Raw genomic sequence first — 72,089 nt, 5'->3', positions numbered from 1 at the left:
GCTGTGAGCAAGGGAGGCAGGTGGGGACCCCAGAGCTGTCTGGAACCTCTGGGGATCCATTAAGCGTCTGGGGCGGTACCATTTAATTGGTTCCAAACACCCACGGCGGGGGGTGGCAAAACGGAAGACCAGTCGCAGGAGATGATGATCGGTCCATGACAGGGGCATAATAATTGGAGAGCCCCCACCAAGATCATCTAACCACTGTCCAGATAAAAAAACTAGGTCAAGGGTGTGGCCTCCCTCATGAGTCGGTCCCGAAATTACCTGCGTCAGGTCCATGGCCGTCATGGAAGCCATGAACTCCCGGGCCAACTCAGATGATCCTCCCAGCGATGGTAGGTTGAAATCCCCCAAAACTATAAGTTTCGGGAACTCAACCACCAGCGCAGAGAGGACATCGAGCAGCTCAGGCAGGGCTGCTGCTGCATGACTAGGCGAAAGGTACACCAGCAGCAAGCCCAACTGCGCACCAGGGCCGCATCTCAAAAAGAGAGACTCACACCCGACTATCTGAGGAACAGTGGCCTCCCGCGGACACAAGGTCTCCCTCACAACAACAGCCACACCCCCACCCCTACCCTGAGCCCGAGGCCGGTGCAGCACCCGGAAACCTGGTGGGCAAAGATCAACCAGAGGAATCCCGCCCTCTGGGCCCAACCAAGTCTCCGTGATGCACGCCAGGTCCGCCTGCTCACCCTCGACCAGCTCACGAACGAGAGGAGCCTTATTAGCGACGGACCTGGCGTTCAAATACACCAGCCGGAGCTCAGGGGGCTGCACACCCTCACTCCCGGGACCTTGGGGTAGAGCCAGAGGGTCGGAGTGCCTCACCGCTTGTAAGTAGCGGAGAGGCCTTCCCTGAGATCGATACGGCCCTCTGCTCCTCCATCTGCTGCCATTCCCTGATGTCGTGGGAATAGGTAGCCCCACGACCAGCCCTGGAGCCCCGGAGGTGACCGACCCCCGCTCCTCCCCCCAGCGATCTCCATCGGCCCTAGCCAGAACAGCGGTAGTTGGATAGCCCCCCTTATCCAAACAACCAAAAGAACCCTCCCGCTTCCCTAACCCCCTAAAAAATTTTGAAAGAAAAATAATCAGGGGCCTCTTATTAGGTCTACGACGAAGGCCCCTACCCGTGCCCAGCCAACTCTCAGGGTCCCAATAAATGGGCCCTTCCTCGAGGTTATAATCGGCTGGCAAGGCGGGTCGCACCCAGGAGGGGGGAGCACCCCTGAGGGCGCATAAGTCCGTGGACGAATATTTAAAGGAAGGCATAAATAGCAGTCCGAATCGTAGGCAGTCCATAGATGATAATCCATGAGGAGGATCTATTCGGAGAGGGAGTCCCAGGCCTCCGTCCAGCCGCTGCCACTCAGCTGGATAAGCCCCCCGGGCAGGCCTACCACCGTCCTCTCACTACGGTTACAGAGCCAATTCTCGGGGGGGGGATGGAAGTCTGGAGCAACCCCACTGGGTATGGCCTGCCCCATAGAGCTCTCACCTCTAGGGGCAGGAGATGTAAATTCGGCCATCCTCTCACAATGGCCCATACCCAGAATTCTCTGTCCTTTGGGGTATAAGGGGCAATGCGCAGTCGATTGTAAAAAACAAAAACAAACCATCATAGTCAATTCTGATGACAGCCAAGACCCCCGTTGTCTCGTCATTCCCAGAGGTTGTAACTGACCACCAGTCCATAGGCCCTCAGTTTGATAATTATTGGGGCCTTCCAGACTGTGGTCAACAAAGATTGGCTCCCCCAGGTCCATTAAATTCCCTGCCGATCTTCCAAAGTCCTTCAAAATGGCCCGAGTCCACAAGGCCCCACTGGGCTCCACCGGGATCAACCGGCTAGCCCAGGAACCTTCAGGGCCATCAGAAGCAGTGGGGGTGCCAACCCATCTGGGATATGCAAAACCAACCGGGGGGCCGGCAAACCGGGCATAACACCATCGCTGAGTCATCGAAGCCGCTGCCGCTGAGCCACTATGGACACATGATTCAAGTAAACATTTATCTTATGAAATCATTGACTGTGTGAACATTTCTAATTTGTTTTGGATTGGAGAAGGCAACAGTCTGTGATATAATATGTTCGCTCCTTCGCATTAAATAATTCCTTAGGATAAATAGACTAAACCTTCACCCATTATCCCTTTATACGTGAACCATAGATAATTGTAACATTCCCTTCCCATATATTTCACAGTTGCCTGGAACTTTTTATGCAACTCAGTGTTAAATCAATGTGCTAGAAATTCATCCTTATACCATCATCTTTTATAAAAAAAAATAATTTGTCCACCGATCACTGTCCATCTCCAGTTCATCTCAAGTTTTGGAAATGCTATCTATTCTTTACTAGAATAACGCTATCTTTCTTCCTTTTCTTTCATTATCTTTTTGTGTGTGTATATATACACACAAAATTTGTCATTCCTGCGTAGTGTTTTATCAATGGGCAGGAACATCTCACCAAAACATCACCCAAAACAAATCCCCTTGCAATCAATGCTAAAGCATCTCAAGATGGTTTTGCCGCAGCGTTTCATTCCTGCCCTTGCTTCAAGAGAACAAACAGCGAATAATATTTAGAAACATAGAAAAACTGAAGGCGGAAAAAAAGATCTAGTGGTCTGCTCTTTGAGATTTTTGTTATTATTATTGTTAATCTTCAGTTCGATTCACAGTCTGGGACTGGTAAAAACTTAACACTTCAGATCCTAACCAAAGACCTAAGAGCTGTTAAGGTAGCTTTTGAGTATATAAAAGGTAGTCGTTTCCGACTGTAGGGGCCGATGCTCATCTCCGTTTCAAAGCCAAAGAGCCAGCGCTTGTCCGAGGACGTCTCCGTGGTCATGTGGCCAGCATGACTAGACGCCAAAGGCGCACGGAACGCTGTTACCTTCCCACCGGAGTGGTCCCTATTTATCTACTTGCATTTTTACGTGCTTTCGAACTGCTAGGTTGGCAGAAGCTGGGACGAGTAACAGGCGCTCACTCTGCTACGCGGCACTCCGGGATTTGACCCGCCAAACTGCCGACCTTCTGATCGACAAGCTCAGCGTCCTCAAAAGTCCTTTTTTGGATTTTCTTGGGTTTTTTTTGAAGACGTTTTGCTTCTCATCCAAGAAGCTTCTTCAGCTCTGACTGGATGGTGGGGAGTGGATGGTGGGTCAGAGCTGAAGAAGCTTCTTGGATGAGAAGCAAAACGTCTTCAAAGAAAAGCAAGAAAGTCCAGTTGCCTCGTGGAAAAAAGGCACCTTTGGGACAACTATGACCCGGATGACTGAGAATCTCCATAGACATCTACTATATATTTATTTATTTTATTATTTTATTAGTTGAATTTATATACTGCCCTATTCCCGAAGGACTCAGGGTGGTTCACCGGGCAGTTAAAACAGCAGAAAAAGAGAATAAAATGGAATTAAATTAGTACAAGCCCACAATTCGTAATAACAATAAAATTAAAATGTTAAAATTAATTTAATAGAATTTAATATGATTTAATTAAAATACTTTCAAATTTAAAATCCCTCAGTTCAGGCCAGACAATTCGAACAACCAGGTTTTTAAGTCCCGGTGAAACGAGCGAAGGTCGGGGGCAGTCCGAAGCTCCATCGGCAGTTCGTTCCAAAGGGCGGGCGCACTCAAAGAGAACGCCCTCCCCCGGGAATCACCCGCCGGCAATCTCTAACCGGTGGAATCCTAAAGGAGGCCCTCCCTGTGGGCGTGCACAGGACGATGGGAAGCTGATGCTGGTAGCAGGTGCTCCCTAAGGTAATCCGGACCCATGCCATATAGGCAGTTCTGAGTAGGGTGTTGTTTTTTTTTGCAAAGTCAGAATGTTCAGGTGTAATAGGTTCAACATTACCCCGCATCTAGGCAGCCCTTTGGCTATTGCTCCAAGAGCTCCTACTACTATTGCAAATCACGCTATTTTGTTTATTTTTTTCCCTCTAGCTGTTTCTCTTCAATTCGTGCATCAGCTGGTATTGCAATATCAATGAACCAGACTTTTTTTTCCTTTTCATTTTTCCACAATAGTGATGCCAGGCATGTTGTGCGCCAGATGTCTGTCTGTCTGGATCCAAAAGTCTCGCTGGATCTTGACTTGCTCATTTTCAAGAACTTGGTCAATTTGGCGTTCCCATATAATTTTGGTGGCGTTCGAACCCAAACGTCTGGCAAAGCTTCCAATGTGTGATTTTGTACGATTTAAATTTTTTATTTCAGACGATGGGACCTGTGCTTATCCCGAATAACAGGAAAAGAACCTAATAACAGAGATCCTCTTAGCCATAATATTAATGTCTTTATCATGCAGTGGAAAGGAGACAGAGGCTGACTTACAAATTACTCCTCATACTCCCCTGCCCTGGAGTCATCTCTCCCCTTTGAGGAACTCGATGCTGATGCAGACAGAGGAGTATAAATAAATAAATAAATAAATAAATAAATAAATAAATAAATAAATAAATATAAAAGAAACTCAGGGTAGGTGGGAGAAAGAGTCCTCCCTTTGATCATCCCTTTCTCCTGTCTCCTGCAGTGACACACAGCATGCCGGCTGGCATGGTCAAAATTGTAATCCTGGATGCGCAATTGATGAGTAGATTGAACAGCAATAACTCAAGCTTATTAAATCTACCAAAGAGAGTCCATGGGGGGGAGCCCCCCCGCCGCAGAGGAAATGGGGCATCCTAATGGTTACAGCTAAAGGAGGAAGTGGGAGTGGAGGGGACGATGAGGAGGGAGGTTGGACCACCCCAGAGCAGAATTGTAGTGTTTTATGTTGAAGGCTGAAGCGGTAGAATTTGGCTTGACAGGGGGAATAATTTAACGTGCAAACTTCAGTTGTTGGTCTGTCTTTTTCAGGTGGGTTGTCTTCCTGACTTGTTTTTTTTTTTAAGCAGAAGGAGAATAGAGATACCCAGGGTGTCATCTAAATTAAGCAACAACTGGGTTGTGGTGTACACTCCATCGTTTTAGCATCTTCCTGCCTTTCTGTCCACCCCTGGATTTTCTCATCAACTTCCCACTGGCCTGTCCACCCCTCCATCTTCTCAGCGTCTTCTTACCTCTTTCACTGATCCTCTAGTTGGCCTGCCCCTCAACTTCTCATGTCGTGCCTTCCTTCATGTTTTTCAGTGTTTGCCTCCTGCTGCAGTTTTTTGATTTTTTTTGCTGGCCCATCCTGATGATCTTCTCAGGATCTTCTTCCAACTGCAGCTTAACCTCCCATCCATCCTCCCATCTTATAATAATAATACCAATAACAGAGTTGGAAGGGATCTTGGAGGTCTTCTAGTCCAACCCCCTGCTCAGGCAGGAAAACCCACACCATTTCAGACAAATGCTTGCCCAGTCTCTTCTTAAAAACTCCTGGTGTTGGAGCATTCACTGCTTCTGGAGGCAGGTTGTTCCATTGGTTAATTGTTCTCACTGTCAGGAAATTTCTGCTTAGTTCTAGGTTGCTTCTCTCTTTGATTAGTTATATATTTTTAGTTATACCTTTTATTCATTTTAGTACAGAATGAGGAAATATGGGATTTAACTTTGGAAATGAAACCCCTCCCCCCAATAACTGGTTCCTGTGAAACACGTTGAACCAGCTAGATTGTATCTCTGGTGACACCTTTTTTAAAAAAAATCAATTAGGGAAAATCAATAGTAAAAGCATTGACTAAGTCAAAGGAATAGACATCTTTTAAAGTGATCAATCATCTTCTCCTTAATAGGTGGTGAGTTGAAACGGATTGTGTTTCCCTAGAGTAAAATAGCTCTTCTAGGCTACTTTGGTTATTTACATTAACTTGAGTTTCTCCTGCCAGGTTGTCTGGGGAATTTATCATACTTAGGCTGAGGAGGTGCATTAAAAGGTTTGGAAATGCTGACACTGACTGAACCCAATAAATCCTTTTTAGTAAGACTTCTATGTACTTGATCTGGTTATAAAGATACATACGGCTAGTCCTCAACTTACGGCTGTAACAGCCTGGAATTACTGTGGTAAGCTGAGGCACCCAAATGACCTTGCTACCTTTTTCGCAGTGCTTATTAAGCGAACGCTGCAGTCGGTAAGCCAATGTGGTGGCCATTAAGCAAATACTGGGGTTGTTAAATGAACCATTGCATGGGTGTCTTTGGATGGACAGTGGCAAAAAATTTTTTTTTGCTGGAAACCAGCAACAAATAACATTGCAAATTGTGGTTCTGTGACCATGGAACATCACGACTGATTGTGAAGCTGACTTGTGGTCATGTGACTGCAAGGGCATGGCCTTTTATGACTCCTCAGGGTGTTTTACAGGCCATAAAGCACCAGTTCTGTGGCCATCATAACTTCAAATAATCATAATATGACTGATCCTTAAGAGAAGACTGCATTTCCATCGACAGCTTTTTCACCACACCAATTCACTAGACCCCGTAATCAAAGAGGTGGCTACTTTGGAAAGACTTGATGAATCAGAAACAAAGGATGAATCTCCCATTGCCAGATGGTCACTGACTGGCATCAAAACTCCTATTTTACAATGGCCTCCTATTACTACAGAGCCAAATAATCACTGGAAGAGGCTGGTTCTCTCTGCCCGTGGAGTTGCTATGTCATTGTTGGCATGGATGCAGTAATAGCTCACTCTCCGGCATCTCTGTCATTTTGGGCTCTCGTTTCCTGCCAAGAAAGATGCCGCTCAGTTGCTTCTCTCTCACTTTATTAATTAATTATAGAACATATATCAAGTCGCCTGCCTTTCTGTTCATAAAGAACATGACAGGGAGCTCACAGTTAGAACAATGCATCCAGATGTAAACTAAATCTGGAGCTCACAGACATACACAAGGATGCCCATGCAGGAAAATCCAGCATAAATATTGCAGTGGAAAAAATAAATCCTGTAACAAATATGTATTTATTTATTGCAGTGTTCTCTCTCTCTCTCTCTCTCTCTCTCTCTCTCTCTCTCTCTCTCTCTCTCTCTCTCTCTCTCTCTCTCTCTGTGTGTGTGTGTGTGTGTGTGTGTGTGTCTTTTCAGGAGTGGAGTGACTTTTGAGCAAAAATAGATACATAAATAAATACCTCAATACCTAACATTTCCGTGGCTAAGTGAGATATTTGTTACAGTAAGTGAGTTTTGCTCCATTTTACGACCTTCCTTGCCACATTTGTTAAGTGAATCATGGCAGTTGTGGAGTTAGTAACCCGGTTGATAAGTGAATCTGGCTTCCTCATTGACTTTGCTTATCAGACGGTCACAAAAGGTGATCTAAGACACTGCAACCATCATAAATATGAACCAGTTGCCAAGTGTGCGAATTTTGTTCACGTGATCCTGTGGGGATGCTGCAACGGTCATAAGTGTGAAAAAACAGCCCTAAGTCACTTTTTCTAGTGCCACTGTAACTTTGTTGTTGTTGTTGTTAGTTGCGAAGTTGTGTCCGACCCATCGCGACCCCATGGACAACGTTCCTCCAGGCCTTCCTGTCCTCTACCATCTTCTGGAGTCCCTGTAGGCTCATGCTTACTGCTTCAGTGACTCCATCCAGCAACCTCCTTCTCTGTCATCTCCTTCTTCTCTTGCCCTCAACCTTTCCCAGCATTAGGCTCTTCTCCAGTGAGTCCTTCCTTCTCATTAGGTGGCCAAAGTATTTGAGCTTCCACTTCAGGATCTGGCCTTCTCAAGAGCAGTCAGGGTTGATCTCCTCTAGGACTGACCGGTTTGATGGCCTTGCAGTCCAAGGGACTCGCAGGAGTCTTCTCCAGCACCAGAGTTCAAAGGCCTCCATTCTTTGGCGCTCATCTGTAACTTTGAGCAGTCACTAAATGGACTGTTGTTAAGTTGAGGACTATCTGGGATTGCAAAGAAAGATGTGCCTAATAACCATGATTTTAAAGACTGAAATTCCAGGATGCTCCCTATCAAGACCCCTTGTGGCGCAGTGGTTAGAATGCAGTACTGCAGGCTACTTCTGTTGACTGCCGGCTGCCAGCAGTTTAGCAGTTTGAGTCTCACCGGCTCAAGGTTGACTCAGCCTTCCATCCTTCCGAAGTCAGTAAAATGAGGACCCAGATTGTTGTTGGGGGCGGGGTGGGGAAGAGGCTGACTTTGTGAACCGCTTAGAGAGGACTTTTAAAGCACTGCGAACGGTATATAAGTCGAAACGCTATTGCTATCTTGAGCATTTGATAGTTGCAATCCTGGAGAGGAGAGAGGAGAACCCAGCTGGAGTGGTCTTGGGTGAAGGCGTCTATCCCACCTTCTCTGAAATGAACCATTTGGTGCTTGGAGCTCCCGGGGTAATTATCAAGTCAGTTAAACTGGGAAGCTGCCGTGTCCTCCCTCTGCCTTCTCCTTGAGCTGCCTCCAAAGCGTGTGGCTCATTTCTCCAATCTATGCATTGTTACCTTTTAAAGCAAGCGACGGGCTGCAAAAGCCCCTGCGATGCATTTCCTCATTACCAGTGTCACACTAATGAGCAGCGAGGGAGGCAGCTTACATGTGGAGGCGGCTCCCTTTTTGGCATGATAAACATTGCAACAGATGTCTCCAGCTAGGCTTCAGCTCCCTCTGCTCTGCAGATGTCAATGGGGCTTGGGAAGATGGTGGAAAGGATGATTATGACGATAATAATAGACCTGTTGTGAGGATCGATCTTCCCTGCCTGAAAACTACACAGAGAAGCATTTGGGGATGTGCGGAGGGAGGAAGTTTGCTCCTCTGATTGTTTGGAATAGTATGTCACAGTTTGTCTTGCAGGGCCTCTGAAGGTTGTTTCGTTTCTCAGTGTGGCTTCTTTTTTTGACCTTTCAGCAATAGCAATAGCACTTAGACTTATATGCAGCTTCATAGTGCTTTACAGCCCTCTCTAAGTGGTTTCCAGTCAGCTTCTTGCCCCCAAGAATCTGGGTCCCCATTTTATCGACCTCTGAAGGATGGAAGGCTGAGTCAAGCTTGAGCTGGTCAGGATCGAACTGCTGGCAGTGGGCAGAGTTAGTTTGCAGTAATCCATTCTAACCACTGGGAAGAAAGGAAGGAAGTGCAATAGCACTTAGACTTATATACCGCTTCATAGTGCTTTACAGCCCTCTCTAAGCAGTTTACAGAGTCAGCCTATTGCTGCCAAAAATCTGGGTCCCATTTGACCGACCTCAGAAGGATGGAAGGCTGAGTCAACCTTGAGCCGGTCAGGAGTGAACTGCTGACAGTTAGCCGTTAGCCTGCAATACTGCTTTCTAACCACTGTACTACCGTGGCTTTTCCTTTTGGAATCCTGAAAGTGGAATTGGAAGTAGGACTTGGATATGTCTAGACTATGAGCACTGACGATGTTATCTAATTTGGGTAATGAAACATCTGCAAGAGAACAAAAACAACCAAGCTCAGAGGGCACCAAGGACACCCCCATTTCAACCCTGAGCTATAAATATTCTCCTTTATTGGCATGTCTAGTCTAGTCTAATGAAAAGAAGGACTAGGGGTGATATGATAGCACGTTCCAATATTTGAGGGGCTGCCATGAAGAAGAGGGGGTCAACTATTCTCCAAAGCACCAGAAGGCAAGACAAGAAGCAACGGAGGGAAACTAACCAAGGGTAGATCCAATCTACAAATAAGGAGAACCGTTAATCAGTGGAATGACTTGACTCAAGATGTTGAGGGTGCTTCACAACCCTGGAGGTTTTTAAGAAGAGATTGGCCAGCCATTTGTCTGAAATGTATAGGACCTCCTGTAAAGACTAAAAGACTTTCAAGGTCCCTTCCAACTCTGTTATTCTGGTGTTGAGCTTATTTTAATTTCTGGATGTGGCAGACAGCACAATATTTTAATTTAACTTAATTTCATTGTGAGTTACCCAATAACAATAAAGACATTCTTGTTCTATTCTGTTCTGTTAGCTGCTCTTTCCCTGGCTCTGAAGTCTCCTGGCTACCCATGTCCACAGTCTGGAAAAGCTCTAAGTCTGCTATTCTTCACCATCACTTCTCTTGGGATGGAAGTGAAATGTGTGGCTTTATACAGCATTGCTGGAAAGATATTCACACAGCTTGTCCACTATGTTAGAAATAGGTGTAAGACCCTCAGAACCAACCAAGAGAATTTCTGTGAAATGTTCTCCTTTGAAAGCCAATTGGCTTTCATCTAACAGAATATGAACAGGGGTGGGTGGAGATGGCTGCAAGCAAGAGATTGCTGCTGCAGAGAACTAATTAGAATTATGAACATTCAAATTCTTCTCCAAAGAGTAATTCTGGGATTTTTTTTTGAAAGATCTTGAAAGGCACAAAAGACAGAAGATGGAGGAATATAGCCATCTGCAACAAGCCACCATAACATTAAAATGATGACACTTGATTACTGATGTCAGGGCACAAATGACACAATGACATGTTTATATTATGGTTTCTGAGATAAGAATATCAATTGCATAATTGATGGTGTGGATGTCCATTGTCTCTTTTGCTGCCTCTCTTCAGATGGTCTACAAGCAGGAAACTCTTGGTTGGAAGAAGATCCTCACTAGTCTTAGAATGCAGAGCATCATTTTGTCAGCTTCGTCTCATAGCTTCAAGTTGTCTGCAAGCTTCTCCCTAAAGGTTGCAGCAATGTGTTAAGGCAGGGGTGTCAAACTCAATTTCATTGAGGGCCGCATCAGCATTGCGGTTGCCCTCAGGGGGCCGGGTGGGTAATGGCCAGGGTGGGCGTGGGCTACTGGGTGGGCGTGGCTAGAGTGGGTATGGCCTACTGGGTGGGCGTGGCCAGCTCTACATCGTTCGCATCAAGGGTGCCTATGGGGGCCTGGGCAGGAGTGGGACAGATCTGAGGGTCTCTGGCAGGAGGAAGGTCTCTGGGCCAGGGCCAAGGCAGTGGGGGCTGTTCCCTCACTGTTTCCAGGATGGCTTCGCGGGCCACATGAAACCACTTCGTGGGCCGGATCTGGCCCCCGGGCCTTGTGTTTGACATGTCTGTGTTAAGGGGTCTCTACCACTTTAGGTACTGAACCCTCAGAGACATCCTTCAAGTTGTGGATGGATTCTCCACCATCTGCTTGGCAATAAGAAGAATAAAAGACTTCTTGCTTCAGCATACTTCAGGCATGTCCTTGTATCTCTGATCTTACATCCTGGATTATTTTCAACTTCAAACTCTTCATCCTTGGTTTGGTTGACAGTCCTAGCTGCCCCAGGACTGATGTAGCAACAAAGAATAGCAGCTAGTTTATAGGGCTTCAGTCCTCAAAATGGGCCTTCTACTAGGTAGTCTCTGCAAGTAAAATGGTGCCCTTAATTCCGGCCCTGTTTTACACTGATATTCTAATGGAAAGGTGTTTAGAGTGCAATGCTTATTCTGGTTGTTCTAAAGTGTGAGTATCCAGCAAGGTCAATCTGAGATTTAGACTTGTTCTAGTCAATTCTAGAACAATTGACTAGGTATGGGTACAGTATATCTAGGAACTGACTAGGAATTGGGTATGTCTAGTTTAAAGAAAAGAAGGACTAGGGGTGACATGATAGCAGCATTCCAATATCTAAGAGGGAGTCAAAGCACCTGAAGGTAGGAAAAGAAGCAACGGATGGAAACTAATCAAGGAGAGAAGCAACCTAGAACCAAGGAGAAATTTCCTGGTAGAACAATAAAGCAATGGGACAGTTTGCCTTCAGGGGTTGTGGGTGCTCCATCCCTTGAGGCTTTTAAGAAGAGACTGGACAGTCACTTGTCTGAAACGGTACAAAGCCTCCTGCTTGAGCAGGGGGTTGGACTAGAAGACCTCCAAGGTCCCTTCCAACTCTGTTATTCTGCATTCTGTCTAATTCAAAGGCCTTCCTACGGCCTCTGTCTGGAGGTTATGATGCTGACCTTGGCTCACCTATGTGTTTGAAGGCATCTGACAACCTGAGTAAAATAGCCCATCTTACCAGCTCTAGTTTGGAGCTAGATGTTTGGTTCAGATTCCAGGAAAATCCTGCTAAATATTGGCATTTGGGAAGGGCAAATGCGACTTTTTGCCCAATAGGCTAATAAAACTGTTTCCCCCCCATTTTGCTGGGCTGATCTATCAGAGGTACAGAAATAACATTCTTTATGATGCTTATAAATGCAGCAGGAGCTGCATTCACCAAGGGCCCATTATATTTATGGAGGCGTCTGTGATGCTTCATTTCATTCTGATTCATGCATTGGATTGAGTAATAAGAACACACTGCTGATCCAATAATAGGCCATTTCCTAAGCTGGCAAGCCACAGAACCCCTTTCCCAGTCAAATATGCTTGGTGGAAAACAAGGTTTTATCCACTGAGCATTTTAAGATGATATTAAATCTCCTGTCTTGTTTTGTTTGAAGATATTTTTGTTGACTTGTGGAGATGATCATGTTTATAATGCAAGTTGGCTATTGATGTGATGTGTTGGCCACTCAAACTGGGGAAAGACAAAAAAAATGGCATTGTGATAGGAAAGCTCACATCTATTCCAGTTGATGTAAAAATGGATTTCAAAAACATGAATGGCCTTTAGAAATGAAGCGGAAACAGAATATTTATTGTTCTGTTTTTGGCTTTTCTTCCATGGCATCCGTGGTAAAAACGAATGACATGAATGAAATGCATTCAAGCAGTAATTAACGAGTAACGTGCAAATACAATCCTAAAGAGCACTGCAAAGCATAACATCACAGAACACCACGGATGAGAATCATGTAGGAAAAAGTCCAAATGAAATGAAGTGATTGGAATACTGCATCTGGTTTTGGTTGTCATGACATTAAAAAAAATATTGAGACTCTAGAAAGAGTGCAGAGAAGAACAACAAAGATGATTAGGGGACTGGAGGCTAAAATATCTGAAGAACAATTGCAGGAATTGGAGATGTCTAGTTTTGTGAAAAGAAGGACTAGGGTTGACATGATAGCAGTGTTCCAGTATCTCAGGGATTGCCACAAAGAAGAGGGAGTCAAGCTATTTTCCAAAGCACCTGAAGGCAAGTCAAGAAGCAATCGATGGAAACTAATCAAGGAGAGAAGCAACCTGGAACTAAGGAGAAACTTCCTAACAGAACAATTAACCAGTGGAATGACTTGCTTCTAGAAGTTGTTGGTGCTCCAACATTGGAGGTTTCAAAGAAGAGATTGGATAAACATTTGTCTAAAATTTTATAGGGTCTGCTGCTTGAGCAAGGGGTTGGACTAGAAGACCTCCAAAGTCTCTTTCAACTCTGTTATTCTATTATTCTGATTTTTATAGTGTGTTGGATGCTATTATACAAAGCCCATGTAGATGTTGTATGGCAAGATAATAGCATAGACTAGCCCGCCCTTATTTAGATATGACAGGCACCCTAAATTGAAATGAGTTAGTATTTCCAGATTTATGCCCTCTTTTATTCATTTCAGTGAGAAAAAGCTTTGATCTGTCCTTCAATATCCCAGCATCATCATTGCTATCAGACTGCTAATTCAGATGAGGCATATGGCGCACACTTCTTCCAGTGTGTAGCCAATTTGCTTTAAGTTTCAGTTCAAAGGATTGATTTTTGACATTCAAAGACTTTTTTGTTTTTGCTTTGGCAGAAGGATCTAAGATTTTTGAAACATGTTTCCACTTGAATACTTGGAGAAAAAAAAAATGGTGATGAAATTGACCAGGGCCTGTTTTTTGATAGCTTTCTACAAGCAGTGAGAAAACTTTAAAGGTTGAAGGAACCTCAGTCTAGATAAGGATTCTTAAGAACTGCATGTTCTTTGGTTTCTACTGGGTCAGATGTTCTAATATTCCAAACACAATGGGAAAAACTATACATATGCCCTTCAGTGTGTATTTATTACTCAGTAGGGTGATGGTTGGATAATTTTGCATAATGCCAAGCTCCAAAAACCAAGCTGGATATGTTGAGGTTCTTCTAAGCAGTTTCCTTGTTAATTCCTCACCCATAAGCAAAAATCTTGCCAAACTAAAGCAAACTATTTATTATTTATTTATTTATTTATTAATTTAATTTGTATACCGCCCTTCTCCCAGGGGACTCAGGGCGGTGAACAGGGCAATACATAAAAACTAGATACAAAAATTAAAATTATTAAAACATAATTAAACAATGCCCATAAAATTAATACAAATTTAAAATTAAAGTTCATTTATAAAAATCCCACCCCGTCCCATCAGGCCAGGCCAGCTTGTTTAAAGGGATGGGTTTTAAGATCGCGCCGGAAGGAGCGGAGATCGGGCGCCATCCGGAGCTCAACCGGAAGATGGTTCCATAAATCCGGTGCACCCACAGAGAACGCCCTGTGAGAACCCCAAAGGAGGAGATGATTTGACCCTTTCCCTTCCTATCTAAACTTTACTTTCTCTTGCTCCCTTGGAATGCAGGCTCTCCCTTCTGGAATCTAGACTACATTCTACTAAAATATCTATAGGTTCCCAGAAGGGAGAGCTTGAATTCCAGAAGAGCATTACCATAGTAATGTAGTCATATCTGTGTATCGATTAGATTAGATTAGATAGATGATAGATAAATAGATAGATAAATAGATAGATAGATAGATAGATAGATAGATAGATAGATAGATAGATAGATAGATAGATGATAGCTGTACCAATAGATATTATATGGATGGATGGATGGATGGATGGGTGGGTGGAAGGATATATAGATAGATAGATAGATAGATAGATAGATAGATAGATAGATAGATAGATAGATAGATAGATAGATAGATAGATAGATAGATGTGCCTATAGAACAGACTTTTAAAGCTGTACATTTCATAGCCCAATTTTGTAATTAAAAATATTGGGGGCAGCTACCCACTTCTCCTTGGAAGCACAAGTTGAAAATAATTAATTTTTACTGGAACAAAGTATCTCAACCTGTTTTAAAATTATGGCATTAGATTCCCTACTCCTGCCCTAATGGGCTATTGCCAGAGTTTTGCTTGAAGTGTTTTTATCAGTCTGGGCTCCTTCAGCATTTCAAATAAAATGCCTTTATTATTATTGGTAGGTTTTACATTGCATATTATAGACTCCTCTGGAAATTTTCTTAAGTGTGTGATTTTTCTCTCTCTCCCCTCCCCTTCCTTTGTCCTCTTGCTATGAGAATGATAGAGTATTTTCTCATTCTGCTTTGGCATGCCAATAAAACTCTGAGTCAGATTATGGCTTAAATTGCAGTAATCATAAAAAAAGGCATTTAAAAGATATAATAATGTTCACGGAAGAGAAAAGACATTGTCTGAGTTAACTGGCAGCTTATAGGCATCAACTAACAAATGCGGATTGAATCCTGCATCACAATGTGTCCATTGTTGGACAAAAGTTGCATTTTGGGGGGAAGGAAGACACATCTATCCGTGGTGCTGCGTATCATGTGGGAATTCTCTTGGGCTGGGTCTGGAGATTGCAGAAAAGGGGGTTAACTTACTGACTGGGAAGCCTTATAGCCCCCAACTCATAATGAGTGCTGAAAGATATTCCTGGCTGTCAGTTTTCGCTTTTAAATTACATTCCAGCCTTAGAGTTAATAAAGCCTTAAATCAAAGTTTCTGGCTCTGGGGACAGTCCGAGACGGTATGCATTCTGTCATTGGCTGAAGTGGTCATTAATGACCATAATTCTGAGAGCTGAAGTCTGTGCATCAAAAGAGAACATGGAGCGGAGCAAAAATTATTTATTTAACCAATTTATTGAACATGTTTACAGAGCTGCCTATCTCACCCTGGGTGACTCTGAATGGAGTAGAGTAGTGTCAGAACAATAAGTGTCATAAAACACTTTGCAAAAGTGAAAACCAAAACAGAAAAAAGAGACAAAGATTAAAAAAATAATCTTCAGTTTGTCTTTCTTTCTCAAGATTAGGACCTTGTAGGAAAGAACTTTCTCTGTATGCCACTTCTGGCCTTAATGATATCCTCCTGTACTAAATACTGTAGAATAACAGAGTTGGAAGGGATTTTAGAGGTCTTCTAGTCTAACCCCTTGCTCATGCAGGAGACCCTATACTATTTCAGACTGGGGGCTGTCCAGTCTCTTCTAAAAAGCCACCAGTGATGAAGCACCCACAACTTCTGAAGGCAGGTCGTTCCACTGATTAATTATTCTGTCCAGAAATTTCTTCTTAGTTCGAGATTGGTTTTCTCCTTGATTAGTTTCCATCCGTTGCTTCTTCTCCTGCCTTCAGGTGCTTTGGAGACTCCCTCTTCTTTGTGGCAGCCTCTCTAATATTGGAACACTGCTATCATCTCATCCCTAATTTTTCTTTTCTTTAAACTTGACATCCCCAGTTCCTGCAACCGTTCTTCCTATGCTTTAGCCTCCAGTCCCCTGATCATCTTTGTTGCTCTTCTCTGCACTCTTTCCAGAGTGCAGCCTCTTTTTTATAATATGGTGAACTGCCATATTACACAGCTTCAGGCTGTAACATGACTCTCTTGTACTTGTTTTCTCATATTTGCAGGCTGTAATGTTACTCTCATATTTAGTTATATATATATTTGTTTTCTGAGGTTTTCGCGGGTGCCTGTATGTGGATCCTTGGTTTTTCGGGTTTTTCCCGCGTAGAACTAAAGGTGTGGGCGCAACGTTTCGACGGAGTCCCATCCGTCATCATCAGGCTTTAGCTTCCATATATATATATATATATATGTTGTTGTTAGCTGCGAAGTCGTGTCCGACCCATCGCGACCCTATGGACAACGTTCCTCCAGGCCTTCCTGTCCTCTACCATCTTCTGGAGCCCATTTACACTCACGTCTCCTGCTTCAGTGACTCCGTCCAGCCACCTCATTCTCTGTCGTCCCCTTCTTCTCTTGCCCTCAATCTTTCCCAGCATTAGGCTCTTCTCCAGTGAGTCCTTCCTTCTCATTAGGTGGCCAAAGTATTTGAGTTTTAGCTTCAGGATCTGAAGCTTATGTGTGTTTGTATGTGTGTGTGTGTGTGTGTGTGTGTGTGTAAATTTTTTGGCTTGCTAACAAAGAATAAAGGAGTTAGCAAGCCAAAAAATTTACACAAATATGAGCTGCCACTGCTGTGGCTACTGCCTGTAGATGGCCTTGGGCTAGGCTGAAATAAGATTTGTCCCGTGTCTGGGACCAAGCAAGTGTATTCTGAATGCTTAACAAAAATTTAACATTAAAATTATAGTGTCCCAGGGTCATGTGATCACCATTTGCAAACCTTCCTAGCTGGTTTCCAACAAGCAAAGTCAACGAAGGAAGCTGGATTTGCTTAATGGCTGTGCAATTCACTTAACAACTGTAGTGATTAACAACCATGGCAAAAAAGTTTATAATAGTTTGTGTGTGTGTCAAGGTTGAATCGCTAAGATGCCTGCTAACTTCTATCGCTACTCAGCTTGCCATAGAAACAGGGGAGGAGGGGTAGAAAGCATAGGGAGGAAACGGGATTCCAAGAAACCATCCACGGACCGTGAGAGCCTACAAGGATGCCAAGGTCGCTAACACAGGTGTCTAACAAGAGAAGTGGACCTTTCTCATAACAAACCAAAGATATATGATTGGGCAACATGAACACCCAGTGGATGGGGGTTAAGGGAAGCTATTGTTAACTAGGCAGCTTTTCGCATGGGAAAACCAGAGTTGGTTTTGCTTCTTCGGTTCCGAGATGTGTATTCAATAAAGTTTATGGCACTTCAAAGCCTTGAAGATTCCTTGATTTTGAGTTCGCTATTCAGATGGCTGATAGTGTGACTCAGTCAATAACCACCTTGCTGAGCAATGGAAATTCTGGTCCCATGACGGTGGTCATAAATTGGGGACTACCTGAACTTTGGAATTTCTTTAGGGAAAAGCCATTTCTCAAAGCAGTCTATCATCTGTACATCACTCCTAACTTTGTTATGTTGGTCAGGCCACTTTTACAACTCTGTCTCTTGTTTTTCACGAGCTCCTCCAGTGCTTCTTGATGCACGCTCCATTAATTCATTGCAACTTGCGGTGTGCAGGCAATGCCTTTGAGAGGCATTTGGGAACTTCAAGCATTCAAGAAAGCTGAATTTGGACGGGAGCATATTTCTCAGAGCATCTATTTTGTGTCCTGTGTGCACTGTGTCACATATTCTTTATGGAAGAACAGAGGGGTAGACTTTGAATAAATGAAATACAATGAATTCTTCCGCCTGGCTACTCCGGCTGTATCTTTTTTTTTCTTCCCTTCTTTCTTGCCTATCAGGATTTCTTGAGATTGCTTTTGTTTGAAACACACTACATGATAAACTCTCAAGGCGATTTAAGTGTTATTGTAAAACAAAGATAATTCATCTTCAGCTTGAATGGCTTGGGGCTGGAGTATATCAAGAAATGCCATTTCCTACATGCATTTTTCTGGACACCCTAATAATTTCTAGAGACCCCCTCTTCCAGGTGCCCCTGTTGATAGGGCCATCTGGGCTAGAAATGTCTGTCTCTGTTGCCATCTAGTGGTCATCTGGATGTTTGCAACCCCAATCTGGTAGCCCAGATGGTAGCCTATAGAGGGCAGAAGAGACTTCATTGTGGGGGGGGGTTGTCTGTTGTTTAAAATAGCCTTTCCCATAAGGAATCTGGCACCTCCTTTGTATATTTTCACTGGTTCAGTAAGCTTTTAATTTCTAGCAAGAGGTCAAAAACTACTTTAGGAAAAGACTATTCTATGTGGAATAATTTCATTGATCTCATCCTCAAGACACATCAGTGAATTGGCTACTAGGATTATACATACTTAGGAAATGGTTCAAACCCCACATAGTTGTGAGCCAATGAATTTGTTATTATAATTATATAATTATAATTATATAATAGTGCTGTTTTTTAAAGAAATGGATTGTTTTCCTGTCTCCTGCGTGAGCTTGAAAAAAAAAGGTACAGCTGGTTTGTTGAGTCAACCTTTTAAAGTGTATACATGGTTGTACTCAATGTACAACATATACATGGTTGTACTCAATGTACAACTTTGACAATAAAGGTATATATATATATATACAGTATATACACACACACACACACACACACACATGTGTTTCTTTCACTTCTATTTTTAGTCTTCGATCATCATAAGCTATAAGGTAGACAATGCAAAATTGATTAAACAATTATCTATAGAGGAAACTATGGTAGTAAAAATGAATAACCAGATATATTTACTACAAAATACCTGCAAGACTAAGATCTATAAAATTAAAAACTATAATGAAAGAATCTATTAACTGAGGACCTATAAGAATGTAAGATTCATATTATAAAATATAATACAAGTTTCTGTAAAGGTAGAAACTATAAAATACCTGTAAAACCAAGATCTATAAAACAAAAAAGTATAATGAAATGAGCCTATTAAACTAGGATCTATAAGAGCAGAGGATTTATACTGTAAAATATTAGCCTAAATTCTGTAAGGAGAGAAACTGCATGAATCTATAAACGGCTGATATAAATCTAAAAATCTATGAAATCCTATTAAAACTGCTTCAATTAACCCAACATAAAATAGCTGACAATAATATCTAGTCTAAAGTAAAATAATAATTATGTAGTCTCCGGAAAACAATACAAAGAAATAAGAATAAAATACAAATATGTATTTCTAGTTCAACTGACGATGTAATGGTTATTTTTTTTAAAAAAAATTAGGCTGCTTTGTAGAACTGTCTACGGTTATTGTAAGTAGTAAAGAAACACGGTCAAGTAACAGTAACTGCTGGTCCAGAAACATGGGACAGGGTGTTAACTTGATAGGCCTAGGGCAGGGGTAGGCAACCTCAGCTCTTTTATGACTCATGGACTTCAACTCCCAGAATTCCTGAGTCAGCTATGCTGACTCAGGAATTCTGGGAGTTGAAGTCCATGAGTCACAAAAGAGCCGAGGTTGCCTACCCCTGGCCTAGGGCCACTCCCATGTTTTCATCAAGAAGATTGACAGCTGCTGTCTTGAAAGCTGGGTAAGAGAAACATATTGAGAGGAACCAGAGCACCTTGGAGGAGATACCAGTCTAAAGTTAAACTTTTATCCTCCTGCAAAGCTGTAAGTTAAAAAACAAAAACCCCAAACCCATCTGGAGCTTTTTTTTTTTTTTGCTCCATTAAGCATCACTCTTCTTGATTAGCATTTACACTGAAGGAAAGTGATGGGTTGGGGGGGGAGGAGGGAGTCTAATTTAAATATCAAAGTTTCTTCAGCATAAACGGAATAAATTACAGGTGCACAGCTTAACAAATCCCTGGCTGATAACGTTGAAGGGTTGTGACAACTTGACTCGTTCCTTGGCTAGAGAACCACGCTGGCAGGAGGGCCTCTGTTGTTCCCATCCTTTCAGGCACCTGAAAACAAAAGAAACCCACCCACCACAACCCCACAATACCAAGAATCTGTGTGCTTTAGCTTCAAAGGGTTCGTCTCATGCTAACATGCTTTAACTCTCCTCTGATTTACTGTAAATTGTTGCTGAGACAGGCGTAATTTCGTCAGGGGTAGCAAAGCACCTCCATTCACCAAAGTGATCGTTTTATTTTTTTATTGTTTTAATGAAAGTTGCCTTGTTTTGAAGATACACGGAACTGGTACAACTGGAGCTAATTCGTGTTTTTGAAAGAAGGCACAGGTTAACAGCAATGTTGGCTTCCCTATATCAGAATCTAAATGAGAAGGTGTTTATGTTTGTCTGTCTGTTTACCATCTATTCATCTTTTCCTTGAAGGGGAAAACATAAAGGCAGAAGTCTTTTCTTTGATCTGCTGGCAACCAAGAAGGGCGTGGCACACATTTCAAGAGGTTGCCACAAAGAGGAGGTCAACTAATTTACCAAAACACCAGAAGGTAGGACAAGAAAGAGTGGATGGAGAATAATCAAGGAGAGAAGCAACCTGGAACTAAGGAGAAACTTCCTAATGGTGAGGACAATTAACCAGTGGAATGGCTTAGCTCCAGAAGTTGTGGGTGCTTCATCACTGGAGGCTTTTAAGAAGAGATTGTACAGCTATTGGTCTGAAATGGTCTAGGGTCTCCTGCTTGAGCAGGGGTTTGGATTAGAAGACCTTCAAGGTCCCTTCCAGCTCTATTCTGATTGGGATTATGAGCTCCCAGAAGGGGTAGTTATCTTCCTTCCTTCCTTCCTTCCTTCCTTCCTTCCTTCCTTCCTTCCTTCCTTCCTTCCTTCCTTCCTTCCTCCCTCCCTCCCTCCCTCCCTCCCTCCCTCCCCCCCTCTGTCCCTCCCTCCCTTCCTTTGGCAGAGACTCATGGTTGAAATGAGGGGGTCCTTGGTGCCCTCTGAGCTTGGTTATTTTTGTTTTCTTGCAGATGTTTCATTACCCAAATTTGGTAACATCATTCAGTGCTCATAGTCTAGACATATACAAGTCCTGTTTCCAATTCCACTTTCTGGAATTGAAAAGGAAAAGCCATGGTGCTGCAGTGGTTAGAAAGCAGTATTGCAGGCTAACTCTGCCCACTGCCAGGAGTTTGATCAAGTTTGACTCAGCTTTCCCTCCTTCTGAGGTTGGTAAAATGAGGACCCAGATTGTTGGAGGCAAGTATGCTAACTCTGTAAACCACATAGAGAGGGCTGTAAAAGCACTAGGACACTTCGTAGTATATAAGTTTAAGTTATATTGCTATTGCTGTTGTTATAATTGTGGCAGAAAAGGTCCAAAATTCACAGGTAGGAACAGAATTTCTGTTGCTACATAGGGTGCCCGTAAGTCAAGGATTATCTGCAACGTTGGTGAAAATAAGCACGAGAATCTGTCTACCTCTTCTTTCCACTGGCTGGAGCTGTGATGAGCCCGCTTTGGCAAAGGCTGAGCTGCAGGGTGTTGTGAATTCCCCTTCCCTCTGGGTCTTTCATCTTTAGCTCCCTCCACCTGAAGGGATGCCTTGATGGTGATGCTCGACAGAAACCTTTTATCTTTTCACAACACCCAAGGTGTTCCTAAAGGTAAAGGTTCCCCCGCACACGTGTGCTAGTCGTTTCCGACTCTAGGGGCTGGTGCTCATCTCTGTTTCAAAGCTGAAGAGCCAGCGCTTGTCCGAAGAAGTCTCCGTGGTCATGTGGCCGGCATGACTAGACGCCAAAGGCGCACGGAACGCTGTTACCTTCCCACCGTAGTGGTCCCTATTTTTCTACTTGCATTTTTACGTGCTTTTGAACTGCTAGGTTGGTAGAAGCTGGGACGAGTAACAGGCGCTCACTCTGCTATGCGGCACTCATGATTCGACCCGCTACACGGCCGACCTTCTGATCGACAAGCTCAGCGTCCTAACCCACTGAGCCACCGTGTCCCTTATAAGGTCTTCCTACTCTACAGTTAAATATTCATAAGGAAAAAATTAATAAGCAGCAATGCATGAAATGTTTGACGTGTCCACGATATGCAAATCATAACTTTTCCATTTTGTTTATTTTATGGACAACGGGGAGGAGGAAGGGGGGGGTCACCCCAAGTCTCATAACTCAGAGCAACATTTTCAAGGCAGCTCTGACTGACTTGCTTCCCTTTACCTGTCCCCAATCTATCAAGCTTATTTATTTCTTCTGTTCACTCCTCCTCCTTATCCCAAGCTGGCTTTCCCACTGAAATAAAGGGAAGGGGGGGGAGAGAAAAAATGTGCATTAGAGACAGACAGCAGCAATCTCGACTGGCTGGATCTGCCGAAAATCACACGGCACTAACATTTCATACCCAGGGTCAGATTAAAGGTATTAATAACAAAACATGGCCCGATGGCTGAGGATTTATAGGAAATAGCTTTGAAATCAAATGGTATTGAGAGAACTGCCTAGGACTAAATTGGCGACGCGACGTGAATTCTAACAGTCTGTTCAGAGAGGGAGAGAAGCAAAGAGGCCCAGGGCTACTTCCCCATGGCATGCGCATGCACACCCTCCTACCCAGCCATCCGGTGCATAAAGTCTGGCAACACAATCTTGCAAGGGATGGGGAGGGTAAATGGACTCTTGCTTTTGCTCCAAAGAGCAGCTGTACCACAGCCAGGGGAGCGTGTCCAAATGCCCTCCGTTATAAGAATTGAACACCGGAAATCGTTTGCTTAATCTTAATCACAGCACTGTCAGAGTTTGTAAAAGGACGGTGCTAAAATCATCTTCAGAAGCGCTGGCTAATCTTGCCAGCTAAGCTTACATCTGAACACCGAGAGAAGATTGGGTTTTTGTTTTGTTTTGTTTTTTAAAAAAATTCCATCAAATTCCACCCAGCTTGCTCTTTCTCTATTTTGTTGAACATCTGTACATCCATGGTTTGCTAAACTTCAGGGGACTAAATACTAACAATGAAGCTTCATTGCAGCAACAGCAACAAAAAGGGCTTGTATTGAATCATGAGAACCTAAAGTAACACCAGGAGCACGATGGCTCAGGGGTTAACAATGCTGCACTTCTCAGCTGACAGCCTGGGTTCAAGGCCCGAGCACTGCATGATGGGGTGAGCCTCCTGTTACTTGCTCCAGCTTCTGCTCACCCAGCTAGTTCAAAAGCATGCAAATGCGAATAGATAAATAGGTACCACTTTGGTGGGAAGGCAACAGCATTCTGTACACCTCAGAGTATAGATCTACTAGTTGCATGACCAGGGAAATGTCTTTGGACAATGCAGGCTCCCTTGGCTGAGAAACGGAAAGGAGTACCATTCCCTAGAGTTGTAAATGGCTCTTTACCTTACCTTTAAATTAATAGCTATTTCAAATGGGCATTAAAATCTGACTCTAGGAACAAACAGGTCAACAGTAATGATTGTGCAAAACCTTGTTAGCAAATGGTTTGACTTGCTGGACAACCCAGGATCTACTAGAGTAGCTAGATTAGAGCTTTCAACCATTTAGCCACAACGGCAATACAGATAGCGCTTAGCTTATGGCCACTATTGGAACTAAAATTTCCATTGCTAAACTAGGTGGTGGTTAAGTGACTCGTGCCCTAGTTTATGACTTTTGGGGGGGTCATAAAGGGAGTCAGCATAGCCATTAAGCGAATCTCACAGTTGACTTTGCTTCCCAGAAACTGGCTGGGGAAGGTTGCTAAAGGTGAATGTGTGAACCTGGTATCCTGCAATTGTTGCAAATATATGCTGGTTGCCAAGCCCGTACGTTTTGAACCCATCGCCCTGGGAACACTGCCACGGTCCCAAGCACAAGGATCAGTTGTAAGTCACTGTTGTAACTTCAGATGGTTGCTGAATGAATGGCTGTAAGTCAATGACTACCTGTAGTTTTTTTTTGGGGGGGGGAGAGAGGCGATGTGAACTGTACACATCCAATGAGCACCTAGGTGGAAATGGATGACACAGGGATAAAGAATGCAGCATCCCCCCCTTTTTTTTAAAAGAGTGAAAAGTGTTGCCCAGGAATCAATAGTCCCCTACGTCTTGTTGAATGTGTGTCTGCTTTTTATCGCTGCTGTAGTATTCCTGGTGTTAGCATCTCAGATTGATAGATATCCAAATGCATTGGGGAAATGCTACTTGACTGGAAACTTTAACACCATCTAATTTCTACAGAATGAATGAGTCCCTAGAATCGATCCTGGCAATGCCACCCCCTGGATTCCCACTACCAATTTAAAACAGGGCCTGATGCCCCTGTGGAGCTTGAATTACAGCCATTTGTTTGGAGACCGTTTGAAGTTACACTGAAAAAAGTGATTTATGACTGTTTTTCATGCTTATGAATGTTGCAGCAGCAGCCCTAGGGTCACGTGATCAAAATTAAGAAGCTTGGCAACTGGCATGTACTTAGGGCGGTGGCAGCATCCCAGGGTCATGTGATCAACTTTGGTGACCTTCTGATAAGCAAAGTCAATGGGGAAGCCAGAGTCACTTAACCAACTAATACAGGGGTCTTCAAACTTGGCCCTTTTATGACTTGTGGACTTCAACTCCCAGAATTCCTCTGCCAGCATGCCTGGTGGAGGAATTCTGGGAGTTGAAGTCCACAAGTCATAAAAGGGCCAAGTCTGAAGACCCCTGAGCTAATATAAGAAATGCTGTGATTCACTTAACAACTGTGGCAAGAAAGGTCGTAGAAATGGAGCAAGATTCACTTAACTACCTCATTTAACAACAGAAATGAGCTCAGTTGTGACCATACGTTAAGGACTACCTGTACTTTGCCATACAACAATACCCAGAAGAAATTTAGGGGCATTATGTCACCTGGTTTGAATTCTTTGAATTTATTAACCAGGCATGGTGTCTTTATTATGGGTTAGGAAAAAGCCTTTGGAAACCTATGTTTTAAAGGCTGGATTGTCTTTTGAGCAATTATGATTTGCAACCAATGATAAACCTAAAATCATGTTTGAAATTGTTGCTACAAGGAGCAGAAGTGTAGTCCTGCTGTGTATGAAAAGTGAGCTTTCCATGGTTCTGAAAAAAAAGAAGACTAGAGTTGGTGGATGTGCCTGTTATATCCCGCATGCCAAATTTCTTTTGTCCCACTGAAGGTATTCTTCCCAGTATGACAACAGCTAAATAAGGTAAACCATAAGAAAAGAAATCTATTTATTATCCTAGGGAGAACAATAAGCTAGAAGGTTGAATGAAAGTCAGTAGGGAGAAGTCAAATAAATGTGGCTCCCCATTGCAAATATTAACAAGGAGTCCTGTAATTGGAGAGAATAACTTATTTGAGTAAAAGACAATTATTATCCTCTTCCTAGCACCCCTATTTTGCTTTAAAATGAAGCTACCGTAATTTGGATAGAGAGAGAGGTACACTTTAAGCAGACTTCAAAGTCATGTTGCATTAATAGGAGCAAAACTCCAGAAGAAGGTTGGTGTTGAATATTAACCATGACAAAGATTAAAGTATCATAAAATGTAGCCATTAAAGCCTGCATTTTCCATCCAGACAGCGCTGCATGTATATGGAATTCGTTTTGCAAAATCCTCTATTTACTCTCTAATGCTGCAATTGCAGCTGAAGAGGATGAAATATAAAGCCAACCCAAAGATGAGCTTTTCAGAAGAAAATGTTCTTGCAGGACTGTAAGGGGAAAGGGTTGCCAAAGGGCTTGAATGGAATTTTTGACTGTTTCAAGAGTGAAGCAGGTATGTGAGCACATTATCCCACTTCTGAAAATGGATGGATTTGCTGCCAAATTTTGACAATGGGCACCATGCAGCTGTGGTTTTTGTTATTTCTGCCCCAGCCTGGCCTATCAAAGTGAGTCTCCTGCAAATAAGTTGAGAATAGACATTTGTGCATGCTATCTTTCATTCCTAAGGAAAAGGTGAACTATACATGCAATATAACACAAATATCAAATGTAGAATCAAGAGCATGTAAAGTGTTAGTACCACTTTATAATCTCTTGGTAAGACCATATTTGGAATACTGAATCCAGTTTTGGTCACCAGGATATAAAAAAAAAAGATGTTGACCCTCTATAAAGAGTGCAGAGAAGGGAAACAAAGATGATTAGGGGACTGGAGGCTAAAACATATAAGGAACATATAAGGTTTCTGGAATTGGGTATGTCTAGTTTAATGAAGAGAAGGATGTGGGGTGACATGTTAGCAGTCTTCCAATCTCTCAGGGGCTGCCACAAAGAAGAGGGAGTCAAGCTAGTCTCCAAAGTGGGGGGACTGGAGGCTAAAGTGGGAGGTCCTTCTCTGTGGGCGTGACGGAATTGTGGAACCATTTGCCGGTTGAGCTCCGGATGGCGCCCGACCTTCGCTCCTTCCAACGCGATCTGAAGACTTATTTGTTCGAACAAGCCGGTCTGGCCTGATGGGGGATGGGTTTGGATTTTATTGTTGTTTTAAATGTATTTTAATCTATTGTTATAACTTGGGCATCTTCTTTAATTCCTTTTTAATTTTTGTATTTTGTATTTTTACATGTTTGCCCTGTTCACCGCCCTGAGTCCTTCGGGAGAAGGGCGGTATACAAATATAATAATAATAATAATAATAATAATAATAATAATAATAATAACAATAACAACAACAACAACAATAACATTATTATTATTATTATTATTATTATTATTATTATTATTATTATTATTATTATTATTATTATTATTATTCCTACAAAGAACCATTGCAGGAATTGGGTATGTCTAGTTGAATGAAAAAAAAAAGAGTAGGGGTGACATGATAGCAGAGTTCCATTATCTAAGGGGCTGCCACAAAGAAGAGGGGGGGTCAACCTGCTCTCCAAAGCACCAGAAGTCAGGACAAGAAGCAATGGATGGAAAGTAATCAAGGAGAGAACCAATCTAGAACTAAGCAGAAAATTCCTGATATCACTATTAATTAATTAATATTAATTAATCAGTGGAACGACTTGCCTCCAGAGGTTGTGGGTGCTCCAACACTGGAGGTTTTTAAGAAGAAACGGGACAACCATTTGTCTGAAATGGTACAAAAGTTTCCTATCTGAGTAGGGGGTTGGACTAGAAGACCTCCAAGGTCCCTTTGAACTCTGTTATTTTGTTCTTCCGTGATTGTAAATTCAGTGGATGTAAGGTTGACACTGGTGTCTGTGCCATCCACAATAAGATTTGGTTTGCTAAATGGGGGATATCCATTATCCCTGCGAGCAACTTCTGGAGAACCAGTTTCACCATTCTTGTTTTAGGAATCAATATAACAAGGGAATGACTATTGCAAGGCTTAATTTCCCACAGTCCTCTGTACTTTGTAGCTGAAATGGCTTTCTTAGGCAACTGCTTTGCATGAAGCCTCAAAGCAAGGCAGAGTAAAGACAGAAGGATGGAGAGATGCAAATCACCACCAATCTCTTTTATTGTGCTACTAACAGCAGCTAGGCAGCCATAGTTGATAGTTGTGGCTTTGCACCATGTGTTGGAGAACAATTTTCCCTTAATACAGCTTTGGCTTTGGGCAATGAACAACTCAGAATACTTCTTAGATTATTTCAGCAATAAACATTTTAAAGGGATCTGTTTTATGCCAGATAGAAAGCTCAGCTATTGTGGAGTTAGGCTATAATTCGATTTGCTTTGACTGGCAGAGAGTAAAATCTATTGAACTCAATGGGACATGAGTTGATATGTATAGGATTACCCCTTTTGACCTTTGGCTTTCCACTTGGCTTCAAAAAACATTGGAATGATTTTGTGTCAAGCTCCAGAAACCAAGAAAGACACGTTGAGATCCTAATCCAGATTTCTTTATTGTTCCTCACCTATCGACAGAAATCTTGCCAAACAAAAGAAGATTACTTCAGCACCTGGTACCCCCTGTACCCAGTGACCTCGACATTGTTGACCTGGGACCTTTTAAGAAAGCCTGTTTTCCTAACCGGTTGTTGGATGTCCCACCGTTTTGTATTTTTCTGATTTCCCTTCCTACAGTTCCTCTCTTTTTCCCGGTAAGGGAGCCATTATTTTAGAAAGAGAACGTCAGTTCCAGGAATTCACTTGAGAATTCTGCAGAAACGCATATTCAATGCAATTAGCCAACCTGGGAAGATTGGTATGGAATGTAAATTTCTATTATAGATCAAGATTGCCTTGTCATTGTCAAAGCAATTTGAGTAGCAGATCATGTATGATTAGAATAGCGTCGCTGAGGCCAGGGACTGGACGAGGGGGCAAATTTAAGATTTCAGTATTAACTTTTTATTTTAAAAGGAGGAAGCCTCGCTTACTAGAAGCTCAGTAATCTGACACCATCAAACTGCAAGTAAAATTTGAAATTATTTGAAGGACCTATTTTAATTTATTTCTCCCTTTTTTTGCTCCTCCAATGGATTTGGAGTCAATTAAAAACTTTATGGCAGTCCCTGCCAAAGGACTGTGCCTAACTGTATTAGGCAATTTTATGTTGCCTTTATTTCAAACCCATCTCAGGCTTATCAAAAGAGACTCAGATGCATCTTAGTTGCTTCTCTAAAGGCAGATCAAGGATTAGACATATTCCTAAGGGGCAGTTTTACACTGTATGGGTGTAATACAGGTAATCCTTGACTTACGACCACAATTTCTGTTGCTAAATCAGACAGTTGTGAGTTTTGCCCCATTTTATGACCTTTTTTTGCCACCATGTTAAATGAATCACTGCAGTTGTAAAGTTAGTAACACAGTTGCCAAATGAATCTGGCTTCCTCTATTGACTTTGCTTGTCAGAAGTTTGCAAAAGGTGATCACATGACCCCAAGAGACTTCAACCGTCATAAATACAAGTCAGTTGCCAAATGGCCAGATTTTGATCATGTGACCATGGGGATGCTCGAGCATTGCAAGTGTGAAAAATGGTCCTAAGTCACTTTTTTCAGCATTGTTGCAACCTCAAATTGTCACTAAATGAATCCTTGTCAATTGAGGTTACCTGTAAATTGGAGTGATCTGAAGATGTAAGTTTATTCATTCCCATGCACTGTTGCATTCTAGCGTGATTGTGGCTTTCCATCAGGAGGCTCAACTGCAAAATTTCCCCAAAGAACTGATGAATGGAAGACTGCACCATTCAGATCAATAAAAGTTCGATGCAAGTGAGCATGAGAAGTATTCGGATATTGATGTTTCCCCAAGGACTTTTTTTACATTGGACTCCCAAGTACCAAATTGCACCTGTATAAATGGCACCGATGGCCCAGATGATAAACAGAAGTGACAATCTGAAGGCTGAGCTGCCAATGAAAATGTGTCTTAAAGCCATCACATATCTGAAGACTTGTTCCCAGCCTCCAGAGCAATAGGGATGGATTTGTAAACAGGCTTTCATATCAGATGTCAACAGGTCAAATTCTGCTGTTATCAGGGAAAACTCCCCATGGCTGTGAGGCAGGTCAGAGGGCGGCTCCTAACTCAATGGGAAGAAAGTCAATTGACAGTGATTGAAGAACTATGCCGGTTAGGGGTCACAATGCTGGCTGTAATTAATTTATGAGGCTGACCCCATTCCACCTCAAACAGCTTTCTGCTAAATGACATGAAGGATGCTGCGGTGGATTCAGGATTTTAAAGGAACAAGACTAGATGATCCAACTGGTTTGAAAGGACAGCCTACCATTTCTGTTCTATCTATCTATCTATCTATCTATCTATCTATCTATCTATCTATCTATCTATCTATCTATCTATATCTATATCTATATCTATATCTATATCTATATCTATATCTATATCTATATCTATCTATATCTATATCTATATCTATATCTATATCTATATCTATATCTATATCTATATCTATATCTATATCTATATCTATCTATCTATCTATCTATCTATCTATCTATCTATCTATCTATCTATCTATCTATCTATCTATCTACTGTATATATGTAGAATTCTACATGGGGAAAAACCCGAATAACCAAAGATCCACATACAAACACCCGCGAAAACCTCAGAAAACATATATATATATATATATATATATATATATATATATATATATATATATATATATATGTATGTATGTATGTATGTATGTATGTATGTATGTATGTATATGTATATGTATATGTATATGTATATGTATATGTATATGTATATGTATATGTATATGTATGTATATATATGTGTATATGTATATGTATATGTATATATGGGTGCTTCTAGAATTGCTGTCAGGCACAGAGAATCAGTTAAATTGCAGCTAAATTTATTGCATAAATCTATATACAAGAATCTAGTTGAGTAAAGTTCAGTACTCAATTGACTCCAGATAAGGGTCAACAGAATTCAAGAGGAGTTAGACTAGGCCATTTGTGGGAATGTAATGAATCTGGCTGTTGACTTAACTCCACCTTCTAGGTATGCCTGGTTTTTTTCCCTACAATTGCTCCTTATGATTCATCTAGTTTGTGCAAATGGCCCTTGGAAAAGTCATGGAAAAAGAAAAGTCAGGAAGGAAGGGAAACTAACAATGTGCCTATGAAAGCATCAGAGCTGTATTTTTATGGGTAAGTCTCAACATTTCCCATAGAAATGCTTCCGATATTTTCATAGAACTAACGTCTCCATCCATAAGATGCGAAAGGGAGGCAGGAAATTCATTAAGGGAAAATCAAGACAGCCCTAACATCAAAGATCTTTTTTTTAAAAAAAATAATTTGTCTTTACTCCATCTCTGTTCATATAATAATCCCAGCACAGTAACCATATATTCAGTGATTTAAATTCAAATGATCTTTTCCAACATAAAAAGAATCTCAGAAAATTCCTTTACACTGCAACCCCATGGATTGGGTGGGAGAAGTAGTTGATTCCAAATCTACAGAGCTAACTTGTCCTATCCTTCTAGAGTAGTGTTGGTCAACCATGACAACTTTAAGTCATGCAGACTTCAATTTATTGTTATGAGTCGCCCTGAGTCCTTAGGGAGAAGGGCGGCATATAAATTTAAGTAAGTAAATAAATATAAATAAATAAATTTCCAGCATTCCCCAGGCAGCATGCTGGCTGGGGAATACTGGGAGTTGAAGTCCACACACTCTAGAGCAGGGGTCTTCAAACTCGGCCCTTTTATGACTCATGGACTTCAACTCCCAGAATTCCTCAGCCAGGCACACTGGTTGAGGAATTCTGGGAGTTGAAGTCCATGAGTCATAAAAGGGCCGAGTTTGAAGACCCCTGCTCTAGAATTTCTAAAATTGAGAAACATTGTTTTAGGGAAAGCCATCATTTAGGGCTCCTTGGCGCTCTCTGAGCTTGGTGGTATCCTTGCAGACATTTCATAACCCAAACTAAGTAACATCATCAGTGCTAGAAGGGAGTAGGATTTGCAGAGTAGAGGAGGAGGGAGGAGGAGGAAGAGGAGGGGTGGACTTGGGAGAGGGGAGGAGGAGGAGGAGGAGTGTGGTTTCCTTGCTGCTCTCTGGTTTTCTTGCAGACGTTTCATTACCCAACTATGTAACATCATCAATGCCATGATGTTGTTGTCATGAATGTAGATGATGCTACTTAGTTTGGGTCATGAAATGTCTCAGAGAGCACCAAGGACCTTTCATGTCAACCCTGAGCTACAAATATTCTCCTTCTTGATCAATACTTTCATCATTCCTCTTCCTCTAGTTCTCTAGTTCACAGATTGATCCCATTTTTATAGTGTCTTTTTTCCATTACAGGAAGGGGAACAACGGTTTCTTATTTAGGGGCAGAGATCTGCCTAATGTGGACTTGAATAAGGGAATTCTAAGAACTGAAATGCCACGTTTCAACAACCTAAGATTTGCAATAGGTGGTGGTGGTGGTCCAGATGAAAACAGCTCCATTCCCATGTTCAAAGAGAGTGTCCCTATTCCCTGAATGTCAAAAATGTCAACTGTAATGAAAAAGATGAGATGGGGGAATTTTGCGGCAAGCTTAAATCTCTTAAATGACAAACCTATAATTTGTGAAAGGGGGAGGAAAAAAAAATTCCCTGAATGCCTGTTCTATCTCCAAGTTCCAAATTGCTAAGTCCTTGTAGAAATTGGTTTCTGCCCAGGAGGAGATAATGTCAGTCAAGTTGCAAGCTTTTCTTGCAGCCTCTGGGGAAAAGAGATCTGGGGGGGGGTTTGCGTGAAGGGAGAGGAAAGCTCCCCATTCATGAGGGACCATTTGTTGAAAGCTGAATATTAAATTCAATTTTGCCTCCTTAGCTGGCACTTGAGAGCAAAACCTCTAGGACTACAAAGCAAAACCTAGATTGAAAACAGGCTCTGGTTTATTTAGTGGAAATCAAGCCACTTGTGGTCAGGAGAGATTGTTTTTCTTTATTCCATTTTTTTTTAAAAAAATATGAATTTTGCTTGGACTCAGCATTTAAAGCAGACTGCCACCATTTCAGGCATGCTCCTCAACTCTACATTTCCTCCGTTTTCCTCAGAGATTTCAGATAAGAAAGCACACTTCAGCTATTTAGAGGGATATCGTATGAAAGAACAGCATGAATGATCTTCTGTTGACCTGCAAATGTAGAATATAGAGTAAGAGTTCCAAATTAGCTGAAGGCAGACCCAAATTCAGAGTTAGGGAAACCATATTCAGAAGAGCGGTTGAAATAAAATTAGGGAACTGACGACCTACAGACTTCTGGAAGGACTCAAATGAAGGATGGTCAACTATGCATCAAAAATTCTTTTGTTTGGAGTCTTAAACTGGATCTAATGACCTACAAATATTATTCACTTCTGTAAATCTGTGAGGACACCTAACTCTGTTTTAAGAACAGATAATCCTTGGCTTACGCCCATTCATTCAAATTTACAACAGCTTTGTAAGTGTGACCGTTTTTCACACTTACATTGCAGCATCCCCATAATCACATGATCAAAAGTTGGACACTTCTTGGCAACTGTCATGTGTTTATGATGGTTGTAGTGTCCCGGGGTCATGTGACCCCCTTTTGTGATCTTCTGACAAACCAAGTCAACAAGGAAGCCAGATTCACTGAACAACTGTGTTACTAAATTAACAATTCAGTGATTCACTTAACAACTGCAGCAAGAAAGGTTATCAAATCAAGCAAAACTCCTTCTCTTGCTTAGCAACAGAGACTTTGCTCAGCTGAGGACTACCTCACTCCAGGATTACCTGTATGCATTTTTGCATGTGATTCCGAGCCTATGTTTCGATACACAATGGCTTCCTAGTGCTACATACAACCACAGACTATGGTTCTGAGAGAACCGTGTGCAGTCTTTCTCTTGTTCACCCCAAACCCCGTTCGCCAAGTGGTTATATTAGTAGTACCCCTGAAGCCCTGATGGCATCTGAGCAAAGTTGCTAGAGAAGTTTGGCTTGCTTTGAACTTTCCAAGGTAATCATCTGGATTTGGTTAGCCCTTTGCTTTAGTTGTACTCCCTCCGGTCCGGGAAAAGTTATTACATTTTCATCAACTTAATATCTTGAGACCGTCAAAGCCGAGAAGTAAATTGACCTTAAGGTAGGGGAGAACCACCCTTAACAAAATCCATGCAGACCCCTGTTTAATGTTAAGTAATGAAAGCTTTATGAAAAGAGGCACTGCATTTCTTATTCCATGCTGGGCAGAATATGTAATGCTGTAGATTCTGCTTAGTGATACTGGATAAGCTACATGCAGAAATAACCTCCACTGAATATAAAATCATAGTCATTTGCATCAGATTGCCTTTTTCAATCAGAACTGCAGTTGTTTTAACTGATTTTGTTTGAACCTTCTAAGCAGCCCCGTTTCTCTTTTAAGATGGCACATAAACACCATAAAACAAAAGGAGCCCATATTTGATAACTTTCGACAAAGGTATTAGAACCTTAAACTATTTAGTAATGAACACAGATGCTAAGGGGGTGATGGGGGTGGTGGATCACCCTGACAGGACAGATGGAAATAGACTTGATGTGCTCCAGTGTTTACAAACCGTGTTCTGAAAAAGTCTAGTTTCTAGGAGAGACGTGTTCATGAAAAGGAAGAAATACAGTGAAGTATACAAATATAGAGATGGCCCTCTTCAAAATAGTGCGTGATGTTACCATGGCATTTCCATTCTAAGTAACACAGAGTGGAAAGAGCAGCTGTATCTTTCTAAATGGATATAACAGAATAATAGACTTGGAATGGACCTTGGAGGTCTTCTAGTCCAACCGCCTGCTCAGACAGGAAACCCAATTCTATTTCAGACAAATGGTTGTCCAATCTTTTATTAAAGATTTACAGTGCTGGAGCATCCATAACTTCTGGAGGCAAGTCGTTCCACTGATTAATTTCCCTCACTTTCAGGAAATTTTTCCTTCGTTTTAAGTTGGTTCTCTCCTTGATTACTTTCCATCCATTGTTTCTTGTCTTCAGGTGCTTTGGAGAATAGCCTGACCTCCTCTTCTTTGTGGCAGCCCCTCAAATATTGGAATACTCTTATCATGTCATCCCTAGTTTTTCTTTTCACTAGACCAGACGTATCCAATTCCTGCAACCGTTCTTCATATGTTTTGGCCTCCAGTCCCCTAATCATCTTTGTTGCTCTTTTCTGCACTCTTTCTAGAGTCTCAACATATTTTTAACATTGTGGTGACCAAAAATGGATACAGTCTCTATCTAGGTGAAGTTATTGGTAGAAATGCTCTGTCCATGGTCCTGATGCTGGCGGTCTTGTTCTCATTCTGTATGCTCCACATATTGTAGATTTTCCTTCAGAGATGCTGGGCTTCAAACTCCATAGTCCTGCTTTTATTAAAGCTGCCCCTTCCCACATATAAATTATCAACTATGCTTGATTTAGTCAAGGGAGGGTAGTTAGAATGTTACATGAACATGATGATCCAGTTGCCTGACTGGAAAATTAACTTACTTGAGGTTGGTTATAGCTTAATACAACCCCAGGCCTATAATTTAATTTCGCGTAGTCTATTGTATCTTTTGAGCAAGGCTGAGGGGGTTGTGATAAGCTTGTCTTCCAGTTTCTGAAATGGATATGAATTCTTAGAGATGGTTCAAATGGGGTGTCTTTCAGTCCGCCATATCATCTAGGGCTCAATTGGTTGACCTTAGTTTAGGCTCTCACAAGACTGATCCCTCCCTTCCTTCCTTCCTTCCTTCCTTCCTTCCTTCCTTCCTTCCTTCCTTCCTTCCTTCCTTCCTCTGCCAACATTCATCCTCCAACTTGAAGACAGCAAAAATAGTGAGGAAGGAGGCAGACCCAGTATTCTCACAGCTCAACAAGATTTATTAAGAATGAAGAAGGGGATCTTTTAGTGGAATCCCCTAATTGCATCATTTGAAAAGAAAGATCCAACATGATTTATGGAGATTTGTAACCTCTTTGTAAGCCTCCCGGAGTCACCTTATTGTAGAGATGTGTGCCGTAAACATTAAATAAATAACCAGCCAACCAACCAACCTTGTGGACCATGAGCCAGTATCATTGAAGGGATGTGTGAAAAATCAGGAGGAGTCTGGTACTATTTTCTCACTAACAAGTTTTATGAAAATGTATAAGCTTTGGTGAGCTATCGCTCACTTACTCAAATGCCACAGAGGAAGGAGGGGGAAAGAGAACGGATCACTAGATCAAGGGGGAAAGAGCCCTAAGTCCCATTTCCATAGATGCGATCATTATGACTGCCTCGGGACAGTAATGGCAAGGAATTAAATGCTCTCTGAATCATCATTTACTCCACAGAACTGCTTGGCTGGGATGATGGAAGGCCATAGTTTTAGGGAAACATGAATGACAGAAGGATGCATGCCTGTATTTGAGAGTAATAAGCCAACAGCTTCTTGAGATGGATAATTGGTGTGTCAGCTGTCCTTGAAGATTCTTCAGCTTAGGGGATTCAAATATTCCTGGGAGGAGGACCTGGAGGGAAACGAAACAATCAGATATAAAATTTTTAATGAGCTCTTTTTTTGACACCACACTTTGTCTTTGCAAGTTACTTTAGTGCACAAGGCCAGAAGCCAATATGTAGATGAGGTTCCCTACCCCTTTTTATTTGTTGTGACTGGTGCTTGCCAGCCTGCTGCAGCTGTGAGGGAAGGTTTGGGTGATGAAAGGATATTACACATAACGGGGTTGAAGAAGACCACAAGTCAATTGGTTCAGGGAAGCATGCTGTGTTCTTTTTAAAAACAGACCTGGGATGGTGAATTACTCTCTCTCTCTCTCTCTTTATCTCTCTCTCTCTCTCTCTCTTTTCAATGTAGTCGGGCCTCATTGAAATTCAGGAAACCAAACCCAATTCTGATTCAGGCTTGCAGGCGGATACCGTGTGTGTTTTAAACACACACTGCTAATGCTTATTGCAGCTTTGAAGAACTGTAGATTCCAAAGAGATGAAGCCAGGGGAGGCAACCCAATGCTATGTCACCCAGAGGGGACGGGTGGCCATAGAATCACCAAATGAGGCCAAGTGATTTTTATTCCGAAATGCTGCAATTTTTCTGAAGTGATACCTGGCTAGGGGTGGTACAGCAATCCACATTCAAAGGGTAAAGGGTCATTTGGATGCACGTGAGCTAAAGCCGCACACAAATGTGACTTTTCCTGAGATTGGTGTGTCAGCTGCGAAGGAGACTTAGCTGAGGCAAAAAGACAAGCCTTAGTTTTACAGATGCTATGCCTAGGCACCACTATCAGTCATGGTTTACCCTATGAATCTACATCTCTGCACAGCCTTGGGGTGGGGCTGGGGAGAAGAAGGTGAATTTTCCAGCTTGGTCCTGCCATTCTGTCTGTCATCTGTCTGTCTCTCAGTCGATCAAATTTATAAGGCTGCCCGTCTCAACTGAAGTGATTCTAAATGTCATACAACAATAAAATAAAACAAGGATAGAATAGAATAGAATAAGAAAACTTTATTGTCACTTTAAATGTACACTAATCAGCATACATTAAAATGAATTTTTGTTGCATTCAGCTCTCCCAAAAATGCATATACCCCCCCCACACACACACACATGTATATGGCACAGAGAAACATCACAGTCCAGTTCGAATGTATACTTATAAATGGAAACAAACAAACGAAAAAGAATCCTGCGAATTTAGAAGATGGCTGGCACAAGGAACAAAGCTGTTTCAGAATCTAGTAGTGTAGTTCTGCTATAAATACTTTGAAACCTCCTCCCAGAGTGGAGCAACAGAAACAGACCATGAATCCTTTGAGTCTAAGCACCTAGTGCTTAGAAGCAGTATCCTGAATAATGGGAAGCAGGCTTCCTATAATCTTCTCAGCTGTCCTTTCCACTCTCTGTATGGACCTCCTATCTGAGGCACTACTACCAACAAATCAAACAGTGATGCAGTTTGTTTAAATGCTCTCAATCCTGCTTCTGTAAAAAAAATGGCCAGGACAGAAGGAGAAAGATGTGCTGTCCTCAACCGACGCAAGAAATGCGAATGCTGGTTTGCAAGCATTATAAAAGCAATAATTCTAAACAATCATTGATAGCCTCCCTTAAGACTGGATTGAAGTGGAAAGATGACACTGCAATGAAAGAGAGGACATTCACACACTTCTCAATTGCTTATATGTTTAGGAACTTTGAAGCGCTACCAAGTCTAGATTAAGCATTCAGCGGCTCTTACGGCTTTTTCCCCTCATGTTCAAGGTGGGGAAAAAGTTCCCTACTTCTCAGATAAACCCTGTGGTGTGGCATAAGCCCACTTTTGTGGTTCACCTGTTCACTGGTGATGCTGGAAGTGAAATGGAGCTATTGGAGAAAGAGCAAGGGACAGGTGTGTGTAGATCTAGATCTAGATACAGTCATTTCTAGGACACCCAGTACAATTAGCAGTTGGTTAATATAGTCTATGGAGATTCTTAGTCATCCAGGTCATGGTTGTCCCAAAGACGCTTTTCCAAAAGGCAACTGGACTTCGTTTTTCCTTGAAGACATTTCACTTCTCATCCAAGAAGCTTCTTCACTCCTGAAGTTGGTTAATATCATCTTCCCCAGCCTATGGCTTCCTGTTGTGATTAGATTATGAACATGATAGCTCTTCTACATGCTTCTGCTTTGATTATTTTGGAAATTGTGTCATGAAAAAGCAATAACCAATCAACGCTCCTCATCCAGGATCCTGGGACATAACATAGGTGATCCATTATATTCTTTGGACATTAATTATATGTGTTTTCCCAATTCCTGAGCTGGCTTTACAGCATGCATATTAAGTATATTGTCAGAAGCATAACCAACTCCTGCCTAAGATATTTTTCACTGTCATTAGTCACCACTTTTCAATATTTTGTTCAGTTATTCCAATCTCTTTCACTGAATTATGCATTCATAGATCAGCTGTTCTTTTAGTTTTCTGTCTTAACTCTTTCTGAGTGAGGCACCAATTTGTGCACTTCATTGTTTTCTGATTTACTGTATGTTCTTTGCAATATCTTTCACAACTGTGGTTTATAGATTTCTTTCCTACCTTTCTGAATACCAGCGTCGATTTCCATGTCCCCCCTCCATTTGCTAAGCCCATTTGCATTATATTGTATAAATAAATCTTATTTGATTGGCTTCCTGTAAGCTGTGCAGATTGTTATGGAAGAGTGTTGTTTGATTGAGCGTTGTGGTTCACCAAATAAAAGAGATATTTCACAGTGTGTCTCATTTGTTTTCTTGAGTGGTGTTTCATGGCAGTAAAAAGCACAGGTGGAATCTGTGTAGGTAATTAGCATGGGACATGGCCAGACCATCCTTCGGTCGTCCATCCTCAATCAGTTCTAAGGAATGGGAAACAGTTTTGCCATCTCTTTTCCCCAGCCTGCTTGATAGGAGCCTTGGTGGAGCAGTGGGCTAATGCCTCCTTAAGTAACACCAGCTGCCTGCAATTAGTGCAGGTTCGCGTCCCACCAGGCTCAAGGTTGACTCAGCCTTCCATCCTTCCGAGGTAGGTAAAATGAGGACCCAGATTGTTGGGGGCAATTAAGCTGACTTTGTAATAATGCCGCTTGGGGTGTGCGTGTGTGAAAGCCCTAATAAGCAGGCATATACATAGAATGAAGGCTACTGCTAAGCTTGTAAGCCGCCCTGAGTCTTCGGAGAAGGGCGGGATATAAATGGAATTAAAATAAAATAAAATAAAAAATAAAACAGGCTGCTGTGATCCTAATGCTACAGAATGAAATCCCCAGAAACACCACCTCACAACAGGTCATATTATTTAGCTTGTGCACCTTAAAGGTTAAACAGAGATTGTATCTTTATCTATCATCTTTATCTACCATCTATCTATAATCTCTCTCTCTTTCTGTATCTCTCATATCTTCATCTTAATTATTATCTACAGTATCTCTCATCCCTCTCTCTCTCTCTCTCTCTCTCTCTCTCTCTCTCTCTCATCTCTCTCTCTCTCATCTCTCTCTCTCTCTCTTTCTCTCTCTCTCTCTCTCTCTCTCTCTCTCTCTCTCTCTCTCTCTCTCTCTCTCTCTCTCTCTCTCTCTCTCTCTCTCTCATATTTCTACATTGCCTCTCTCACTTAAGTGTCTCTGGGCAGATTGCAATAAAGATCCATGTCATTTCCAGCTTACAGCCAGCAAGACTAGAATATAGAACACAGAACATTGTTGGTTGCTTCACTTGGCACTTGGTGAGAGCATTCCAACTTGTTGGTGTTTTATCCATGAGGACATTCCATTCACAGTCTCCCAAGATTCTTTGAAAAAGGATGGGACAGAAACATGACAACAGTATTATTTGAAGGCCATTGTTTATGAGCTTCTATGAATGGAAAGGCATCTATGGATCTTCCTTTGCACAGATGGGGATCCCTAGAACTATGGCTGATTCATTCATGGGCCTTGGTTTCTGGTCAGTTTCTTTATCCATATATAATAATTTACAAGCAAAGTCTGCTTCCAGAGAGAATCAGGGTAGGCTGGGAATGTTCGGAGGTACGCCATGAGCTACAATGTGTCTGCAGAAGGAATCTTTGTGTGTGTACTTGTGTACTATATTTTTTTTGAATGACCTTTACAATGAGCTCATTTTCACACAATGAAGTCAGTTTTCCTTTCTGTGGTCTGCCTCAAAATGACATTATTTATATTTGCTTAGAATGGTAAGAGAAGTGTGAAATTTTTCCTTAGGCTGTATGCAAAGTCTCTGTTTTTCACAGCATGAGTGCAACTTTCCTTAGCTAATGTCTTGAAATATTTTCGTTAAAAAAAAACGTTGGTCTGCACACACTTACTGTGTTCTTTCCCTGCTAAATGTGAGCTGTATTTACGAATGTGAACCATTCATGTGCTGTATTGTTTTTTTTATCTCCATCAATTGCTGATCGGTAGTTTTTGCAGGTACTTTCACACTGGATTTCTTGCCTCAAGTAGCAGGAGCGGGAAAGCTAAATTGCAAGGTAATTTTATACAAACATTATCAATAGTTACTGGGGAAGAGATTGTGCTGAATGTTTGCTTTGTGGCAAAAGAAAACTTGACTGCTGACGCAGACCAACAGCTATCCATTTTTTTCCCCTTTCCCTTTTCACGTGATATATCTCAAAGGGTGCCAAATGAGAGCCTTACTAGGCTATGGGAAGAGAAAATGGATTTATTAGTTTGGATTTAAAATAGCTACAGTCAGTTTTTAACTCTGAAATTCCTCAAAGCTTGCTCCTGCCAATTGTTTATGAATAAAAGTGAATTGAGATTTGTTATATGTTGGTACAACAAGCCAGTTAGGAGGACTAATGATTTAAGTTGAGTTGTATTATTTATTCTTTAGATTTATTTCCAGGAATTCATGGCGGTGTCTAAAGCACTGTCTACTCCAGTGTTTCTCAACCTTTTAAGATTTCAACTCCCAGAATTCCCCAGCCAGTGTACTGGGTATGGAATTCTGGGAGTTGAAGACCACCCATCTCAAAACTGTTGAGGTTGATTCACACTGGTCTACACCAATTTTCTCTTCCTTTCAAAAAAAATTATCCTGAGAAGTAATTTGAGCTTCAGGAGAGTGACTGGGTTAAAGACACCCAATATCCGAGTCTGAATTGAACTGAGTCTCCTCTGTTGTAGTTCAACATCAGATAAACTACATCATATTGTAGTGCACTAGCATTCATATAATAGCATTTGTTTGAGGCTCTCTACTCAATGGGTAAAGAGTTCAAAAATAGAGAGAACTTTCAGATAATTTCAGTTAATTATTTTGCCTCCTGTAGACACAGCAGTGATAAGAATGAAACCTTATGCATCTGTATATTTCCGCAATGAAAATTACCTTTTGTATTAAAGCCTCTTCATATTTATTTTATAAAATCTCTTTGCTGCATCAAATGGGAAGCTATCACTGGCTCTCAGCTTGGTAAGAGCTGATAATTCTGTCATTGCTCAAGTTACCTGTGATGTTTTCTGATTGAACAGAACTTTATTCCAAATTGATTACACACACTTAACGTACATGCACATACACACCTATACTGACATTCTGAATATGCATGTGTGTGTGTGTGTGTGTGAATGTTTGTCAGTAATTTTACCCTTGTTTTATTGCATCTAAAGGCATCTTTTTGTGGCTACAAAGTAAATAAAGAGAATGTGTTTAAAGCTCCATGGGATGATAACATTAACAATAAATCAAATCTCTATATATTAGATTTTAAAATTATGATGCAGCATCCTTTTAATGCATAAAGAACAGATTTGCAGATTTTTCAGCACCTTCTGCTTTGGACAGTTCCCACTGAATGATTTTTGTGAGTCAAAAAGTCGAGGTAAATATGCAATAATCTGTAGTTATTCTTATCAAAGCATATTTTCCACTTCAACCTCATTTCCATTCATCTGCTTCTTGTTGTGATTAGATGCATTTTAGATCTGTTCCAAACCAGCATCTTGTAGATATGCTGGACTCCATCCCAGCCAGAAGAGTCATTTCCTGTGTTATTTGGGGACAATAATTCAATAATCTGCCAGACATCTAGTTGAGAAGGTTTGATTAATGTATCCAAGATGTAGAATCTTTTAGGTTTATACTTTATTATTCAGGACTAAGTATCACCAAAAACAAAGTAACTCAATAGATCTAAAATTGAACTGCAATATTTCTTCTTCACTATCAGAGGGGAAACCCCCCCCCCCAGGTATTAACATTTAAGGGAATTAAATGCATCTTACAACATTCTTTTAGTCACACTTACAGGGAAGAATTTTGAGTGGTTTGAATTACATTTTAGTGGTTGGACGCAAATAGAACATTAAGAGTTGCACACAGTTGACTGGCCTACCAAGTGGAGAGTTTTCAATATTTTTTTTTAAAAAAAATATTAACATGCAATTATCATTTTGAAAGGTTGCTGTTACTTCTCTTGAAGATAAATCTATTAAGATCTCTTTTAATCTTAATTTTGTATTCCTCCACTTGATGTTTTGAAGATGAATCAGACGTCCTGGTTTTCTATAGCATCTCCTTCAAGGTTTGGTTAAAAGAGGAATAAATGCAGAACATAAAGGGAGATGTTGCGTGGCTTTTTGCTATTACTTGCAATCATTTATTTCATCTGATGCTATTCCTTTGGCCATTTTTTGTTCTCCTTTTCCTTAGATGGGAATCCTCTGCAGCTGCTCCTCCACAAAATTTCCAGTTGCTAAGAGAAACCTTTGTTAATGAATTTTGCCCCATTTTATGACCTTTCTTGCAACAGTTGTGAATCCCTGCAGTTGTTCAGTTAGTAACGTGCTTGTTAAGTTAACCTGGATTCCCCCATTGACTTTGCTTGTCAGAAGGTTGCAAAAGGGGATCATGTGACTCCGGGATACTGCAAACCGTCATAAATATGAAACAGTTGCCAAGCGTCTGAATTTTGATAACATGACCATGAGGATACTACAATGGTTGTAATTGTGAAAGTCACAAGTCACTTTGTTCAGTGCTGAACAGTCACTAAGCAAACTCTTGTAACTCGAGCATGACCTATAGTAAATGCAATGACTTCAGAATTTTATTTGAAAGTCTACTTGGTATTTCCCTTCAAATAAAAGCAGTCCTCTATGTACATGTTACATGCTTGTGGCTTACCAGCCTGGGATCATAACACAAATGAGGGATTACAGCACAAATCCTTTCACCGTTTGCTGGCTTAATCATCCATGAAAAACGGCTGCTTAAGTCTTGATTTTGATCATGCCTTGTGTTTCATTTTGAACCCACCCTTTACTATGTTTGGTTGAAAGGGGCGTCTCGGGCTTTCCAGAGGCACGTCTAAGAAATGAATTGTAAATACCATCAAAATTATATTTCTGTAGAATGCACTAGCAAATTCAGGGTATAACTCCTTGGAATACCAAACAATGGCCTAAATTAAAAATAGATTTTCTTCCCTTTTAGCTTCGACAGAAGGGACATTTGGATCCGAATAGCTGGGAATCTTATTTTCAAAATATTTTTCGGTGTCTTCCGTCATAGTTCCACTGCATTAGGCATAGAAATAGAAAAAAGTTTATGTCCCCACAGATAGCTGTTCTGTTCCAGCCTACGACCGGCCCTGTTTGAATGTCAGAGACAACCCCTTTTTATAGTCAATAGGCTGGAAAAAAACCCAACCACATTTATTTACAAAGAAATCAAAAGTTCAAACAAGAGTTAAACCAAAAGTCCAAACAAGAGTTAAACAGGAATAACAGACCAGGACTCTAGCAGAAGATCTTCAAATGGTTGCCTTCAGCAACCAGCACCTCCCACACCTTCCCCTTTTATCAGCAGTCCCAAGGCGTGGCTTCTCATTGCCTTCTCCTCCTCTCACTGAGTTGCCTCATTGCCTTCCTCTGTTCTGCTCTGCTGGATTGCCTCCGGCTCCTAGCGTCCCTGAATAGATCCAGCTGTGAATCATCTAAGTCCAATACCTCGTGCTCACACGGCTGAGTCTGAGGAGGAACATGACAGGAGGGGCCAGGCTGAGAGTCCTGCAGTTCATCAGAGCCTCCCTCTGATACCAAAGGCTTTCCAAACCCCTCCTTCTCCTCCTCTTCAGAATCATCAGACTCAGCTGCTGGTATCACAGGCTGACGCTGAATCACAACAATAGCCAAGTGGGTGGAAGTCATGTGAAATTTTTATTTGGTACAGATAATACAGGGTAGTTCTTGATTTATGACCACAATTGAGTGCAGAATTTCTGAGGCTAAGCAAGAGACGATTGTTAAGTGAGTTTTGTCCCATTTTACGACCTCTCTCTTGCCACTCCTGTTTAATGAACCACTGCAGTTGGTAAGTTTGAGCACGGTTGTTAATCTGCCTTCCCCATTGACTTGTCTTGTCAGAAAGTCACAAAAGGTGATCATATGACCGTGATAAATATGAATCATTTGAAAAGGGTCTGAATTTTGATCACATGACCAGGGGGATGCTGCAAAGCTTGTAAGTCTGAAAAACGGCCGTGTTGCCTTTTTCAGTGCCATTGTCATTCTGAACGGTTACTAAATAAATTGTTGTAAGCCGTGTGTGTTTAATAAAAAGAAAGGTGGACTCTATAGAGTAGACCAAAGAGATCAAGTAGTCCTTGTTTAATGACAGCCTTGGACAGCACAACACTTGTTCACAGTTACAATGATGACAACCAACTTTTCCAGGTCTGCAAAGCAAAAGAAAGCTGCAGTAAGATCATAAGGAGAGTTATGGTCTCACTTAGGGACTGCTTTGCTTAACAACTAAGTGGCTGGTCTCATTTATGGGGGCTAAACAAGAACTACCGATATGCCTATATATAGACTTCCTGCAACACTGCTAAGATTGGTGTCTGGAAAGCAAGTCAATCTAATGTAGTGTAAAAAGTCATCTAAAGGGCTGCGGTGAAGATGCTCACCTCCCACTTGGAAGGTTGAGAGTTCAATCCTAGGTAGCAGCAGATATTTCTCTCCTTGGCTACAAAGAAAAAAATATCTGCTGTGAACTCCACATAGGCATCAGGAAGGGCATCCATCCGGTAAACTCTCAGCTCCATCCAGTCGCCCTGACTCTACCCTGAATTAAGGGATTACAGAGTCATAAAAAGGGAGTTTAAAGTCATCTAAAGGCCAAGGGTCCATAACTTCAATTCCCTGCAGAAGATTTTGAACATTCTATGCCTAGAACATTCCATAGCTGACGAGTGTGCTTGATGAATCACAAGTAAAGATGAAAAAAAGTGAAAAAAACAATTTATTTCAATCTTTTTATAATCTTATTTTTTTAAAAAAACATGCAAATTGGAATCAGGTTTTGGAATACAAAGTTCCTAAAATGGTATTAGTACTCCGAAGTGCTGGAATATCTTTACATACTTGGAATGAAATAGCAGTAATTAAAACTTTAATTAAATAGTAAGTTTTTATGCATGCTGTCCCCAAAATGGTTTTGTTCAAATTCAATGGAACTTTTCCCTAGAAAACTTCATACTGTATTGGATTAAAGCCATAAAGCTTGCATTCTTTCTACCCCAGTGGAACTTTTACAAAATCCGTAGGAACAAATTTAGCTCAATGAGATATTCAATACTTGTATTGATATTCATGAAAATTTCCAAAAGAAAGAAAAACCAGGCATTATTTATTAAAACTTTGTGGCTTTCCCCTCCTTTCTTACTTTTATTAGTAGTCCCCATTTGAAAAGTTTGCTTTTCTTAATATATTGCACATTTAACTAATACAATGTTCTATCTAGACAGCCAATACTTTCCAACAAATTATCTATGGGGCTAAAGGGAATATAACCAGTAGCTGCTGAATAGATTTCTTTTCCAGAATGTATATAATTTAGAGCATAAGTTTGTTTTTAAAAAAATAAATCTATACCATCTAAATATATCCAGGTTGAACCCAAAATTTCTGTTGCTAAGCAAGGCAGTTGTTAAGGGAGTTCCTTAACATTCCATTTTACAACGGGTTTTTTGCCACAGTTGTTTAAGCAAATAGTTGCAACTGTTAAGTTAGTAAACAAAGTCTTTAAGTGAATCTGACTTTCCCCATTGACTTTGCTTATTGGATGTTGGCTGAAATGTTTGCAAATGGCGGTCACATGATCCTGGGATGCTGCAATGGTTGTAAATACAGGTAGTCCTTGGCTTAGTGACCATTCGAATCTACAATGCCACTGGAAAAAGGGACTCATGACCATTTTCCGCACTTCTGACCGTTGCACCATCACCACGGTCACATGATTTACATTCAGATGCTTGATGACCGACTCACATTTGTGATGGTGGCAGCGTCCCGGGGTCACGCGATCCCCTTTTGCGACCTTCTTATAGACAAAAATCAGTGGGCAACCCAGATTCACTGAACAACCGTTGTTGCTAATTTAACAACTGCAGGGATTCGCTTAAACAAACGTGGCGAGCAAAGTTGTAAAAATGGGACAAAACTCACTTAATAAAGGTCTTGGTTAGCAACGGAAATTTTGGGGCCAGTTGTGGTCGTAGGTTGAGGACCAGCTGTACATGCCCGTTTCGAACCACCTAAATTTTGATCCTGTAACGGTGGGGATGCGGCGATGATGGTAAACACGAGGACCCGTCATAAGTCAAATTTTGGTTGCAAGACATGGACTATGTGTACATATTTCACTACACACACACACACACACACACACACACACTCAGATACAGTGACTGAAGCTAGTGATTTAGCTTTGGGGAGTTTACAATCTGGAGGAAGGCTTATGTGTACTGTTATAAAAAAGGGTGGATTTTTTTGGAGAGGGGGATTACAGTATTTTGATGACATTGTGGCTGTTCTTGCCTGCTGCTTGGAATCTCTGGGATAGGGTTGGTTTATACATTCCATACCTATTTTTTTTTTAAAAAATCAGGTCTAGTAGCTACAGACAGACTTGGTAAATTTATCTAATCTCCTTTGAAAGACATCAAAGGAGACGGACATGCTATCTCGAGTTTGCACGTTCCATAAATGTTACGTTCCAGGCTTTGAAGGAAGAAACGCTTCTTTGGATCCCTCTTAAATCTCAGACTGTTCAACTTCATTGAATTCCCCCGAGTCTATTTTTCTACTTGCTTTGAATTAAGCATCATTTTGTCATGGTCTCATCATCGTCTGCAGTACAAGCAGTCCTCGATTTACAACAGTACATTGAATTATCTTTCAAAGTTACGATGACACTGGGAAAAAAGTGACTGCTTTTCCACATTTACGACCTTTGCAACACAGCTGTGGTCATGTGATCAGAATTCAGATGCTCGGCAACTGACTCATCCCTATGACGGTTGCAGTGTCGCGGGGTCACTGGATCCCCTTTTGTGACCTATCTGGCAAGCAAGGTCAAAATGGGGAAGCCAGGTTCCCTTAGCAACCGGGTTGCTAACTTATCAATTGCAGTGATTCACTTAACGATGGTGGACAGAAAGGTCGTAAAATGGGGCAAAACTCACTTAAGTGACTCGCTTAACGACATAAATTTTGGGCTCAAATGTGGTTGTAAGTCGAGGATTTACCTGCACAGTACAGGTGGTCCTCGACTTAGGACTATTTATTTAGTGACCATTCCAAATGACTGGAAAAAAGGGACTTATGACCATTTTTCACACAACCATTGCATCCCCATGGTCACATGACCAAAATTGGGAGGCTGAGCAACTGGCATGTATTTATGCCTGTTGCCCTGTCCACTAGTCAGGTGATCATGATCTTCTGATAAGCCAAGTCAATAAGGAAGTCAGTTTCACTTAACAACCGTGCTACTGACTTAGCAACTGCAGTGATTCACTTAACAACTGTGGCAAGAAAGGACGTAAAATGTGGTCATATGTGGAGAAGGACTAGCTGTATTCCTTTTCCAGATTAAAACATCCCAGGCTTTGCAAATCCTCTCCCTAGGAAGTTTTTTCTGCTCCAGTTTGGCTTTCCATTTGTGCATTTTTCCAGCTTTGCAATTTTTTTCCATCTATGTTTGGAAGACCCCGTAGCCCGAACTGAATACTCCTTCCATGTGCGGTCCAACCCATCCCTGATATAGAGGCATTATGATATTAGCAGTTGATTGATTTGTAATTATAATAAACGCCTTAATTTTCTATATCTATATTCAATGTGCCGCATAGGGTGTGTGATATAATCTGAAACATTACCAGTAGACCACAGTTAATTAGTTAATCTTGCTTGTACTCTTCAAGGGTCAAGTGGAAGATGGGTCAGGAGTGAATTGTTCCCTAGTTTTTCTTCACCTGCAAGCTTTGTGTATTAATGTGCAAATCGGCATGATGTGATGCAGATTAATTTGTTGCACTCCATCTGGCAGTTGAAGAGAGAGAGAGAGAGAAAATTACTTGGGAACTTTATTAATCATTTGGGGATCAGCCGAGCCCTGCAATTAGCTTGGAGTGGCATTTTTAAAATGTTGCAGATAATGCACTGTAAATCAGCTTCAACTTAGTAAATCAAAACTTGGTGAAAAATTTGACTTTTTAAAGTCAGTGCTCCTTGTATTGTCTTGACCTGTAAGAACAACATCTGCTTAGGTCTGATTTAGGAGGACATCGCTATAGGAATAAAGGTGGCATGGGTTTGAGCAACCTCCTACTCAGGCAGGAGACCCTATACCATTTCAGACAAATGACTGTCCAGAACACCCATAGCTTCTGGAGGCAAGTCGTTCCACTGATTAATTGTTCTCATTGTCAGGACATTTCTCCTTATTTCCAGGTTGCTTCTCTCCTTGATTAGTTTGCACCCGTTGCTTCTTGTCCTGCCTTCGGGTGCTTTTTTGTGTCTAAGAAACGCTGTTGATTCTTGGCAACTGCATGGACACGTTGCAGCTTTCTTGTCAAGATTTTGGAAGTGGTTTGCCTTTCCCTTCTTCATGGTGGTTTACCCAGAGTCATCTAGCCGTCTTCATGCCTAGGGGTGGGACAAAAACACATGTTCTCCCTGTTTCTACGCTGATCCCTCAACCACTTCATCAGACTGGCTATTTCTTATGAACCTTTGGATCTGGTGAGTAATGAAATAAGAAATTATCTGCTCATTCTTATGCCTTCCACAGGTGTGTGTGTGTGGGGGGGGGGGACTACATCTGATTCTAGAAACACATCCCCTTTGACTTATCTTTCCGTTTTCTTCTCTGGAGCATAGAAACAATTATAGGAGGAATGAGCAGAGACACTATACAAGAGACCACAAGGATAATAAAGCGTGAGAAGATCAAATTCATATCTTTCTCACAGTGGATGATACCAGCTTTGCCCTCCTGAAAAGTATTAATTGGTGCAGGGAGCCAGTGCCATTAATATCCTATCATTTATCTTTCCTGTTCCAAAAACAGCCCAAAGACAGTCTATCAACGTCTCTTGATCTCAGTGAACCATGGCATTTGAGAGGGCCCTTCAGTCCAATCTGCCATCCAGCACAGGAATCCTGCTTAAAGCAATATAGATAGCACTTCAGCTTCTGTTTGACTGTCTCTCATTACTTTCCTGAGCAATCAGAAGCTCTATAAACAGTTTTTGGGGTTAGGAATCTGCCTCTAACTTAAGTACATTTTTGTTTGTCTTGCACTTTGGAATGAAAAAGCACAGGCATTAGTGTTCCTCTCAATTCTCTCTCTCTCTCTCTCTCTCTCTCTCTCTCTCTCTCTCTCTCTCTCTCTCTCTCTCTCTCTCTCTCTCTCTCTCCTTCCTTCCTTCCTTCCTTCCTTCCTTCCTTCCTTCCTTCCTTCCTTCCTTCCTTCCTTCCTTCCTTCCTTCCTTCCTTCCTGTGTGGTACTGCATCTGCCCACAGTCTTTCTTTTTCAAAGCTAAATATATCTTTCTGCTTGGTCCATCATACCAGTTGAGTCTGGTGTAGGCTTTCATGGCTGGCTTCAATCAAGCAGTATTGAGCTTGCAGTCTAAAACTAGAAATCTAGACTGCAGCCATTTAGCTTGGGAGTTTATTAAGGGTTGAGGCCGTTGTATATTGGCAGCCGAGGGCTCTCTTAAGTTTCAGATGTGGGATCTATCAACTCTGTTTGAAGATACCAAAGATTGATCTGGTCACTAACTGTTTGCCCAGAAGGATCTCTTCTAGTGAGCAATGAGTCTTCCCAGTGAACAATTCTGCTGCTGAATATGGAGCTTGTTAGCCCCCTCCTCTCCATTCTGATAGAGGTGGAAGGGGAAAAAAAAAGACATTTCTCTAAACCAGACATGTCAAACACAAGGCCCGGGGACCAGATCTGGCCTGCGAAGTGGTTTCATGCGGCCTGCGAAGCCATCCTGGAAACAGTGAGGCAACGGCCCCCACTGCCTAGGCCCTGGCCCAGAGACCCTCCTTCTGCCAGAGACCCTCAGATCTGTCCCACTCCTGCCCAGGCCCCCATAGGCACCCTTGATGCCAACGATGGAGAGCTGGCCATGCCCACCCAGCAGGCCATACGCACTTTAGCCATGCCCACCCAGTAGGCCACACCCACCCAGGCCACACCCACTCAGCCCCCTGAGGGCAACCGCAATGCTGATGCGGCCCTCAATGAAATTGAGTTTGACACCCCTGCTCTAAACCATGATCTACTCGGGGCTTAGGAAGATTAATCTTGTTTACAGTGGGAAGGATATCTGTTATCTCTGAATGAGCACATGTGAGGAACACGCTGCCCCAGCCGAGAATCATCATAAAGCCAGTTTGCTTAATTGCTTTACTGCTGCTTTTATAATTAAAGCCCATTAACTTGTCACATATTTATAATAGTGACTGACCCCGGAACTGGCAGAAAAATGAAAGTCCCACAGAGGGACTTTGTGTTTCCAAACCAGTCATATTAAGGCTGGGCTTCATTTCCTTAGTTGCTAGATCAGAAACCCTGGGCTTTGGCTTCCAGGACTGGCAAGCCTTCATGACAAAAGGTAACAACTGGAAGAGATGGCAGGAATCCTGATTCCTCTTAAAAGGAAATCCATCTGGCATTTTTTAAAAACAAAAAACAACAACAAACTGCTTTCATTGGTAATCCTGCCTTCCTCTCAAAAAAAAAGAACACACAACAAAAAGGATTATTTATTTGTGGTCTGTGGTCTCCCCAACAAGAGTCCTTCCTGAAGGAAGGATTATTAATTAACTTATTTCCTTAACGCTATCGCCACAAAAGGATTCCTTTCTCAAAGAAAGGTTCTTTATTTGTTATCTCTGCAACCGGATTGAAATGTGAGGATAGGCAGAGGATCGTTTTAGAAGGAAGGGTTGGAAAGATGGGAATGATAATGGTTGCCTGCTACTCCCATCCCTGCTTAATAGCTCCCCCCACCCCGCAAACAAAACCAAAACTAAAGCCATGGGTTTCCACCAGGCCTTTTCAAAACATCACTGAAATGGCCTCCTGCAGCTCTTCAGAAGTTTGAGAGGTTGAGTTGGGTCCTCACACTCTTAATAGCTATTTTTTATTTGGCAGTAGTGATGAAAGAAACCCTGTTTGTCTTTCGTAGAAATTTCTTCTCTTTTCTCTCCTCTCTCTCTTATCTTTTCCCTTCTCTCTCCTCTCCTCTCCTCTCCTCTCCTCTCCCCTCCCCTCCCCTTCTTCTCTCTCTCTGTCTGTCTGTCTGTCTGTCTGTCTGTCTGTCTCTCTCTCTCTGTCTCTGTCTGTCTGTCTGTCTGTCTGTCTGTCTGTCTGTCTGTCTGTCTCTCTCTCTCTCTCTCTCTCTCTCTCTCTTACACACACATACCTGGACAATTTCTACACACCCTTTTCTGTTGAATCTCTCCCACCTACAACAACAGTCAGGACTTTACCCTTCTTATGTACCTCTGTGGCACCTTCACCGGTGAGACCAGACACAAAACTAGAAGCTGCTGGATGATTCATTAAAGGAGGCTCCCCAATAAGTGTAGTTACACATAGATTGCGGGCCTGATGCAGTGATTATAGTTGTTGTTCTAGCTGAAGAGAAAATTTACATGCAAATTTTAAAATGCATTATGCTAAAGGCTCTTGCTGTGAGGGCTGAAAGGAAAAAAAGAGAAGGGGGCAAAGACCTATTTTTCTCACTCAGAAGGATGACGCAGAAAGGTTACTCTAACTAACATAGTTTGAGAAACCTATTAAGGGTCAAAACTGCACTTTGTATGGAGTGGTTAATGGTACTCTAATGGTACACTACATGTAACCCCTATTGAAATCAGGGAGTTGGAAAATGTAAAGAGAGATTCATGAGGTTTGCTAGATTGGAATCTGGATGACTTGATGGATGGCTTATGCTCCAGCCATTGGGTATAAATGTGCACATTCAACGGTACATTAAATACACATTATCAGAAATGATAGTCAAAGATAAATGTCCAGCATGAATCTGCACAGCAGTTACAGCAGATCAGCTTGGTCAAAACGGCAAGAAAATCTCTACTGGCACCCATCCATCCATAATAGCCCTGGAGATATCTGTGGAATCCCCAAATTAAATTAAAAATACATTTAAAAAGGAAAACAAAAGCAAAGGGAAATATCCCGCATAAACACCAAATCTCAGGTGTTTCTCTCTCCCAATTTCTGGGGAGAAAGTTGAATTCCCACAAGATTTCAGTGTAATGCAAGACCCTAAAAAAGAAAAGAAAAAGAATCCTTGGGTGGATTTTTCCCCCCCAAGCTCATGTATTGGTAAATTATTGGAATTCAGCCATTTTAATTTCCCCATTCATTTGTCATTTTGGACCTCACTTGTTTACTGTTGATCTTAGTGTCTGAACACCTTTAGATGTCCCAAATGAGTTGTGAGATGCATTTCTGCATTTTTGGAATTGCATTTTCCCGAGAAAGTGCTTAGCATTCCATGAATCCTTGCACCGCATTGCTACTGACAAGGCTTTATTCCATCACCAGTCCATTCCTTGAGATTTTAGCAGGTAGCAATAGGTACAATCAGGATGCTTCAGCCAATCAGTAGTTTGAGCTTCTACACCTTATCAGGGACTTTTGTGGTGGGTGGACTTTTTTTTCCCCCCACGAATGAAGGTGAATCATATGTGTCCCAGGATAATGTTGTAGGATCCAGTCTGGGTTGGGCACCTGGACCAGAGGTTTAGTTTTCTGAGCTTTTGGATTCATGTTGGAGCCCATCCTCAGGGAACCCCTCTTTCACCAGAATGTGTGCTTTCTTACTATTCTATGCATAGTAGTTATGTGGTGCCTGGTTGTGTGGCTTTTTAGTTGTTGATTGGGCTATTAAAAACTGGCTATTAAGTCTTTGGCTGTTGTTTCCTCATGCTGTCAAGTCCTCGGCTCCTGAGTACTGGATAAGCTGGTGGTAAATCAACACTCCTGTTGACTCACAAGGGTCCGTTTCCTAGGCTTCAATCATTTCCCCGGCTATTTTTGAACCTGCTCAGCCAACAATTTTAGTAGCTGCAAAATTGAATATATGTCCTTGTTCATTGCAGGACTTTTTTTCCCCTACCTGCTCTTTCCTTCCAGCTCTTGTTTTTTGGAAATGTCAGCATGCAAAGTGGATCAGAGAGGTAATGGGATAGAATTAGTTTAACCCAGCCCAGGAGTGAGTCTGTTTTTATTCCGAGCTAACAGGACCATTTTCCTAGTCCAGTTGTGGGAACAGAGATTTTCTTCTGCACATAGCTCAGGAAAACTTGGCTAACATGGATATTTGATTTTAAATGGGTCAACAGAGAGAGAGAAAAGATAAACATTTAGCATGGAGAGCTACATGAGAGAATTAAAAAGAAAATATTACTGGACTTGGGCTAATTAAACATCAAAGTAGGGGGACAAGATGTGACAGTAATAGATGTATTTTCACACAACAGCAACTCCGTTGACTGACATTTCCTTCCACCACAGGATGGAATCTGCAAGTATTTGTAATTCATGCTGTTTGAAGGACCCATTAATTTGACTTCAGTCCTCTTCCTCCTTTCCACCATGAACGTGCTTTGAGGGAAGAGACGGGTCACATTTATATCATGTCATGTCTTACCAGCCTCTAGATGTCTAGTAAGACTGACAACTGGTCTCTAATTTGTCATGGCTTATCAATTGTCGAGACATACATTTGGTATGTTTGGATGAACATGAGAAATTGAAGTCCTACCTGAGTTCACAAGCTATGCTGATAATCACGGTGCACAATTCTTTCTTTTTCTTTTGGAGAAATTAAAAATGATTTAATGAGATTGATGAATTTCCTGACAGTGAGAACAATTAACCAGTGGAACGGCTTGCCTCCCTATGTTGTGGGTGCTTCATCACTGGAGGCTTTTAAGAAAAGACTGGAGAGCCATTGATTGGAATGGTGTAGGGCAGGGGTCTTCAAACCTGGCCCTTTTATGACTTGTGGACTTCAACTCCCAGAATTCCTCAGCCAGGCACACTGGCTAAGAAATTCTGGGAATTGAAGTCCACAAGTCATAAAAGGGCCAAGTTTGAAGACCCCTGGTATAGGGTCTCCTATTTCAGCAGGTCCCTTCCTATACCCACTCACACATACAAACATATACTGAGATATGGATGGTTATACGATAAATGTATTTCAGTACAATTTGCATTAGTTTGTGACTAAGAACATATAATAGCTGGAACTCCTCTTTCCAATTTTAAAAATTATTATGTCTCTTAAAAGTACAACTTGAAGCAGAATGAACATTTGGAAGCTGGGAAAAAATGAAGCAGTCATAAAAATGCTAAAAAGAAAAAAAAAAGGCTCACTAAGAGCTGAGATAAAGACTATAGTAGTTTTTATTTCTCTCACACTTTGGCAGTAAGCTCCAGGATGCTTCTGCAAACACCAGATTGGAATTTTGCTCCAATTCTTTTCAAAAGAGCAAAATATCAGACGTTGACCTTAAAATACATATCAGGATTTTGAATATTTTAAATCCAAAAAGGAAATTTGTGTTTTGAAAACTCCTGTTCTAAAGAGCAGTCAGTCAATTATAAGGGGAAGATGTACAAAAATGGGTTTCAAATGGAAGGCAGAGGTCTTCAGAAGCCAAGGATGATAGCAACCTGATTCTAGGTCCGTGGTGGCGAACCTATGGCACGCGTGCCACGGGTGGCACGCAGAGCCCTCTCTGTGGGCACACGCACCATCACCCTAGTCCTAGGCCTTCAGCTGGGTTTTATAAAACCTTTTCTCTTTAGGCCTCTGCCGCCGTGTGCAAAAAATAAGGTTCAATCAATCAATCAATTTCAACTTCTCGTGGGGAAAAAAAAGATCTCGCAAAGTTGGAATTGATTGATTGAACTTTTTAGTCCCACCCAGTCTGCCGTTACCACTGTAGCCACACCCACCCAAATGGCCACACCCACCCAATCGGGCTTGGATTAGAAGACCCCCAAGGTCTCTGTTAGTCTGTTTCATCTGGACTAGCTAGAATTAAGTATTGCTATTCTGATCTACTGCTATTTTGAATGCAATCAACGTATCTGCAACATGGTTGCTCCTGTGGTTTTTAATTCAGTCCTAGTCAGATGACATGGAGAAGCCAATGAGGTTCTTATACTGTAAATGGCAGAATTTCTGCTCTAATGGTTGATATAAGCACTCAAAGAGCTTTGGAAAGTTGGTATATTTTCTCCTTGTCTCCAGTTCAGCAGGCTTGTGGGCTTCTTAAAGATACCGCTCCCTCCTTTTGAACTAATGGCCTCTGTAATCCTAAACTCAGAGTAAATAAAACTTCTCAAACATGAAGTCCTTGGCAATTTCCTTCCCCATCTGATTTGCTTTGCTTTTGCTGGGACAGAGGTGACTAACTGTAGGCTGAGTGAAAATTCTTCATTTTCTCTCAGGTAGCACATTTTTTATCATCCTAAGAGGGGAGAAGGAAGAAAAATTGCCTGTGTTTTATTAGTCAACTGGAGCTGTTAACAACTTGCATTTTAATCATTTTTTTAATACTTTAAATTCAAGGAAAGTATGATGTACGCAATTGCGCTGTGGCGGTGGATTGTAAATCTAAAACAAATGAGGTGATTTTCCAGGGAAGATTCCTAGATAGTTGTCTTTTGCCTCTGTGAAAAGAAAAGATGTTTTATCTTGAAGATGTATGCAACATCAACAGAGATATCTGTCTTTGGAGATGGCAAATGACATGTTTCTTCCATGTATAGATTTAAGTTTCTGGCAAGTTTTGACCCTGTCATCTCAGCTGATGTTGTATCCTCAAGGTGTGTTTTGGTGGGCTTATTGCAAATTACATCTGCAACAATTGGATATTTTTTGACCTTGCCTTAGAGATGCAATATAGGTTTCGCAATTACCAAGCTGGGAAGGTAGCTTTGTGTAGCTATTAATGTCGAAAAGTATTACAAATGGCATATTGGATCATAAAATTGGTTTCTTGCTTTTGCATGATCACTGGCCTGGGGTACTTTGTTAGTTTATGAGCTCTTTTGCTCTTCATTGCTTATTGTACACTCCAACCACTTTACGGAGATCAATATACAGAGGCTCTCTTTGGATTGACCTAGTTAACTGGGTCAAGGGGAATTAGGATGACATATACGTACCCTAAACCAACTTGCTCATTAACCCAGAGAAAGTTTTTTTTTAGTCCAAAGCAGCCCAGGGACTAGGTTGCATTTAAGCTAAGTCTCCCCTCTCAATACTGTTATAGAAACCAAAGTGAGAGGATTAATGGACATTCATTTTATCTCCTTCCTTTGTATCTAATACTAACCCATAATCATGACTGGTTAATTACAATGCCTGGAATCACAGGCTAAGCCAGGACCAAAGCAGATGAATCATATTATTCTTAGTAAGTTGACCGTTAATTGTTGACAAATTGCTGACACTTTCAATAGGGCCTTCCTGTTTAAAGATCTCCTCCTCTTTGCTGGACATATTCAAACAAAAAACGAGACAAGCATCTGTTTGAGTGTGCTGTATGATGAGTTTTTGCACTGAGCAGTAGTATTTAGGCTTGGGTAGCCTTAATAAACCAACTCTACGAAGAGGAAAATTCACCTTGGATGCCTGCTGGAAAAATGTCTGATAATTTTGTGCACCCAGCTGATGCATACAATATGTAATCAGATGACATTCTTAGATAATTTAATTCCCATACATTTTGTCTTCCGAGCAGAGTAGCCCAATCATAGAATACACATATTTGCAGGCAAGACATTTCACGTTCAATTCAAGGCCTATCCAGCCACAGTTAGAAACTCCTCTTTGAAGTTCCAGAGAGTTGCTGTCAGACTTAACAGAATAAGAGAGTTGGAAGGGAGGACTTTGGAAGTCTTCTAGTTCAGCATCCTGTTCAAGCAGGAGATTCTATACCAGAGGTCCCCAAGCTATGGGCCGCAGCCCTCTACTGGCCCGTAGCTTCTTAGCCACTGGGCCACGTGAGTTGCTGGCAACTTGCGGTGGCGCTAGCCTCACCCTGAGTCTCGCGCCGGCACTAGCTTTATTATTATTATTATTATTATTATTATTATTATTATTATTATTATTATTATTATTATTATTATTATTATACATTTTTGTATTAAAAAGGAAAAAGCATAATTACCACAAATTACAAAGGACTAAAAGCACTGCTAGAATAATGAGTGTCATCAGCCTATAAAGCAGATACTCTGAATAATATTATTGTTTATAATACGGGCTCTCATTCAAGTATTTTACATTTTTTCCTTTTCCTTTCCCCCCTCCCCAATGTAATGATCCTAGCACATGGGTCAAGAATGTATACTATTAACAGGAGATGGGATTGTGCTATAGTAAGATCTTTTCCTCCCAGGTGATATATAGTAACAGTTGTTTTTAAAAGTTTTTTCCCCCCCAAGAATAAATATAGCTGAAAGTGAATACAAACTCTTATTTGGTTTGTCTTTAGCAGCAAGCACGCACACACTAGCTTTGCCACAAGCTTTGCACCAGCTCTGGCAGCCCCATATGTAGAATACGCATGCTCATGGCCCTGTTTACATGCACACACACAAAGCCACATTTGCATGTATGTGCATGCACACATAAAGGTTCCTGGCCCTCTGTTTCCCACTGGGAAAGCTTGGGGACCCCTGCCCTATATTATTTCAGACAAATGGCTGTCCAGTCTCTTTTTAAAAGCCTCCAGTAATGGAGCATCCGCAACTTCTGAAGGCAAGCCATTCCACTGGTTAATTGTTCTCACTGTCAGGATTTTTTTCCTTAATTCTAGCTTGCTTCTCTCCTTGGTTAGTTTCCAATCATTCCTTCTTGTTTTGCCTTCTGGTGCTTTGGAAAATAGGTTGACCTGGTCTTCTGTGTGGCAGACCCTCAGATGTTGAGTATTTTATTAAATATTGAGCTACACAAATTCATAATTGTATATCAGGCATGAAAAACTGGGACCACACGTGAAGTTTCAATTAAACTTATTTATTAGGTTCCAATTAAGCTTATTATTGCTCATGTCTATGCACAGGAATCTATTTGACTAATAGCACTATTTTGGCACTAGACAAGGTTAACAAAATTCAAAATTCACAAGCTAATCTAAGAAAATTCATTTTAAAAAGTAAATTGCCCATTAACCTTCCAAAGACAATATGCATTGCATTTCCCAAGATTTTATTAGTAAACAAATTTAGTTGCACCCTAATACCTTTTGACACTGCATATAGCACTCACTTTACAGATGCTAGCATTAATCATCGCTGACAAAGTGTTAATCATTTTCCAGCTTTGCTTAATTGAGAAAAATATAGAGCTATAGAATGTAAATTACTTAAATTTATAATATTGACTGGATGTTGGTCTGTCACCTATACTGTGTTTAGCATTTTATGCAGCTGAAATTTTCAACTGCATATTGAGTGAGCTTGCAAAGCAAGAGCCAAAATGTCTACACTGGTTGTTCATCCTCCTATGAAGCTGAGCCATATATTCCCCTCTATTTTATGGTCTATATTTGCCCAAAGTCTTGATCTGCTATGTTCTTTACTCATGGTCCATCAGAAGCTATGGCTGAGTAAGCCAATCAATGTACATGAAAAAGAGATTCGGTTTCAGTCGTATGATCATAGATCATCTGTTGATGGCATAGGTTGGCCTACTACCCCCTCTTATTGGTATCATTATTATGATTATTATTATCCTGTTGCTTTGCATGTATATTGAGAGCTTCTTCACTGGAGACATACTCCTTGTGTGTCTAATCACATTTGGCCAAATAAAATATTCTGTTCTGTTTTTCCTGTCCTGCTCTGCTTTATACTCTCTATTCTGCTCTGCTCTGCTCTACTCTACTCCACTCCACTCCAGTCCACTCCATATTCTATTCTATTCTATTCTATTCTATTCTATTCTATTCTATTCTATTCTATTCTATTCTATTCTATTCTATTCTATTCTATTCTATTCTATTCTATTCTATTCTATTCTATTCCATTCCATTCCACTCCACTCCACTCCACTCCACTCCACTCCATACTCTATTCTATTCTATTCTATTCTGTTCTGTTCTGTTCTGTTCTGTTCTATTCCATTCCACTCCACTCCACTCCACTCCACTCCACTCCACTCCACTCCATATTCTATTCTATTCTATTCTATTCTATTCTATTCTATTCTATTCTATTCTATTCTATTCTATTCTATTCTATTCTATTCTATTCTATTCTATTCTATTCTATTCTATTCTATTCTATTCTATTCTATTCCATTCTATTCCATTCTATTCCATTCTATTCCACTCCACTCCATACTCTATTCTATTCTATTCTATTCCATTCTATTCTGTTCTGTTCTGTTCTGTTCTGTTCTGTTCTATTCCATTCCACTCCACTCCACTCCACTCCACTCCACTCCACTCCACTCCACTCCACTCCACTCCACTCCACTCCACTCCATATTCTATTCTATTCTATTCTATTCTATTCTATTCTATTCTATTCTATTCTATTCTATTCTATTCTATTCTATTCTATTCTATTCTATTCTATTCTATTCTATTCTATTCTATTCTATTCTATTCTATTCTATTCTATTCTATTCCATTCCATTCCACTCCACTCCACTCCACTCCATACTCTATTCTATTCTATTCTATTCTATTCTGTTCTGTTCTGTTCTGTTCTGTTCTGTTCCGTTCCACTCCACTCCACTCCACTCCACTCCACTCCACTCCACTCCACTCCACTCCACTCCATATTCTATTCTATTCTATTCTATTCTATTCTATTCTATTCTATTCTATTCTATTCTATTCTATTCTATTCTATTCTATTCTATTCTATTCTATTCTATTCTATTCTATTCTATTCTATTCTATTCCACTCCATTCCACTCCATACTCTATTCTATTCTATTCTATTCTGTTCTGTTCTGTTCTGTTCTGTTCTGTTCTGTTCTGTTCTATTCCATTCCATTCCACTCCACTCCACTCCACTCCACTCCACTCCAGTCCACTCCATATTCTATTCTATTCTATTCTATTCTATTCTATTCTATTCTATTCTATTCTATTCTATTCTATTCTATTCTATTCTATTCTATTCTATTCTATTCTATTCTATTCTATTCTATTCTATTCTATTCTATTCCATTCCATTCCACTCCACTCCACTCCACTCCACTCCACTCCACTCCACTCCCTACTCTATTCTATTCTATTCTGTTCTGTTCTGTTCTGTTCTGTTCTGTTCTGTTCTGTTCTATTCCATTCCACTCCACTCCACTCCACTCCACTCCACTCCACTCCACTCCACTCCATATTCTATTCTATTCTATTCTATTCTATTCTATTCTATTCTATTCTATTCTATTCTATTCTATTCTATTCTATTCTATTCTATTCTATTCTATTCTATTCTATTCTATTCCATACTCTATTCTATTCTATTCTGTTCTGTTCTGTTCTGTTCTGTTCTGTTCTATTCTCTTGCACTAGTGAGATCGTTGGCCGAACGGGGATTTGAACTTGAGTCTTCCCAGTCTCACTTTGACACCATAAGACACTTTCCTGGTTTTCTCAGTAACTTTTTCTTTGAATAATTACACTCATGGATTTCAGTATTCTTAGTCACTTTTGCTATTACTTTTTAATAAAGAGCCTGGGATAAAAAGACATAAGCCTTGCTGAAACTCCAGGGAATTTAATTTAATTTCAGAACTATCACAAAAATCTCTCCGTCTCTTTAGTTGCAGATTGTCTGTGAGACGTGTCAGATTGCTAATTCACTACTGCTCCAACACACTGAGTTAATGTTCTCTTAAATAATTATGAAGAAAGAAAGGGAACTTTTTCCAAGTCAAACCATTGAAATACCAGTAGTTATATGACAATGGACCAGAACCAGTTCCCTGTGTTTCATTGGAGTAGAATAGCTTTGTAAGGTCTTACTAGCTGGTTGATGTATCTACCATCAATGTGTTATTCTTCCTGCTGCTGCATTACACTCTCTATATAGATCTTGCATTGCTCTCTTTTCTCTCATATTTATTGATTGCACACAATTGTCTTTATCGAGAGACTATAGATGTGGATTCAGAAGAAACAGACTTCTGGAACCAGAAGCGCTATGGATAATGGATAACTATTTTCATTAGAAGTGTTGACAGTTTGATTCCACACCTGCTGAGAAGCCATGATTTGATTTGCTGAATTTTATTCAGTGTATGAACCAAGCCATTCTGGTTTGATGATGCTACTTAATACTATTTGTAAAATATGTATTTTAATAGATATCTCAATATGGTGGTCATACTCCTACCTCTTCAGCTGGGTTGGGTTGAGAATGATTGGTCCAAAGCCATCCAGACAGCTTTTATGCCAAAGGGAGGACTAGAACTCCTGGTCTCCTGCTTTCCAGGCCAAGCTGAACCTGACTGGTATGATTTGATCAATGAATAAAACAAACCCTCATAGGAAAACCCAACTGATAAGTCTACTTTCTATGTTTTGGTCTATTTCAATGAGTAGCTTGACTGCAGGAACTCTACATAGTAAATACTTCAAGCTCAGGACTTTCATGCTTTCAAAGTTGGATTTATAGTTTTGGAAAAGCATTTGCTGCAAACATAAATTTCCACAGTGTGTAGGTGTCAATCATGTAATGCTTTCCCTCTTTGATCATCGGTCTCATATCCCTTACAGTAGATTTATCCCACATTGATTCATTTGCAAAAATAGTGCTTTGATGACTTTCTCCGGAATTGTCAAGCTATAGAGATATTGATCAACATTCAAAAACAAGCTGGCTTTCCAACAACTCTTCTTTGATTTGCACTTACCTCCTTTCTGCTTCACATATTGATTAGGCATGCGTTCCATTGGTTGCCGACATACTTGAAAATTACTTTCTTCTAAACCAATCCTTTCAGTATTGGTGGGTCTTCTTGCAGCTGGAACATTTAACCTGCTTGATTTTTTTTTTGAAGCAAGTTCCAACTGCCCAGAGTTGCTGTAAGTTGGGCAGCATATCAGTTTAATGAGTTAATTAATTCTTGATATAAATCTCAACCCCCAGTTATTGTTTTCTCCTCCAAAGCTCCTTTAGAGGATGGGGTTGGTTGAAATTTCCATGAGTGGTTCATGGTATGTGGCTGGTTTCATTCTTTGACCTGGATTAAAACCTGATGATTGTCAATGGTATGACTTTCTCATCCATTCCATGAAGGTAATATTTCCCACACAAATAGTCTCAACAGCCATAACCACACATTTTTCACCTGCTGTGTTTTAGATTGTCAATTCTGGCTGCCTTCAGCACAGCCTAAAGGCTAGAATTATATTTTTCTTTGGTTGATCCCCAGCTAATATAATTTGTTTAAGTGTCTATATCAATAGATCACATGTACCATTACAGGATACACCTCAGAGGCTGTAGCTTTGCCAAAGAACAGTACTAACACAGTTCTTTTTCCAAATAGACTGTTAAATGAACATTGCTTAGCATTTTCCCCTGTTGGCTTTAGCTGCCAAAACCTTCAGAAAGAATCCAGGTTGTTGAAGTGCTTCGCCTTGGCGAATTCAACCAGAGAGAAGGGAATAAACAGGGGGATGAATGAGACACATGCTTGCAGTAAAGATGAATGGACTGTGGAATGAATGACTTCAATCTTGCCTCAGTTAGACACAGAAGACTAGAAGATCTGGACTGGAAGACCTCCAAGATCTCTTTCAACTCTGTTATTCTGTAATTTTGGCAAGTGAATATTCTTGCCAGCCTACACAACTCCCAGTGTATTATCCCCAAGAAAATGTAGTTTGGGGGAGGATATTTGTTCATCTTTTCTCTATATTTGAATTGATAAGAGCTGTGGTGGTGCAGTGGTTAGAATGCATTATTGCAGACCAACTCTCCCCACAGCCTGGAATTTGATCCTGGCTGGCTCAAGGTTGACTCAGCCTTCCATCCTTCAGTTAGTAAAATGAAGACCTAGATTGTTGGGGACAATGTGCTGACACTGTAAGTCACTCAGAGAGTGCTGTAAAGCAGTATGGAGCTGTATATAAGTGCTATTGCTATATCCCATGGTTTCATGTCCAGAGCCTCAGTTTTATCACATTAGCATTTTTCAAAAAGTTGGAGAGGACGTAGAGTTCCTAGAGGATAACTAGCTTCTCGTTGCAGGTTCCACTAAAGCATCTCGGATAGTTGTCCATCTGTTTAAAGGCCTCCACTCTAGAAGAACTCATTCCTCTTCTGTTTTGGTGGGATTTGTACAACTGTGTGATTTCTTTTCTCAACTTCTTCCAGAAGCACAGTGTAGTTTTTGGAAGAGGATAAAAGTATAGGTTCTAATTTGAAAGAAACCATGCTACATGGGCTCCACTCCACATTTTGTTGAAGAGCCAGATTGTTGACTGTTCAACCATGAGGTCATAGGTAAGGAAACTTTCTCATCCTGGGGTGGGGTGGGGCGTTAGTCCCTCTTCCTCATAACAATGACAACTCAGTGAGGTGGGCTGGGCTGAGAGAGCGTGACTGGCCCAGAGTCACCCAGCTGGGTCTCATGGCTAAGGTGGGACTTGAACTCAAAAGTTCAAGCCTGTTTTCTAGCCTGGTGCCTTCAGTACTAGACCAAACTGGCATGACTGCCCAAGTCAATGCGGGTGAGGACATTTCTGGAAATGGGAGAAAAAGCCTTTGGCATTTGCTTTGGCTGACGTTTGATAGGAGGATGGAGGGATACAAACCTTTAAGAACCACAGTATCTAGGGTCTGTCAGGCATCCTTTGACTTTTTCCTGTTTTTAGTCCTTTTTGATCTTGATTTACAGCATCCTGGCTCCGGGATCATATGATGCATGTGTTTGCCCCAGTTTTATGCAGTTTTTTTTTTAAACTGTATGCATCAAATTTCATCTCTCTTTTTCTGGGAGGAATCTCATTATCCTTCAGTTTTACCTACTTCAGGATTGCCCAATAGGAGCTGATTATCTCTGTAATGAAGTTCAGCAGGGGAGCCTGGTATAATCTATTCTTTGAAAGACTATCTTACCCTAATGATTTCTATGTCCTTATTTACTGCAATCTCCCTTGCCTCGGTGACTGCATCTTTGCATAATAATCCAAGTATTTTGTATGGGAGACAGCACTGATTGATTTTCTTTGCCCCTTTTCATTATACCTGTAATTATAGATATACATCACAATCACACCCCAGACTGAATGCATGATGTGAAATAACCTAAAAGGAGTAAGAAATTTGGAGATATGGAAACCACTGGACATAATATCCTATCTTGGTCTTGACTCTAAGCACCGTAGAATTATAAGAAGGAAACTGGAGCTTCTCCTGGTTTTATTTCGGGGCGTGTGACCTCCGGTGGCTTTTGCCCAACCCAAAATCAAGTATTCCTCATTTTTAATGAGTCTGTCTTTATATAGCCAAGCAAACATTCCAGTCACACGTAGAAGTCTTCCTTGAAGTTCTTCCTTAGGTAAAGCTAAGTGCAAGACTGTAAGAAGGATCTGGTCCCTCTTGTGGAATTCTGTCCCCAGAGGTGACTGCCTGGTGCCTACATTGTTCTTACCCCACGTGACAAACTTTCTCTTTGACTCAACAGATTTATTTACTATGGCGTTTAGTTGACCACGTATAGCTGTTACACGTCTGCTCTTTCCTGTCCTAGTTCTTGCCCTTTTTTTACTCTTTTACTGATATTTGAAGAGCTTTGCAGTCTTTGCCTAGAGCAGACATGTCAAACACAAGGCCCGGGGGCCGGATCCGGCCCGCGAAGTGGTTTCATGTGGCCCGCGAAGCCATCCTGGAAACAGTGAGGGAACGGCCCCCACTGCCTTGGCCCTGGCCCAGAGACCCTCCTTCTGCCATAGACCCTCAGATCTGTCCTACTCCTGCCCAGGCCCCCATAGGCACCCTTGATGTGAACGATGTAGAGCTGGCCATGCCCACCCAGTAGGCCATACGTACCCTAGCCCCACCCACCCAGTAGGCCCTGCCCACCCTGGCCACACCCACCTGGCCCCTTGAGGGCAACCACAATGCTGATGCGGCCCTCAGTGAAATTGAGTTTGACACCCCTGGCCTAGAGGATCATGTTATTATGCTGATATAATCTGGGATAGTGGTGAAGATGCTGGTCCAGAAGGCAGGAGATGGTGAGTTCTAGTCCCAATTTAGGCATGAAAGCCAGCTGGGTGACTTTGGGCCAATCACCAGGAGACTAGAGTTCTAGTCTCACCTTGGATATGAAAGCCAGCTAGATGTCTTTGGGCCAATCACCAGCAGACAGGAGATGGTGAATTCTAGTTCCACCCTAGGCATGAAAACTGGCTGGGTGATCTTGGGTCAGTCACTCTCACCCCAACCCACCTCACAGGGTTGTCATTGTGGGGAAAATAGGAAGAGGAAGAAATATTAGGTATGTTCGCCACCTTGAGTTATTTGTAAAAATAACAAGGGCGGATAAAAATTTAATAAATAATTTTTAAAAAATCCTAATTGGGGATACTGTAGATCAGTCTCAGACGCTTTTGGGTGCAAAGTATATATTTTAGCCCTTAGTTGGATCTTTTCTTTGGGCAAAGCCATCCATTACAGTATGCTTTCCTCTCAGCATCACTTCCATCAAAGCTCCTGACTGAATTATTGCCGTGGATATTCAACGAAAAGATATAAATTCCAATCAGCAGAAGAGCATCCCTTGTTGTCAGTGTAAAATAATCTAGTCATGCTGGCTTCACTCTGTATTTTTCAAGGCAAATGCTTAGCTGACGATGTGATAAGAGATGCTTTTTAGCACATTTACCTAATTAGTGACTCTCAAATATTATTTGTTTTGCAGAACAGGTTTCTACGTTATCCAGAGTAGGAGACGTTATTAAAATGAGACCGAAAGATCAAAATATACCTAACTTTGGCTGATAGTGGTGTGTGTAAATGGGAGGAGCCTGAAGGTATATTCTGCATGTTTTGTAACATTCTGTGTTCTTAAAGGTAAAGGTAAAGGTTCCCCCGCACATGCGTGCTAGTTGTTTCCAACTCTAGGGGCCGGTGCTCATCTCCGTTTCAAAGCCGAAGAGCCAGCATTTGTCCGAGGACGTCTCCGTGGTCATGTGGCCAGCATGACTAGATGCCAAAGGCGCACGGAACGCTGTTACCTTCCCACCATAGTGGTTCCTATTTTTCTACTTGCATTTTTACGTGCTCTCGAACTGCTAGGTTGGCAGAAACTGGGACGAGTAACAGGCGTTCACTCTGCTACGCGGCACTCGGGATTCGATCCGCCAAACTGCTGACCTTCTGATCGACAAGCTCAGCGTCCTAACCCACTGAGCCACCGGATCCCTTCTGTGTTCCTAGGTACGTATTAATATGGTTGGCTGGAGAATTCTGGAAGTTGAAGTCCTCAATCTTAATGTTGCTGAGGTTGAGAAACATTGAATTCGAGTATTGGGATAAGCCCAACTCTGCATTACAGATATGGAAAAAATGTTCCAGCTATGGAACGTTCTGGGTTATACTAGAATATTCTGTGCCTGGAATGCAGAGTTTTGTCTAAACCATTACTTTGGGGAAAGATTTAGGATACTTCTTCTCTTGTTCCACTAGCAAGAATATACAAAATAATATAATTCCAGTGAGACAACTGAGATGAAGAAGTTCTGAGCACTGGAAGGTTAAGCCTCTTATCGGCTCAGCTTGAATTCTAACTTAGCTTAGTTTAGTTAACTTAGAGCATAATTCTAGCTAGAGTTTACCATCTCTGGACTAGGGAAATTATATGTATTCTTTTGTTTTGCTAGAGGTCACCATAATTTTCTCAGAAATGACCAGATCCGGTAACTGTTACTTCTTCATTTCTGTTTTGCTCAAATGGAAGAGAGAATTAAATTGTGGCTGGTCCCCATGCTGAGAATGTCAGATTTCTATTTTAAAATAGCTCTTCCTAAATATTACACATTATCCATAATTTTTCTTGCTTGTTATTTTTTTATTACTAAGCACATTTGAATAACAAGATCTGTTTTTCCTTAAGTGTTCATCAGCTCCTGCTGCTTTTCTCTCCTCCCTGGAATTATTATCCTCTTGGAAATGCTTACAGTAATTGGGGACTGTAGAAGTCATAATGAGGTCAAAAAAGGAACGATCAGGAGGAGGATGAAAGATGAGAATAATAATAATAATAAAAGTTTCAGCCCCTTCCTAGGCTGCCTTAACAAAGAGATAGAATCAAGATCACGTGAAGTGTTATTACCACTTTATATTGCTTTGGTAAGACCACAATTCAAATTCTGCATCATGATTTGGTCATGATGAGGTAAAAAAAGATGTTGAGACTCTAGAAAGAGGGCAGATAAGAGTAACGAAGAAGACTAGGGGACCAAAGGCTAAAACATATAGGGAACGGTTGCTGGAATTGGGTATGTCTAGTTTAATGAAAGGGACGTGGTGGCTCAGTGGGTTAGGACGCTGAGCTTGTCGATCAGAAGGTCAGCAGTTTGGCGGGTCGAATCCCGAGTGCCGCGTAACAGAGTGAGTGCCTGTTACTCGTCCCAGCTTCTGCCAACCTAGCAGTTCGAAAGCACGTAAAAATGCAAGTAGAAAAATAGGGACCACTACGGTGGGAAGGTAACAGCGTTCCGTGCGCCTTTGGCATCTAGTCATGCCGGCCACATGGCCACGGAAACGTCCTCGGACAAGCGCTGGCTCTTCGGCTTTGAAACGGAGATGAGCACCGGCCCCTAGAGTCGGAAATGACTAGCACACGTGTGCGGGGGAACCTTTACCTTTACTTTACTAGTTTAATGAAGAGAAGGACTAGGGTTGACATAATGGCAGTGTTCCAATATTTGAGGGGTTGCCATAAAAAAGAGGGGGTCAACCTATTCTCCAAAGGACCTGAAGGCAGGACAAGAAGCAATGGATAGAAACTAATCAAGGAGAGAAGTTACCTAGAACTAAGGAGAAATTTCCAGAAAATGAGAACAATTGATCAGTGGAAGGACTTGGCTCCAGAAGTTGTGGGTGCTCCAAGACTGGAAGTTTTAAAGAAGTGATTAGACAACGATTTATCTGAAATAGTTCAGGGTCTCCTCTCTGAGCAGAGAGTTGGACTAGAAGACCTCCAAGGTCCCTTCCGACTCTGCTATTCTGTTATTCTGCTATTCTACTCCATTGCAAAGCAGAGGCTAACACATCTATGGACATTCTCAGTCATCCAGGTCATGGTTGTCCCAAAGGTGCTTTTCCCAAAAAGCATTTTTTTTCCTTTTGAAAATGTTTTGCTTCTCATCCAAGAAGCTTCTTAGACTACTTTTTCAAAAAGGCAACTGGACTTTCTTGGCTTGTTTCGTCTTTGAAAACATTTCACTTCCCATCCAAGAAACGTCTTCAGTTCTGCAGGCTCCATTTCTTCAATTCTCTTCTTCAAAACTGAAGAAGCTTCTTGGATGAGACATGAAATGTTTTCAAAGAAAGAAAAAAAAACCCAAGGAAGTCCAGTTACCCTTTGGGACAGAGGCTAACACCATTGGCAGAATCAGGCATTACAGCTTCTCCAGGACCAGCTCTGTAGAGGCTCTTGAGGCATAATAATAATAATAATAATAATAATAATAATAATAATAATAATAATAATAATAATAATAATAATAATAATAATAATAATAATAAGTTGGAAGGGACCTTGGAGGTCATCTAGTCCAACCCCCTGCTCAGGCAGGAAACCCTACACCATTTCAGGCAAATGGCTGTCCAGTCTCTTCTTAAAAACTTCCAGTGTTGGAGCATTCACTGCTTCTGGAGGCAGGTTGTTCCACTGGTTGATTGTTCTCACTGTCAGGGAATTTCTCCTTAGTTCTAGGTTGAATAGACACATTTGATCAATTATGGAGAAGGTTTGCCCGGCCGTTCTCTGTGACATGTGAATTTTCTGTATGAAAAGATTTTATTTTGTGGAAGAATAGATGAACATGAAACTTAATTACTCCCACAGTCCCATTGCACCACTGCCAATGTTATCTCACCATTTAAAGTCATGTTGGAATAAAATCATGAACAGAGAATGATTTTGCACATAGACTCAAGAATATTCCTGTATTGGTTCTCAGGATTACAATAGCACAAAGGACTGCTCAGGCAATATATAACCAATACCTTACCAGCAACTTGCAAAAAGTATTACAAAAATCATCATCGATAAAAATTTGGTCGAAATATGAAAATATAGAACGTTGAAAACCAGACTAGTTAACATTTAAACATGAGAACATGAACTATCCTAGGTAAATTAGGTAAAAACTCTCCTAGGCCCCCTAGACCTGAATTGCGAGATTAGCAGCAAATACATTTAATAAATAAATAAAAATAGATCCTGGGTAAGCCGTTGTGTTTTCAGTTCCTGTCCCAAATTTTAATAAGGTCGGGGCTGACTTCTGATCTTTATTCTGTAACATGGATCATAGTCCAAAGAAAGCAAAATTAATTGTTGATGTTAAATAATTGGTGAGAGCTTTCCAAGGTATCTGGTTGATCAACCAAACATAGACATTAGCGCAGACCTAAGACTTTATATCAGAGTGTCCAGCCTTCGCAATGTTAAGACTTGTGGACTTCAACTCCCAGAATTCCCCAGCCAGCAAAATAATTAAGTCTGGACTGAGTTTCAGTTGATTTTCATATATCTGGTCAATTCCAGCCTGGTGATAGAGAAGTCCTAGATATTGTATTTCTAACACTGTGTTTTTAGGAAAGAAAATATAACTTGGTATCATCTCCATGGTGTTGATAATTGGCACCATGCCTGTGAATTATCCTTCTCAGCAGGGAGGTATACATGTTAAATAATAGAGGGGACTTCAAATTCTACTGAATTTCTTGCAGGAACTTTTTTTCCTCCCAGACCTAATTCCAGAACAGTTTAACTGGAAGGAAGAATGCTTCATTTCCTACCTTTATCTATGCCTTCTTCTGACAACTTTCCCTCTGAAACACATCACTGTAGTATTCCCAATTGTCAGATCTCTGATATAAAGCAATATTTGTTCAAGGCTCCTGCTGATAACATTATGCAGATAAATTTGGACTCGGAAAAGAGGCAGCACTATCATTTCAGTCGGCTCTCAAACCTATAACACGATTCATGTACTATGGTAATTTTATTTCTTAAAATCTTAACACAAATTTCCATCAGTTGGTGGTGTTCTGGGAGGTTGAGACAGGGGTGACGTGAATTTTGCTCCATTTTAGGATGCCTTTTTGCCACAGTTGTTAAATTTGTGACATGGTTGTTATCTGGCTGCCCCATCGACTTTGCTTGTCAGAAGGTCGCAAAAGGGGATCACACAACTGCAGGACACTGAAACTGTCATAACCACGAGTCAGTTGCCAAGCGACGGAATTTTTTTTAATTGAATTCAATACATTTTATCTTTAACAACCCCTCCCCCCCACCCCCAACCCCACCCTTCCGAACCCTCCCCCTCCCCTTCCCCCCTCCCCATCCCCGACTTCCCAGAGCTAAATACAAGGTATAAAAATAAAAGCAATCATAAACAACCATATGCTAACAACAATAAGCTATTAAATCTATTGCACTCTAGCTCGTATAAAATGACTACAAGCAATACTAATATCACCTCAAAATTTATGCAAATGCTACATGAAACTTCTTAACCCTATATTTGTTCTGGATATACTCAATCCATTTTCTCCATTCCATAATATAACGTTCTTGCGAGTGATCTTTCAAATAAGCCGAAATCTTTGCCATTTCCGCCAGGTCAGAAACTTTTAAAGTCCATTCTTCTATCGTCGGCAGTTCCTCCTTCTTCCAATATTGACCTACTAAAAGTCTTGCTGCCGTAATTAAGTTCAACATCAACTTAGTGTCCACAACAGTAGTATCCGTAATTATGCCCAGTAAAAACAATTGCGGATGAAACTTTATCCTTTGCTTAAATATCTTCTGCATATTCCACCCGATTTTAATCCAAAAAGCTTTAACCTTTTTACAGGTCCACCATACATGCAAGCGACGGAATCTTGATCATGTGACTATGGGAACGGTGCAGTCAGCAGCTGCAAGCATGACAAGTGGTCCTAAGCTGCTTCTTCCAGTGCCCGTTGTAACTCTGAATGGTCACTAAATGAACTATTGTAAGTCAAGGGCTACCTGTAGTATGTTTGTTTTACTTCTTCCCCTCCTCAGCATCTTAACACGAGTTTCTGTGAGATGATGGTGCCCTGTGAACTTGACCTGCGCAGCTGAAATTAGATCAAGGGATGAGCCCACAAGTTAATGAGCGGAGAAGCTGAGCTATCAGGAACACTGAGTTCCCCTGCATTTTTATAGCCAGAAAATGAACACAATGCGCCGTCTGGATGTTTGC

The sequence above is a fragment of the Vipera ursinii genome, assembly GCF_947247035.1.
Source record: "Vipera ursinii genome assembly, chromosome: 10".
NCBI classification, from domain to species: domain Eukaryota; kingdom Metazoa; phylum Chordata; class Lepidosauria; order Squamata; family Viperidae; genus Vipera; species Vipera ursinii.
This window is presented reverse-complemented; position numbering follows the sequence as displayed.